At 45.1% G+C, this 55,447-nt stretch overlaps 3 protein-coding genes and 1 non-coding gene across 7 annotated transcripts; 1 reads left to right on the forward strand and 3 right to left on the reverse strand.

Moving 5' to 3' along the window:
• Positions 1-10,094: 10,094 nt before the first annotated feature.
• Positions 10,095-16,737, reverse strand: DMAC1 (distal membrane arm assembly component 1). The gene is made up of 2 exons (XM_040328931.1): positions 16,514-16,737; positions 10,095-10,335 (listed from the first exon to the last, which is right to left on the reverse strand). Exons 1-2 carry the CDS (start codon positions 16,686-16,688, stop codon positions 10,247-10,249), a joined length of 264 nt encoding a protein of 87 aa, XP_040184865.1. The 5' UTR covers positions 16,689-16,737; the 3' UTR covers positions 10,095-10,246.
• Positions 16,738-25,378: 8,641 nt separating this feature from the next.
• Positions 25,379-41,155, reverse strand: CSKMT (citrate synthase lysine methyltransferase). Of its 4 annotated transcripts, none has more exons than XM_040328933.1 (4): positions 41,051-41,155; positions 38,070-38,228; positions 32,423-32,532; positions 25,379-26,124 (listed from the first exon to the last, which is right to left on the reverse strand). In XM_040328933.1, exons 3-4 carry the CDS (start codon positions 32,508-32,510, stop codon positions 25,472-25,474), a joined length of 741 nt encoding a protein of 246 aa, XP_040184867.1. In that variant the 5' UTR covers positions 32,511-32,532; positions 38,070-38,228; positions 41,051-41,155; the 3' UTR covers positions 25,379-25,471. The 4 variants fall into 4 exon arrangements, with proteins under 4 accessions (XP_040184867.1, XP_040184868.1, XP_040184870.1 ...); XM_040328934.1 differs by having other exon boundaries at positions 38,218-38,228; positions 41,051-41,062; XM_040328936.1 differs by lacking the exon at positions 32,423-32,532 and having other exon boundaries at positions 38,218-38,228; positions 41,051-41,066.
• On the reverse strand, positions 40,845-40,978 carry LOC120918119. The gene has a single exon (XR_005744328.1). It is a non-coding gene; the product is annotated as a small nucleolar RNA SNORA57 (small nucleolar RNA).
• Positions 41,156-41,200: 45 nt separating the features above from the next.
• C11H11orf98 (chromosome 11 C11orf98 homolog) lies at positions 41,201-52,964 on the forward strand. Its single transcript, XM_040328937.1, has 4 exons — positions 41,201-41,307; positions 44,205-44,329; positions 48,524-48,621; positions 52,516-52,964. The coding sequence occupies exons 1-4, from the start codon at positions 41,272-41,274 to the stop codon at positions 52,680-52,682; spliced, it is 426 nt and encodes a 141-aa protein (XP_040184871.1). The 5' UTR covers positions 41,201-41,271; the 3' UTR covers positions 52,683-52,964.
• Positions 52,965-55,447: the final 2,483 nt, after the last annotated feature.

Here is a 55,447-nt window from a genome sequence, read left to right on the forward strand (position 1 = left end):
GCAACATGAATAGCAGTTCTCACAAAAGGCAGGGTTTATCTATCTTTCCATCAGAATAAACATTAAAGGGCATTGTACACCTTGTTAAAAAAGACTCTGGCTGCCATGTTTGTAAAGTCCGCACCTATCTATTTAAAATAGCTCACATCTGACTTTTTCGGACAGGAAAACCGATCATGTGTACGCGGCATAAGACAAAAAAATGGTGATCAAAGCATTTTTTTTTTTCACCACCACCTGTTGGAGACACACATACTAACTTTTATTATCCGTCTCTCTGAAAAAAGGCAAAATCACTTTGGAGACAGGACAGCAGAGGCACTCTCACCGCAATGTATGTGGATAACCTCCGCTCTCTAAGCTGAAAACTGCACAACTTCACCCCAATGACATTTCATCCCTCTGGACTTTATCCAGAGGGAAAGCTTTTCTCGCCTAGACACATATTCACAAAAGACATTTGTACAGAATGGCAGTCTCATCAAATAATGTCAAGTATGTTTTAGCCAAAAAGGCCCTTAACCACTTCAGCCCTGTAAGATTTGGCTGCCTAAAGACCGGGCCATTTTTTGCAATTAGGCACTGCATCATTTTAACTGACAATTGCGCGGTTGTGCGACATTGTACCCAAACAAAATGTATGTACTTTTTTCCCTCAAATAGAGCTTTCTTTTGGTGGTATTTGATCATCTCTGCGATTTTTATTGTTTGCGCTATAAACAAAAAAAAAGTGTTCTTTTTGACTTATTGCTATAATAAATATCCCCCAAAAATATATTTAAAAAAAATCCTCAGTTTAGGCCGATACGTATTCTACATATTACTGGTAAAAAAATTGCAATAAGCGTGTATTGATTGGTTTACGCAAGAGTTATAGCGTCTACAAAATAGAGGATAGATTTATGGCATTTTTATTATAATTTTTTTTTTTTTTTACTAGTAATGACGGCGATCTGCAATTTTTATCGGGACTACAACATTATGGTGGGCACATCAGACACTTTTGATGGTATTTTGGGACCATTGTCATTTATACAATGATCAGGGCTATAAAAATGCACCGACTACTGTGTAAATGACACTGGCAGGGAAGGGGTTAAACACTAGGGTGCGATGAATGGGTTAAGTGTGTCCTAGGAAGTGATTCTAACTGTGGGGGGGATGGGCTACAAGTGACACGACAGTGATCACTGCTCCCGATGAGGGAGCAGTAGCTCAATTTCATGTCACAAAGCAGAACTGGAAAATGCCTGGTTCACCCTGTTCTGCAGCTCCATGACACGATCGCGGGCACCCAGCAGACATTGAGTCTGCGGGACCCACGGTCATCACTTTTACGGAGCACGCGTCAGTGCGTGTGTCCAAAATGCCACGATTTAAAGGGGACATACAGGTACGTCCCTTTTGTGCAGCGGTCAGCAAGCGGTTAATGGAACTCTTGCTATGCTTATTAAAGGGGTTGTAAAGGATTTTTTTTTTTTTTTCATAATAAGCATCCTTTACCTGCAGACATTCCTCTTTTCACTTCCTCATTGTTCGTTTTTGCTCAGAAGTTGCTCTATTTCTTCTCTGTTCTGTTCACTTTCTGCTTGTCTGATTTTACTGACCACCGTGAAGGGAGGCTTTACTGCGGTGGTCAGTAACGTGCTCACCCCCTCCTGGGAACTACATCTGTGTGGCAGGACGTTCTCTACGTGTTAGAGACTTTGAGGAGGTATGAATTACTGGGCGTGCCGCAATTCATACTGGGAAACGTAGTTCTTACATGAACGAGTGATGCAAACCAGGAAGTGAATGAGAGAACAGAAACTAGAAAGCCAGACGTGATATAGATGAAGGAATTTAATAGGTATTTACTCCTTTTTTAACAGAATCATTACACTATTCTGTCTACCTTGCAGACATTAATTTTAGGCAAAAAAATGTTTTCCTTTAGTGACCCTTTAAGAGTACAACTGAAATCCCAAAGTAGCTTTAGAATAGGTGAGCGGTATGCCACAAGATGAGCTGATGCAATATAGTACAGTAAAACCTTGGTTTGAGAGCGTTTTGCAAGACAAGCAAAATATTTTAATATTTGATATAAGAGTAGCGTCATGTCACAACTGAGTATAAAAAAAAGAAGACATGAGCCTCCAAGTGTAGCAATATGGTTACATTTAATGAAGGTACAATATTTAGCAACTTATTGCTATACTTGAACCCTGTACACACGATCGGTTTGTCCGATAAAAACAGACCGATGGACCGTTTTCATCGGACAAACCGATCGTGTGTGGGCCCCATCGGTTTGTTTACCATCTGTGAAAAAAAATAGAACCTGTTTTAAACCTTTCCTATGGAAAAAAAACGATCGTCTGTGTGGAAGTCCATCGGTCAAAAATCACTACTACCCAAGTTCGCTTGTCTAAAAAATTGAAGTTTGGGGTTCTTTAACCACTTCCTGCCCAAGGACGTCATATGACGTCCTGGACTTTCAGTGGGGATATCTGAATGATGCCTGCAGCTACAGGCATCATTCAGATATCCATCTCCTCAGCCGGCGAATCCCTGCACCATAAGAAGAATCATAGCGGCGGTTCCGCCGCTTGATCGTTCTTATAGGTGGCGGGAGGGGACGCCGCCATCCGGTGCTTCTCCGGGCTCTCCTTTGCCATCGGAGACCCGGAGAAACGATCCGCCAGCGTCCGATGGAAACCATAGAGTAGACTGGTGACCAGATGGTCACCAGTCATCTCTATGATCGTCGGAGGCCCGGGCGCGATGTTATAACGTCACGCCCGGGTCCTGGAATGTAAACACAGCCGCAATCGCGGCTGAAAGCATTAGATCGGTGAATTTTTTTCACGATCTAATGCTTTCCAGCCTGGAGGAGAGCTGTGGGTCTTATTGACCCTGCATCTCTCCATAAAGAGTACCTGTCACAAACATTCCTATTACAAGGGATGTTTACATTCCTTGTAATAGGAATAAAAGTGATCAAAAAAAAAAAAAGTGTGAAAATAAAAGAAATCGTGTAAAATCAAAAAAAAAATAATAAAAAAAAAAATTGAAAACGCCCCTATCCCCGGTAGCTCGCGTTTAGAAGCGAACACACACAAGTCCCGCCCACATATGTAAACGCCGTTCAAACCACACATGTGAGGTATCGCCGCGTGCGTTAGAGCGCCAGCAACAATTCTAGCACTAGACCTACTCTGTAACTCTAAATTTGTGATGCCTATGGAGATTTTTAAGGACTGACGTTTGGCGCCATTCCATGAGTGTGCGCAATTTTAAAGCGTGACATGTTAGATATCTATTTACTCGGCGTAACTTCATCTTTCACATTATACAAAACAATTGGGCTAACTTTACTGTTTTGTTATTTTTTTAATTCACAAAACAGTTCTTTTCCCAAAAAAAAGGCATTTGAAAAATTATTGCGCAAATACTGTGCGAGATAAAAAGTTGCAATGGCCGGCATTTTATTCCCTAGGGTGTCTGCTAAAAAAACATATATAGTGTTTGGGGGTTCTGAGTAATTTTCTAACAAAAAAAAAATTATGATTTATGCATGTAGGAGAGGAGTGCCAAAATAGGCCCGGTATGGAAGTGGTTAAAATAAGCAAACACACATACTCACCTCCATGCTGCAGCTGTCCCACATTGGCTTTAAGACTATGAACTTCAGTTCATGATCACTCAGATTGGGTTCACACGAGTGCGAATTGGATGTGGTTTAACCGCATTAAAATTCGCACAGCAGGAGATTGTGACAGGCTCTCAATGGAGCTGGTTTAAATATCTCCATAGTGGCTCTGGTGCGATTTGCACAGGAGCCCTGTGTGTCTTTTGGTCTGTTTATGGTCAGCCCAAAATTCCGTCTGAAATCGGACCTAAATCGGTGAACAAGGACGCACCGGACGCCTGCTGTGAGCCGCAGCATTCTCATATGTGAACCCAGCCTCCGTCTTCTCAGAGCAGAAAGCTGTGACTGTCAATCACCATCTCAAGTTCTCAATCAGGCAGCTGGGTGAATCCCGAAAATATGGCTGGGAATCCTTCCAGAGCCTGGAGGGCCTCTGTGAGATCAGCTGACAGTGGGCCATAGCCTGCTATAAACAGACACTGGGTCACATGAGTTCAAAAGTAAGTGCACACCTGTGAACCATAAGCAAAGTATGCCCCAAAAAAAAAGCTTTGGCCGTACTTCGTAGGCTTGGTTCACCTAAATACAAATTGGATGCGTTTAACCACATCCAATTTGCATAACCTGTGAATCGGACTGGCTTTCAATGGAGCTGGTTCACACATGCAGTTTTGGGTCAGATTCAGGTGAAATTTCAGGTAAAAATTTGCACCCGAACCAGTGAACAGAACCACACCGAACTTCTGCACTGAAACCGTGGTTGCATATGTGAACCCAGCCTTAAAAGAGAAGTATGGGTTTATTTTAGCCCCATCTTCATACTTACCTAGATGGATGCAGCATCTGTCCCCCGGCGCCTCTAAACTGAGAACTGAGTGATCGAACATCGCCAATCGCTTGGTTTTCAGAGCTCCATGAGCAGAGAGCTGTAGACTGTCAATCACAGCTCTCTGCTCTTCTCTGAGCTGTGGAGGGGTGATGCGGGGCATCTCAGTGGTTTACTGAGATGGGTGTCAGTCCAGGCACCTGGCGGATCCAGACTTCCATTGTTTTGATGAAGCGGTGCCTGGACTTATTCCTGTGATGTCAGCAGAGGGCGGCCTTTGTTGCAGAGTATGATGGATAAGTGCAGCGGAGTCTAATTCAGATCAGACATATTGTGTAGTAACAGGAACTGGCTTCTTTATTGGAACATCATCACACAGACAAAGATGTCTCTCTGCATCATGGTAAGAAGAACATACACAGACTACAATCAGGAAGAAGAAAACAACAAGTACATCACTGTGGGACAGAAAATACAACATATCATAAAGAACACAGCCTATCATATCAATGATCACTAGCGACATCTTGTGTCCGTTATCTAAACTGCATCTGATATATATTCTAAGCTATAGTTTGTTGCATATATCCAACAGACTTCAGACTTCAAAACATGTCACAGGAGTGCAAAACTAATTGCACTCCTGTGATCCATAAGAGAAGCCCAGCCAAGTGACCTCAGGCTGGATGTATCCTTCAAAAACCCAGAAGAGCCAACAGCCTCCTGATGACATCACACAAAAACATGGCGGTGCAGGACCCAATCAATAGCAGAAGAGAAGAGGATTCTGCAGGACAACGCTGGATCCACTGAGTATCTGAACTTTGAAGAACATACCACCTGGTAAAAGGGGGGGGGAGAGAGGGTGTGAGCTTTAACCACTTCAGCCCCAGAAGAATTTACCCCCTTCCTGACCAAAATACTTTTTGCGATTCGTTATTTTAGCTGACAATTGGGCGGTCGTGCGACGTTGCACCCAAACCAAGTTTACGTCCTTTTTTTACCACAAATATAGCTTTCTTTTGGTGGTATTTGATCGCCTCTGCGATTTAAATTGTGAAAAAAACATATATTTTTTTACTTTTTGCTATAATACATATCCCCAAAAAAAATATTTTTCCTCAGTTTAGGCCGATATGTATTCTTCTACATATTTTTGGTGAAAAAAAAATTGCAGTAAGTGTATATTGATTGGTTTGCGCAAAAGCATCTACAAAATGGGTGAATAGATTTATGGCATTTTTATTATATATATTTTTTTTTTACTAGTAATGGCGGTAATCTGCGATTTGTTTTTTTATCGTGACTGTGACATTATGGCGGACACTTTTGATGCTATTTTGGGACCATTGTCACTTATACAGTGATCAGTGCTATGAAAATGCACTGATTACTGTGTAAATGACACTGGCAGGGAAGGGGTTAACCACTAGGGGGTGAGGAAGGGGTTAAATGTGTCCTAGGGAGTGATTCTAACTGGGGGGGCTGGGCTATGAGTCACACAACATTGATCACTGCTCCCGATGACAGGGAGCAGTAGATCCATGTCCTGTCACTAGGCAGAACATGGAAATGCCTTGTTTTCATAGACATCTCCCCGTTCTGCAGCTCTGTGACACGATCGCAGGACAGCAGGGAACATCGAGGCTGTGGGTCGCAAGGTCACTGAGCTCGCAGCAGGGGCATGTGTGCCCGCACAGCAGCAAATTCAAAGGTACATCCGTTTGCGCACATGTCATTCTGCCAACGTAAATCTACAGGTGGCGGTTGGCAAGTGGTTAAAGCAGACCTTCACCCAATTGCTTTTTGGGGCAAAGATGAGGTATGCTTGCATACACATGCTGCGGGTCTACAGGATCTAGCAAGACCGGCTGAAAGTCTGCGCATGCTTACAGACCTCATAATTTCGCAGACGTCGGGGGGGGGGGGGGGGGCTCTCTGCCACGCCCTAGCATAGAGGCATTGCATGTCTATGCATGAGTCTTTTTCTGTCCCGGAAGAAATGACTCTTATTGGTCAGCACTGTGCCATAATTGTACTTACCAATGACTGCTGGAAATATGCTGTTACACAGCCTCTAAGGTTGGGTATGGAGTTTAAAAGTGTATAGATCAGTACACTGTCAGATGTGGGCAGCAGATAAGTGCTGGAGGGGCAGGGATGGCATTGGAAATCTTTACCCCTCAGTTAGTTTCCGACCCTGTTCCAAGTTGGAAGTTAAAAGGACTGCTATAACGTCTATGGTGCACTAAGACAAGAGACTAACTAGCTACGATGAGATTGCCACCCTGAGCTAGGCTTGCAACAAGTGAGCAGGGATAGCTGCCAAGGAGGGAGGAAAAAAAAAACACATGCAAGAATATCTGATGGGTGGTAAACCATTAGTACTCAACTAGGCAGTATGGGCTAAAGGTCACTATGCACCTTGCAATCTGATCATAAAATCAACTTTAGATTTAGAAAAACACTGTGGAATGAGGAACTAACTCATCTATCCAAACAGGCAGGCCCTTGTGCTACATAGTTGTTGGTTGATCTACAGAAGATTGTAACATGTATGGTGAGCCCTAGAGACGGGGGTTATTTACTAAAGCTGGCGAGTGCAAAATATGGTGCAACTCTGCACAGAAACCAATCAGCTTCCAGGTTTTATCATCAAAGCTTAATTGAACAAGCTGAAGTTGGAAGCCGATTGGCTACCATGCACAGCTCCACCAGATTCTGAGTGCTCCAGTTTTAGTAAATCAATGACAGGTTGCTGACAACTGCAGTTATTCGTGGCTCTCTGCATAGCCATCAATCAATACCTGCAGCCGCTGGCGACCTGTCATCATAGTGAACAGGGCCAGTGGCCACACCTAGGATCTGAGAGCTGCGGCAGCAGCAAACCAATTTCTGCCGCTAGAATTTGCACCAGCCCTAATCGCTGGTGTGAATGTAGCCTTAAAGTGGATGTAAACCCAAAAAATAGTTTTTTTGTTTTTGATGTCACAATGTAGAGTATAAGATTCCCTATCATCTGTGCCCAGTCTTGCCACACAGAGTTAATCCAGCTCTGAGCAATCCTCTTTTAATGTTCAGTGAAAATTAACAGAATTCCAGATAAAAACTTGCCAAATTATAAAGTCTGTTTCTCTGTTCTTGCTTTGTGTTACAGGTTATTTACACATCCTGGTAATATACAATGAACTTTGGATCACCTCATATTATGATAAACATAACATATGATAAACATGTCCAAGCTAGATATGTAAATAACCTGTAACACAAAGCAAGAACAGAGAAACGGACTTTATAATTTGGCAGGTTTTTATCTGGAATTCTGTTAATTTTCACTGAACATTAAAAGAGGATTGCTCAGCACTGGATTAACTCTGTGTGGCAAGACTGGGCACAGATGATAGGGAATCTTATACTCTACATTGTGACATCAAAAACAAAAAAAAAATTTGGGGTTTACATCCACTTTAAGCCTCATACACACGGTATGCTTGTTGACCAACCAGACGTCTTATTTTTGTCAAAAAGGCGTGTGCCAGGTTCTTGTCTTGCATACTAACGTTACACAATTGTCGTGCCACAAACACAAACGTAGTGACATACTACAAGGAATGTCAACTCTTGAGCGCCACCCTTTGGGCCCCTTCTGCTAATTTCGTGTTTGGTGAGCATTGATTCCGAGCATGCGTGTTTGTACTTTCAACTTTTGTGCGACGGATTTGTGTACTGACCATATGAAAATCAGAGGTGGAGTTGCTCTCCGCAGAAAATTTACTAGCCTGTCATCCAACCGAAAAAGTAACAACTGTCAAAAGGAGCATACTAACGGTCAGATTTGAGGACAACAGTCTGGCAACAGACAATCGTCTTCCAACAATCGTTTCATGTGTACAAGGCTTTAGGCTAGCACAGAAGAAGTAGCTAGATTAGGGGGGAGATTTACTAAAACTCGAGCACTCAGAATCTGGTGCAGTTGTGCATGGTAGCCAATCAGCTTCTAACTTTAGATTGTTCAGTTAACCACTAGGGGTCTGCGCTATAGCCGAATGACTGCCACAGCGCAGACCTCAATTGCCAGGAGGCCGTCAATAGACGTCCTCCCCTTTGCACGCGCCCCCTGTGATCGCTGAGACTCGGGTGATCACAGATCCGAGAAAGGGGCCAGTCCCGGCCCCTTACCACGTGATCAGCTGTCAGCCAATGACAGCTGACCACGTGATGTCAACAAAGTTTGGTAATCATTTTTTTTTCTCCTCACGCTGACAGCACGAGAAAAAAAAAAGGGCGATCACCAGCTCTTGCGTAAGGAACATCGGTCCCCAGTGGAAGAGGCACATCAGCCTCATTGGTGCCCACCAGTGCAATAAAGTGCCACCTATCAATGCCCACGTGTGCCACCTATCAATGCCCACCAGTGGTGCCAGTCAGTGCCACCTAGCAGTGCTGCCTCAGTCTCACCTACCATTGCTGATTACTGCCACCTATTAGTGCCCTTCAGTGCCACCTATCAATGCCCTTCAGTGCCACCCATGTCACCTTTAATTGACGCCTCATCAGCGTACATCAATAAAGGAGAAAAATTACCCATTAGCAAAATTTTATAACAAAATATAAAATGGTTTTGTATTTTATTTTACTTTTTTAACAAAAAATAAAAACCGCAGAGGTGATCAAATACCACCAAAAGAAAACTCTGTGGAAACTTTTTTTTTTTTAAGTTTCATTTGGGTACAGTGTTGTATGACCGCGCAATTGTCATGCAAAGAGTGAGAGTGCTGAAAGCTGAAAATTGATCTGGACAGGAGGAGGGGGGGGTTTAAGTGGCCAGTAAGCAAGTAGTTAAGCTTTGACAATAAAGCCTGGAAGCCGACTGGTTTCTATGCAGAACTGCACTCTCCAGTTTTAGTAAATCTCCCCCTATGACCGTAAGGAATGCTTTGGTATGCAGAAGGAACATTTGCAGTCTCTGACTCTTCAAAGCCTTGACAAATCAACATCTTAAAAGGGGTTGTAAAGGTAAAAAAAAAATCCCTAAATAGCTTCCTTTACCTTAGTGCAGTCTTCCTTCACTTACCTCATCCTTCCATTTTGCTTTTAAATGTCCTTATTTCTTCTGAGAAATGCTCACTTCCTGTTCTTCTGTCTGTAACTCCACACAGTAATGCAAGGCTTTCTTCCTGGTGTGGAGAAAGCATCTTGAGGGGGGGGAAGGGCGAGCAGGCAAGTTAGGACACTCTCTACTTTGCAGATAGAGAAAGGAGCTGTGTGTTAGTGGGCGTCCTGACACTCCTGCTCGCCCCCTCAAGAGGCTTTCTCCACACCAGGGAGAAAGCCTCGCATTACTGTGTGGAGTTACAGACAGAAGAACAGGAAGTGAGGATTTCTCAGAAGAAATGAGGACATTTAAAAGCAAAATGGAAGGATGAGGTAAGTGAAGGAGGACTGCTCTAAGGTAAAGGAAGCTATTTAGGGAAAAAATGTTTTACCTTTACAACCCCTTTAAATATTCCTTTATTCCATTTATAAAAAAAATACTAAATGTAGATGGCGCCTCAAGAGTGTTTCAAGCCATAAAAATACTTTTCACGTGACTAAACCTCTAACTACATTAGTGCCGCCATTCCAGGAAGATCGAGGCATTTTTGATAACCATTTTTATTTTCTTAATGATATAAAAATCTGTGGAAGAATCTTATACAAGTCTAGTTCTTGTCCTTGAAAGGTAGATCTACATCTTTAGTCTGTACAAATGATACACCTTCAGCAGTCCAGGCCTCTTGCTGGGCTCATTATCTTTTAGGAATTGGATTACTGGATCTTGTACCAATTAGTTCTAGAGCCGGCTTTAAAAAGGTGGCTACACCAAATGTTGTCACACCTGAAAAAAAAAAAAAGAATATTGAAAGAGAAAGTTTTTATGACTTATAAGTCCTTTATAAAGGAAACATGTCTTGAAATATGGGTGCTGCTTTATACTTCTTAGTACAGTACATACATTGTCTCTTCTGCAATAAATGACACCAAGGTTCCGGTTGTCAAGGATGTGGCGGCCTGGTTCCCCACCCGCTCCTTAGCAACCAGGTATATACAGTGTGTTTTTTATTAACCACTTCAATACCGCACACCGTCAAATGACTTCCTAGACTTTGTGCGGGGATATCTAAAAGATGCCTGCAGCTGCAAGATATTATTTTCAGCCGGCGATTCTGTGCACGATAAGTATGATCATAGCAGCAGTTCCACCGATTGATCGTTCTTATAGGCGGCGGGAGGGGAAGTCCCCCCCCCCTCTCTCTCCGCCATCCGGTGCTTCTCTGGGCTCTCCCGTGCCATCGGGGGCTCAGAGAAAGAATCGTCCGGCGCCGGCTCACGATGATAGAGATTTCCGGTGACCAGATGGTAATAGGAGTAAAAGTGATCCAAAAAAAAAATGAAGTGAAATAAAAAATGTTTTTTAACCACTTCCAGACCTTAGGTGTTTTTCAGATTTGGTGTTTGCAAGACTAAAACTGTTTTTTCTGCTAGAAAATTACTTAAAACCCCCAAACATCATATTTTTTTTTTTCTAACACCCTAGAGCGGGGATATGCAATTAGCGGACCTCCAGATGTTGCAGAACTACGATTCCCATGAGGCATAGCAAGACTCTGACAGCCACAAGCATGACACCCAGAGTCATAGGCATGATGGGACTTGTAGTTTTGCAACAGCTGGAGGTCCGCTAATTGCATATCCCTGCCCTAGGGAATAAAATAGTGGTCATTGCAATACTTTTTGTCACACCGTATTTGCGCAGCGGTCTTACAAGCGCACTTTTTTTGGAAAAAATTCACTTTTTTGAATTCAAAAATAAGACAACAATAAATTTGGCCCAATTTTTTTACAAATTGTGAAAGATAATGTTACGCCGAGTAAAATGATACCCAATATGTCACGCTTAAAAATTGCACCTGCTCGTGGCATGGCGTCAAACTTTTACCCTTAAAAATCTCGATAGGCGATGTTTAAAAAATTCTAGAGGTTGCATTTTTTTGAGCTACAGAGTAGCTCTAGGGCTAGAATTATTGCTCTCGCTCTAACGATCGCGGCGATACCTCACTTGTGTGATTTGAACACCGTTTTTATATGCGGGCGCTACTCGCGTATGCGTTCGCTTCTGCGTGCGAGCTCGTCGGGACGGGGCACTTTAAAAAAAAAAATGTTTTGTTTTCTTTTTTGTTTTTATTTATTTTATTACTTTTTACACTTAAAAAAAAAAAAATTTGATCACTTTTATTCCTATTACAAGGAATGTAAACATCCCTTGTAATAGAAAAAAGCATGACAGGTCCTCTTAAATATGAGATCTGGGGTCAAAAAGACCTCAGATCTCAAATTTGGGCTTAAATGCAAAAAAAAAAAAAAAAAATTGAAACTGTCATTTTTTCAACTGACAAAAAAAAAAATTGTCTCTTTAAGAGGCTGGGCGGCACTGACGTTTTGACGTCACTTCCGCCCAGCAGAGCTATGGGGACGGGCGAAGGAGATTTTTCCTTCAGTCTCGTCCCCGCTCAGCTGCCGAACGGTCCCGATCGCCTCCGCCGCTACCGACGGCTCCGGTAAGTGGCGGAGGGCCCCTCTCCCGCCACCGATAACGGCGATCTCGCGGCGCACTTGCCGCGGAGACCGCCGTTATCGTTTACCAGACCGCGCACACTAAAGATTGATACCTCGGTTGTGGCAGCAGCTGCTGCCGTTACCGAGATATCAATCTTTAAAAATAGGACGTACATCGTCAAGCGCAGGTCTGGAAGTGGTTAAAAACGCCCCTGTCCCCAGTAGCTCGCGCTCAGAAGCAAACACGCATGCAAGTCCCGCCAACATATGTAAACGCCGTTCAAACCCCACATGTGAGGTATCGCCGCATGCATTAGAGCGTGTGCAACAATTCTAGCACTAGACGTCATCTAACTCGAAAATAATAACCTATAAAAAAAAAAAAATTAAAAGCGTCGCCTATGGAGATTTTTAAGTACTGAAGCTTTCTGCCATTCCATTAAAGCGTGACGTGTTAGGTATTTATTTACACGGCGTAACATCATCTTTCACATTATACAAAAAAATTGGGCTAACTTCACTGTTTTGTTATTTTTTTAATTCATGAAACCATTTTTTTCCCCCCCAAAAAAAAAGGCGTTTGAAAAATGATTGCACAAATACCATGCGAGTTAAAAAGTTACAATGACCGCCATTTTATTCCCTAGGATGTCTGCTAAAAAAAAAACACAATGTTTGGGGCTTCTGAGTAATTTTCTAGAATAAAAATTATGATTTTTACATGAAGGAGAGGAGTGCCAGAATAGGCCCGGTATTGAAGTGGTTAAATGTGAAAACACTCAACAAGCCAAATGCCACAATTTTCAATTGTTCCCGTTCACATCTGGGTGTGCAGGCGTTTGTAGCTCAATGCCAAAAGCTCCAAAAGGGTACACGAGCAACATTTGAAGCAGAATGGAGCATCTTTAGCGGTCGCGAAAGGGTTTTAAACCGCAGCGTTATAGCTGTGCTGTCCCATTGATTTCAATGGTCAGGAGCGGTGGAGAAACCGCTCCAAAGATGCAGCTAGCAGGACTTTTTTTTACTGTCCTGCTAGCGCAACGCTCCATTGTGAAAGTCCCTCAGGCTTTCACACTGGAGCTGCTGTTTGAGGGTGGATTGCAGGCGCTATTTAACGCTATAGCGCCTGCAAAACGCCCTCAGTGTGAAAGGGGTCTTAGGGCTTGTTTACACTTGCGTTTGGGGTGCAGTAAAATCCCACGATTGATACTCCCCATTTTGCTGCAGGGGCAGCAGCCGGGGGGGGGGGGGGGTGTACATTTGCCACGGTCATAATGCTTTGCTTGGCAGAGGGAACTATACCCTCTGATGTGTGCTACTGCCCGCTGAGCATGACCCATTCAAATGAAAGGGGCAGCACTGCTGTATGGTATTTGGAAGGTTAAAGAGGAAGTAACCCCCCCCAAAAAAAAGTGGGGGGGGGGACCTGCAAGAGAAAGGCATAATGAGCTAGTATGCATCGCATACTAGTTCATTATGTAGCACTTACCTGAGATCGAAGCCCCCAAAGTCCTCCTCGTCCCCCTCCATCATGTCCCCTAACATCTTCTTCCTGTTATCGCCGCTCCGGCGCTGTGTTTGGCCGGAGCGGCAATGACGTCACTCCCGCGCGCATGCGTGTGGGAATACGGCATTAACCCCAATAATGGCATTCACAAAAGCGGCACATTCGGTGCGCCTGCGCCATAGACATCAGCGCCTGTCATTGTCAATATCTCCTAAACCCGGGCGGGTTTAACCTTTTTTTGGCAGTTAGCGGTTTTGGAGGCGCTGATCCGTTGATATCAATGGGCAGGGGCGCTGAAGGAGCGGTATATTCACTGCTCTTACAAGATGCAGCTAGCAGGACTTTTTTTTACCTCAGGCTTTCACACTGGATATAAAGGAGCGGCTCTTTCAGGGCGCTTTGCAGGCACTATTTTTAGCGCAATATTGTCTGCAAAGAGCCTCAGTGTGAAAGCAGCCTAAGGAGGCGATACGGCGCTCCCTCATCGCCTATTTAAAGAATAGGTTCACAAATAAATGCACAGAATTTTGCAGGTAAAAAAAAGTGCATTTATTATTTTACACTGCAGACTGTAAAGCATTGTGGGTGCACTGCCAGGATCCTGCGGTCTACCTGTACCCCCGTATGGGCAGACGGGTGCTAAAATCCATGAACTACAAGGAGCGCTCACCAGCACCCCCACAGTTGATTGAGAACAAGTCGTCAGCAGCCGTGAAAGATGGTACTTGTAGTTCATTCATTCACAGATCTTCGTGAGTGAATGTCGCTGTTGTGTGAGCGGAGCCCTGCACAGACACACCGTTTTCAAATTGTGACAGCGGGTGCAGGGAGAAGATCCCCCATCTGCTGTCACAAGCAATTGGGGGAAAGTGCTGGGCAGGTACATTATTCTTACATGTTACAAAGGTAAACTTACTCTTTAATGCTGAGTCTGGGTTCATGTATGTGTGGGTCAAGATACGCATGATTACGCACATTCCCAACCCGCAGGCAAAAATTGCAGCTCTTTAGCAGACCTGTGGGGGGTGGGGAGGGGTTCATTCATTCTAAATAGCACCCCTATACACTGGAAAACACATTGCATGTTTATTAAAACTTCTGGAACTTCTTTAGGCTACATTCACACATGTGAGCGGGAAGCGGTGTATAATCACACCAGTTCCTTACCTGTAGACAAAACACGCTGCTCTGGCACACATGTGGGGGGTGCCATCAATCCCTGCCCGCTGCCGCCTTGCAGCCCTTTAAGAGCTTCTAGATGCTGGGGAGGCGGTTATTTGGGTCATGTGATTGGCTGTCGCAGCAGTCACATGATCACAAATACGCAAAAATATCAAGAGTTTTCCAATCCCCAACGGCAATTGTCCTGGGAGCGCGCAGGACAAACGCTCTCAGCACAGAAAGGTTTCCATTTAGGCCCATCTTTTTTTTTTTTTTAACCACTTCCCGACCGCCGCATGTAAATGTACCTCCACAATATGGCACGTACAGGCACATGGGCGTTCATGTACGTCCTTGCCTTCTAGCGGGTGGGGGGTCCGATCGGGACCCCTCCCGCTACATGCGGCGGGCGGATTCCCTCGGGGGGGGGGGGATCCGGGACGACGGCGCGGCTATTTGTTTATAGCCGCTCCGTCGCGATCGCTCCCCGGAGCTGAAGAACGGGGAGAGCTGTATGTAAACACGGCTTCCCCGTGCTTCACTGTGGCGGCGCATCGATCGTGTCATCCCCTTTATAGGGGAGACACAATCGATGACGTCAGTCCTACAGCCACACCCCCCTACTGTTGTAAACACACACTAGGTGCACCCTAACTCCTACAGCGCCCCCTGTGGTTAACTCCCAAACTGCAACTGTCATTTTCACAATAAAGAATGCAATTTAAATGCATTTTTTGCTGTGAAAATGACAATGGTCCCAAAAATGTGTCAAAATTGTCCGAAGTGTCCGCCATAATGTCGCAGTCACGGGAAAAAAATCGCTGATCGTCGCCAATCGATAAACGCTTATTGCGATTTTTTTTACTAAAAATAGGTAGAAGAATACGTATCGGCCTAAACTGAGGGAAAAAATGTTTTTATATATGTTTTTGGGGGATATTTATTATAACAAAAAGTAAAAAATATTGCATTTTTTTCAAAATTGTCGCTTTATTTTTGTTTATAGCACAACAAATAAAAACCGCAGAGGTGATCAAATACCACCAAAAGAAAGCTCTATTTGTGGGGAAAAAAGGACTCCAATTTTGTTTGGGGGCCACGTCGCATGACCGCGCAATTGTCTGTTAAAGCGACGCAGTCCCGAACTGTAAAAACACTTTGGTTCTTTAGGCAGCATTTTGGTCCGGGGCTTAAGTGGTTAAAGACCATTTTCATTTGGTGATCCGGCCAGTAAGTCTTGTTTGGCACAAGCTCTCCAGCAGAATGTATCAGTTTACATGGATCATGAGACAAACCACGTAACACTGGCAAGGATGATTCTAATGATCAACAAAAGGGCGGGAGGCTTTTCCCAGCAGGTACAGCAGCCAATTCCAATGAACATGCTTCCATGCCCATGCAAACACATCAGCACAAAACGCAGAGGCGTGCCACCCAGCCACTCTCCTGGGCACACCCGCCCATTCAAGATCAACAGGATTATGTACCTGCAACGCCTCCATGCAAATGTGAATCGACTCTGAAGAGCAATCCCAACACAGATCACTCTTCAGAGATCAAAGCAGGGCTAAACATGCCCTTTACTTTGCGAGCAGAATAAAGTCCAGGAGTCAGAAAAAAAAGATTTTTTACTTTTCTGAATGATCAAACATCCCGGACCGAGCCCACTAATGACAGATTTACTATCTGTCATCATCTCCTTCCCTAATGGCTTCCCGCACTCATTCACCCGCACCCGAGCTTCCTCATTGGCTGGTATTTGTCAAGACCGCCCCGCCCCGCCCTCTCTTACCAAGCGCAAAGACCATTTGGAACGCCGCCGACACCGGTATGTAGCCCGGAGTGACAAACTTCCGGGCGTGGAAGTAAATGTAGCCGCCCGCTGCCATCAACCCGCTTCCTCCTATTATTCCGCACACGCTACAGCTTTTCTGCTGATTGCCATGAGCCTTCTCTGTAGAGGGCATGTTTGCTTTAGAGCGGAAGTGGGCAGTGTGCAGTCATTAGTATACCGGAAGTGGGCGGTGTGTAGTTATACTATACCGGTGTGTTGTCACATTCGGCTCCAAATCACAGAATGCTCCGGAAGTCGCCGTCGCCGCCATCTTGCTACACCCCACACTCCTGCACAGTAATGATAGAGTGAGAAGGGGGCAAGCGGACATCTTGTTACACCCATCTGAGTTTTAGATTTCACACTTATTTTCAACACAAAACGGAGCTTATTTGCTTAATTACAGTGTTTTTAAATCCGACGGACTGTTTAGATGTTAAATGTGAAAATCAGAGGTGTTTTGTCACATGAGCAAACATGTAAGGTCATCAGGTTTGCTGCTGCTTTCAACATTTAAAGTGGAGGTTCCCCCTAAAAAAAAATTCTAACAATACATTCAGAAGACTGATTTGCTGTTTTTTTTTTTTTTTTCCGTACATACCTCGATATCGCCGTTTCATCCCTCGGCTTCCGGGTATGATTCTTGTGGGGCTGGGCGTTCCTAGTTGATTGACGTTCCTCCGACCGACGCATACTTGACGTCACGACTTTCCGAAAGAAGCCGAACGTCGCTGCGCAGGCGCCGTATAGAGCCGACTCTATACGGCACCTGCGCAATGACGTTTGGCTTCTGTCGGAAAGTCGTGACGCACAGTATGCGCCGGTCGGAGGAACGTCAATCAACTAGGTCCAGCAAGAATCATACCCGGAAGCCGAGGGATGAAACGGCGATAACGAGGTATGTACGAAAAAAAAACAAAAAAAAAACAGCATACCCGCAGTGTAATCAGTCTTCTGAATGTATTGTTAGAATTTTTTTTTAGGGGGAACCTCCACTTAACATTTAAACAGTCTGTCGGATTTCCAAATACTGGGGCAGATCCACAAAGATCTGCCCCGGCGCAGCGTATCTGAGATACGCTACGCCGCTGTGACTTACTTGTCCTCGGTTCGAATCCTGACAGGATTTGCGCCGTAAGTCACAGCAGCATAGTCTATCTCTGGCAGCGTAACGGCGCGTAATTCAAATCGGCGATTAGGGGGCGTGTTTCATTTAAATGAAGCGCGTCCCCGCGCTGAATGAACTGCGCATGCGCCGTCCCTAAATTTCCCGCCGTGCATTGCGCTAAATGACGTCGCAAGGACGTATTTTTTTTTAACATAGACGTGAATTCCGTCCATCCCAATTCACGGACGACTTACGCAAAAAAAAATCAAAATAAACGCGGGAACGACGGCCATACTTAACATGGCAAGTCTAACTATACGCGACAAAATACCAGCTTTAACTATACGCCGGAAAAAGCCGACTAGAGACGACGTAAGAGAATGCAACGGCCGCTCGTACGTTCGCGGATCGTCGGAAATAGCTAATTTGCATACCCGACGCAGAAAACGACGTGAACGCCACCCAGCGGACGCCGAAATATTGCATCTAAGATCCAAAGGCGTACAAAGCCGTACGCCTGTCGGATCTAACCCAGATGCCGTCGTATCTTGGTTTGAGGATTCAAACCAAAGATACGACGCGGGAAATTTTAAAGTACGGCGGCGTATCCGTAGATACGCCGGCGTACTTCCTTTGTGGATCTGCCCCACTGTCTTTAAGCATATAAGCTCCGTTTTGTGTTGAAAATAAGTCTCAAATCTAAAACTCCGGTGGGTGTAACAAGATGTCCGCTTGCCCCCTTCTCACTCCATCTTTACTGTCCATGAGTGGCGGGGTGTAGCAAGATGGCGGCGAAAAAACGTCACTTCCGCAGCATTCTGTGATAGGGAGCGGAATGTGACACTGCACCGGTGTTCTATCAGCTAGCCGCTGTTTCATCGGATTAGGCGACCGTCAGAAAGAGTCACGGAAGTGATGTTTCGTCGCCGCCATCTTGCTACACCCCCCATTTGTCCATAGTAAGCATAGTTGCCATCTGTCCCGAATTTCCCTGGATATTTCCGTGATTTAGACCCTTTTCGCGATTTTATTGTGTCGCAGGAATTGTCCTGGGAAATAATTTTTTTCCTGATTTTTTTGCGGCCCGCCACTGATAGAGGCCCGCAAAATGTCTCCGCCGGCCGCCATTTTTAAGAAGACTAGAAGAACACGGTTGTATAGTTTTGTTTTTTTTGTCACCTGTAAGGCAAAAGGCATAATGAGCTAGTACTAGCTCATTATGAAATACTCACCTAAGAACAAGGCATCGGTCACTCACCTGGTCCACGCCGAGGTAGCTGACATGTTGCCTCGGCGTGTCTTCCGGTATCGCGGCTCCAGCGATGTAAGTGGCTGGAGCCGCGATGTCGTCACTCCTGCGCTTGCGTGTGGAAGACTTTCCGGCAAGGTCCAGACGTCTGCCCGGGCCTTAAGCCAAGAATCCCCTGTGCGCATGCCGCAGTCAGCGGCTCATTGCAAGGGGAATATCTCCTAAACCGTAAAGGTTTAGGAGATATTTTTTTTTACCTACAGGTAAGCCTTATTATAGGCTTACCGGCAGGTAAAAATGGACTATACAACCGCTTTAAGCTGCTGCGGTGCCCGCCCGCCCCCGGTCCCTCTGTAACCTGTTATGGAAATGGGTGGGCGGCACCGCAGTCGCTTAATAATTTCTATTGTAGCCACGCGGCTAGTGTCCTGTCGAGAAACAGGGGAACCGTAATGGCGGCGGGTAAACCGATATAAGGGGGACGCCTAAATAAGGAGAGCATCCAATGGGGGGGGGGGTGCCTGATGTAAGAAGGGACTCTGCTGAGTTTGCCTGATTTAAGGAGGGACTTTGCTGAGTACGCCTGATGTAAGGAGGGACTCTGCTGAGTACGCCTGCTGTAAGGAGGGACTCTGCTGAGTACGCCTGCTGTAAGGAGGGACTCTGCTGAGTACGCCTGCTGTAAGGAGGGACTCTGCTGAGTACGCCTGCTGTAAGGAGGGGCTACGCTGAGTACGCCTCATGTAAAGAGGGACTCTGCTGAGTTTGCCTGATGTAAGGAGGGACTTTGCTGAGTACGCCTGCTGTAAGGAGGGGCTACTCTGAGTACGCCTGATGTAAGGAGGGACTCCGCTGAGTACGCCTGATGTAAGGAGGGGCTTCACTGAGTACGCCTGATGTAAGGAGGGACTCCGCTAGGTACGCCTGATGTGAAAAGGGGCTCCGCTGAGTATGCCTGATGTAAGGAAGGGACTCTGCTGAGTACGCCTGATGTAAGGAGGGACTCTGCTGAGTATGCCTGATGTAAGGAGGGACTCCGCTGAGTATGCCTGATGTGAGGAGGGGCTCCGCTGAGTACGCCTGATGTAAGGAGGGGCTCCGCTGGGTACGCCTGATGTGAGGAGGGGCTCCGCTGAGTACGCCTGATGTAAGGAGGGGCTCCGCTGAGTATGCCTGATGTGAGGAGGGGCTCTGCTCAGTACACCTGATGTAAGGAGGGACTCTGCTGAGTACGCCTGATGTAAGGAGGGGCTCCGCTGAGTATGCCGGATGTGAGGAGGGACTCTGCTGAGTACGCCTGATGTGAGGAGGGGCTCCGCTGAGTACGCCTGATGTAAGGAGGGACTCTGCTGAGTACGCCTGATGTAAGGAGGGACTCTGCTGAGTACGCCTGATGTAAGGAGGGACTCTGCTGAGTACGCCTGATGTGAGGAGGGGCTCCGCTGAGTACGCCTGATGTAAGGAGGGACTCTGCTGAGTACGCCTGATGTAAGGAGGGGCTCCGCTGAGTACCCCTAATGTAAGGAGGGACTGCTGAGTACGCCTGATGTAAGGAGAGACTGCTGAGTACGCCTGATGTGAGGAGGGGCTCCGCTGAGTATGCCTGATTTGAGGAGGGACTCCGCTGAGTATGCCTGATGTGAGGAGGGGCTCCGCTGAGTACGCCTGATGTGAGGAGGGGCTCCGCTGAGTATGCCTGATTTGAGGAGGGACTCCGCTGAGTATGCCTGATGTGAGGAGGGGCTCCGCTGAGTATGCCTGATGTTAGGAGGGACTCTGCTGAGTACGCCTGATGTAAGGAGGGACTCTGCTGAGTACGCCTGATGTAAGGAGGGACTCTGCTGAGTACGCCTGATGTGAGGAGGGGCTCCGCTGAGTACGCCTGATGTAAGGAGGGACTCTGCTGAGTACGCCTGATGTAAGGAGGGGCTCCGCTGAGTACCCCTAATGTAAGGAGGCACTGCTGAGTACGCCTGATGTAAGGAGAGACTGCCGAGTACGCCTGATGTGAGGAGGGGCTCCGCTGAGTATGCCTGATGTGAGGAGGGGCTCCGCTGAGTATGCCTGATGTGAGGAGGGGCTCCGCTGAGTACGCCTGATGTAAGGAAGGGACTCTGCTGAGTAGGCCTGATGTAAGGAGGGACTCTGCTGAGTACGCCTGATGTAAGGAGGGACTCTGCTGAGTACGCCTGATGTAAGGAGGGGCTCCGCTGAGTACGCCTGATGTAAGGAGGGACTCTGCTGAGTACGCCTGATGTAAGGAGGGGCTCCGCTGAGTACGCCTGATGTAAGGAGGGACTCTGCTGAGTACGCCTGATGTAAGGAGGGACTCTGCTGAGTACGCCTGATGTAAAGAGGGACTCTGCTGAGTACGCCCGATGTAAGGAGGGACTCTTGATTACACCTGATGACAAAACTGATAGTCATAAGGCGCAGAAGACATTTTTTTACACCCTCACTCGGTCGTGTTGATATACTGTATTTCTGTATATAAAAGCTCAGTTTCCTGCTAAAATAAGTGTTCTTTCAGATTAGCGAAGGTGTGTATGGGGAGTGGCTATCTTTAGACCCCTTTTATTCTGGGGCAGTTTTCCATTACAGGGGTCTAGGGCTAGAATTATTGCTCTCGCTCTAACAATCGTGGCGATACCTCATGTGTGGTTCGAACACCATTTTCATATGCGGGCCCTGCTCACGTATGCGTTCGCTTCTGCACGCGAGCTCGGCGGGACGGGGCGCGTTTAAAAAAATGTCTTTGTTTTTCTTAATTATTTTACCTTTTATTTGTACACTGTTCTTTTAAAAAAAAACATTTTGTGTTAATTTTATTCCTATTACAAGGAATGTAAACATCCCTTGTAATAGAAAAAGAGCATGACAGGACCTCCTCAATATGCGATCTGGGGTCAAAAAGAGCTCAGGTTTCATATTTACACTAAAATGCGTTTTGACGTCGCTTACGCCCTGCAATAATATGGAGACGGGTGGGGGCCATCTTCCCCTCACTCATCTCCATACCAAGCCAGGGAGAGGAAGCGATCGTCTCTGTCGTTGGCTCTGGTAAGCTGCAGAGAGCAGTGGGAGTGGGGGGGGCCTCTCCCACCGCCGATAAAAGTGATCTTGAAGCGAATCCGCCCCAGAGACCACTTTTATCTGAAAGCGGATGTCCGCTGAAGAAGAGGATAGCTTATAATGATATCTGTCTTTAAAATACCGATGTATAATAAAGTGGTTGAAGTGCTAGTAAAGTAATTTTTGTTGTAGTTGTACTTACCTGTAGGTACATTGAACATCTCCTAAACTTGCAGGCCCGGATTCAGAAAGAAGATATGCCGTCGTATCTCTGAGTTCCGCCGGTCGGATCTATGCGCCTGATTCATAGAATCAGTTACGCATAGATATCCCTAAGATCCGACAGGTGTAAGTGACTTACACCGTCGGATCTTAGGCTGCAATTCCAGGCCGGCCGCTAGGTGGCGCTTCCGTATTATAACGCAAGGAATATGCAAATGAGGAGTTACCCTGATTCAGAAACGAACGACCGCCAGGCGCTTTTTTTTTACGTCGTTTGCGTTCGGCTTTTTCCGGCGTATAGTTACCCCTGCTATATGAGGCGTAGCTAATGTTAAATATGGCCGTCGTTCCCGCGCCGAGTTTTGAAATTTTACGTCGTTCGCGAATACGGATGGACGTAATTTACGTTCCCGTCGATACCAATGATGTCCTTGCGACGTCATTTAGAGCAATGCACTCTGGGATTTTTTTGGGACGGCGCATTCGCAGTTCGGTCGGCACGGGGGCGCGCTTCATTTAAATGATACACGCCCCCTACCCGCCGAACTTGAATTCCGCCGGGGGATTTACGATACGCCGCCGCAACTTTACAGGCAAGTGCTTTATGAATAAAGCACTTGCCTGAAAAACTTGCGGCGGCGTAACGTAAATCAGATCTAAAGATCCGCTCACCTATCTGAATCTAGCCCGCAGTGTTTAGGAGATATTACCAATGGATGCAGCTGGTGACGTCACAAAAACAACAGACTTGCTGGCTGGAACACCAGATGAAAATAGAAGGAAAGCCTAAAAAAATAAACTAATACAGCCAATACATTTAAAGGGGTTGTAAAGGTACAATTTTTTCCCCCAAAATAGCTTCCTTTACCTTAGTGCAGTCCTCCTTCACTTACCTCATCCTTCCAGTTTGTTTTTAAATGTCCTTATTTCTTCTGAGAAATCCTCACTTCCCGTTCTGCATTACGGTGTGGAGTTACAGACAGAAGAACAGGAAGTGAGGATTTCTCAGAAGAAATAAGGACATTTAAAAGCAAAATGGAAGGACGAGGTAAGTGAAGGAGGACTGCACTAAGGTAAAGGAAGCTATTTAGGATTTTTTTTTTTTTTTACCTTTACTATGCCTCTAAGAATTGGTAAGCTGCCATATAAAAGTTTAATACTGCTTTAGCTTCTTCTCGCTGACATGGTGCATATATGTGGGGGGGGGGGGGGGGGGACCGAGACCTGTGTGCTCCCAGCACTGTCACCAGTGAGGACCAGAAAGCTCCTGATGCATACTTGCATGTAACTGCTGTAATAGCCAATCACAGCGGTTACATGACCCCGAATGCCCGCCTCTCCTCCCAGCATTTAGTCTGTATTCACACTTCAGCATTCAATCGCGGGCAGATTTGCGCGATTCGAAAGCGCCGATGTGTGAATGACAAATTGTGGGACTCACATTTGAGATGCCATTCTTTTTTAATGACACCTAAAATCGCGGTGCCGATCTGCCGCGATTTTCATGCTGCAATCACGGCAACACGCATTGTGTGAGGCATGTCGTTCAAAAAAAGTTCAGGAGCACATGCTTCACGTGATGCAGGTTTTCGTGATTGCAGCTCAATTTATCACGCGACAATCCCGCAACGCGATTTTAGGTGTCATTTAAAAGAACGGCACCTCAAATTATCCCGTGATTTGTCATTCACACATCGCTGCTTTAAAAATTAAAAAATGCTTCTTGGGCAGAATCATGGCAAATCTGCCCACGATTTAAAACGCTGAAGTTTAAATGCAGCCGTAGAACCTTTTAAAGGGCCAGAAGCAGTGGCGGCTAGTGCTCACATTTTTGGGGGGGGGGGCGCAAACAAACGAAAAAAAAAACCCACCAATTGCAGCCTCACTGTGCCCATCAAACGCAGCCACTGTGCCATGTCATCAAACGCAGCCACTGTGCCATCTATTGTCACTACTGTGCCTATCAATTGTCGCCACTGTGCCTATCAATTGTCGCCACTGTGCCATCAATTGTTGGCACTGCGCCATCAAACGCAGCCACGCCATCAACCGCAGCCACTTTGCCATGCCATCAAACGCAGCCACTGTGCCATCAATTGTCACCACTGTGCCCATCAATTGTCGCCACTGTGCCATCAATTGTTGCCACTGCGCCAGTAAACGCAGCCACTGTGCCATGCCATCAAATGCAGCCACTGTGCCATGCCATCAAACGCAGCCACTGTGCCATTCCATCAAACACAGCCACTGTGCCCATCAAACGCAGCCCAGCAATTGTCGTCACTGCGTAATGCCATCAGTTGTAGCCACTGTGCCATGCCATCAAACGCAGCCACTGTGCCATGTCATCAAACGCAGCCACTGTGCCATCAATTGTCACCACTGTGCCTATCAATTGTCGCCATTGTGCCATCAATTGTTGGCACTGCGCCATCAAACGCAGCCACGCCATCAAACGCAGCCACTGTGCCATCAATTGTCACCACTGTGCCCATCAATTGTCGCCACTGTGCCATCAATTGTTGCCACTGCGCCAGTAAACGCAGCCACTGTGCCATGCCATCAAATGCAGCCACTGTGCCATGCCATCAAACGCAGCCACTGTGCCATTCCATCAAACGCAGCCACTGTGCCATCAATTGTCACTGTGCCCATCAATTGCCGCCAGTTTTCCCCCTCAAAAACCGCCAGATTGCTTCCCCCCCGGCACTTACCTTTCTTGGGTCAGCCATCCTCCCTCCACGCTCCCTCTGCGCTCCCTCTATGTCTTCTCCCGAGTCCCGCCCTCGATGTCGCTTCAGCCAATCAGGTTACCGGTAACCAGACCCAGTGAACCTGATTGGCTGAGACAAGTGTCAGTGTTAACCAGGGAACGGACACCCCCTGTGTCCCCTGGTTAACTATTTGGAAGCCGATTAGAGCCAACAGGCTGTAATCGGAAACACTTCCAAACACCAACAAACTGCTGTTATTCAGATGGCTGGCGCTCACCAGGGGCAGCGGCGACAATACATAGAGATTCATGCAATGCATGAATCTCTATGTATTGTACACTTGAGTGACGGCGCAGGGGAGAGAGGGGACGGCGCTCCTGTGCCCACTATGGACGCACCTCCGCTGGACAGAAGGCAGCAGCAGGAAGGGGTTGTTAAGAACAATGCCAGTCTGTGTATTTCTCTCTGTAAACATTTCCTTTAATGTAAATTTGCATACCAAGTCATTATTTTTGTAATAAATATAAACAAAACAACTGATTTATTGATGCCTATGCGACTCGGGTCACAATATATGCATAGTATGTCACTCCATCATTAAGCGCTAAGTCGTGAAATGTCACATTTGGTTGGGCTCCAAGTTTTTCTAAAAAAGGAAGTCTGGCATCTGGATCTTCATCGGTGAACTGAACCAATTTTCCCCCTTTCTTCAGAACCCGTAGGGCTTCCAAAACCATTTTTTGAGCCTGTTCCCTTCCTGATCGGAGGAGAGAATCAGAGGTCCCTTTGTCCAAGACAAGTGATACACTACCAGACAGAAAACCATGAAGCTGAGTAACATCACTCTCCAAATATTCCAGTTGGGAATCTTGATGGGCAGGCACAATGGGCGTTTCTGTTAGAAGGCTTTTTCTCATAGCGTGAATTGCAGGAGCAGAGTTATCCACACAGGATATCAGAAGTGGAAGCGGAGAGTCTCGAAATAAACCAACTCCAACATCAGAAGTGCCACAACCCAAATCCAACACACGTATTGGTGACCCAGTGTGCTCACCCAGAGCAATTTCACTAATAAGGGAGAGAAGACGACCTTTCAGTTGTTCATAACCGAAAAACCAGTCGAAATGTGAAAATCCATTGTGGGAATTTTTGGAGTAGATGTTATCCCAAGTTTTTCTATCACCCATACTGTTTCGAAGACTTTCTAATAAAAAAATTAAAAATAAAGATATGAGACAAAAGGGCAAGTTTATCAGTTTGCTAACTTAACACTATACAATATGCTAAAGTGGGTCTGAACTCCCAAAGTGAACATTTGCAATCCTAAAGCGGTTGTATACCCTTTTTTTTTTACTTTTACCTACAGTACAGACCAAAAGTTTGGACACACCTTCTCATTCAAAGAGTTTTCTTTATTTTCATGACTATGAAAATTGTAGATTCACACTGAAGGAATCGAAACTACGAATTAACACATGTGGAATTATACATAACAAAAAAGTGTGAAACAACTGAAAATATATTTCATATTCTAGGTTCTTCAAAGTAGCCACCTCTTGCTTTGATTACTGCTTGGCACACTCTTGGCATTCTCAAGAGGTAGTCACCTGGCGCAGCACCCCATCACTCTCCTTCTTGGTCAAATAGCCCTTACACAGCCTGGAGGTGTGTTTGGGGTCATTGTCCTGTTGAAAAATAAATGATGGTCCAACTAAACGCAAACCGGATGGAATAGCATGCCGCTGCAAGATGCTGTGGTAGCCATGCTGGTTCAGTATGCCTTCAATTTTGATTAAATCCCCAACAGTGTCACCAGCAAAGCACCCCCACACCATCACACCTCCTCCTCCATGCTTCACAGTGGGAACCAGGCATGTAGAGTCCATCCGTTCACCTTTTCTGCGTCGCACAAAGACTCGGGGGTTGGAACCAAAGATCTCAAGTTTGGACTCGTCAGACCAAAGCACAGATTTCCACTGGTCTAATGTCCATTCCTTGTGTTCTTTAGCCCAAACAAGTCTCTGCTGCTTGTTGCCTTTCTTTAGCAGTGGTTTCCTAGCAGATATTCTACCATGAAGGCCTGATTCACACAGTCTCCTCTTACCAGTTCTAGAGATGTGTCTGCTGCAAAAGGTGGCTACTTTGAAGAACCTAGAATATGAAATATATTTTCAGTTGTTTCACACTTTTTTGTTATGTATAATTCCACGTGTTAATTCATAGTTTTGATGCCTTCAGTGTGAATCTACAATTTTCATAGTCATGAAAACTCTTTGAATGAGAAGGTGTGTCCAAACTTTTGGTCTGTACTGTACATGTAAGCCTATAATAAGGCTTACCTGTAGGTAAAAAGAATATCTCCTAAACCTGTACGGTTTAGGAGATATTCCCCTTGCAATGAGCCGCTGACTTCAGCGGGACATGCGCTCCTGAATTTCTCGGCTGAAAGTCCGTCAGACGCCAGACCTTTCCAGAAAGAAGTCTCCTGTGCGCATGCGCGGAAGTGACAACATCGTGGCTCAGGCCACTCACAGCGCCGGAGCCGCGATACCCGGGAAGACACGCCAAGGGAAAATGTCCGCTCCCTCAGCGTGGACCGGGATCACCTGCGACGCCTTGTTCTAAGGTATGTATTTCATATTGAGCTAGTATGCGGTGCATAACAAAAAAAAAAATAGTGACGTTCTCAGCTTTTTCTCACTATCTCGGTGCTATGGATTACACAGATAACTTAAAACAGATTCAAATAACTCAGCAGTATGACTGCTATATATTGTATGTTGTCGTGCCGTGAGGCCGCGCCCCCAGAGGAAGTCGAAAGTACGAAACGTCAGGGCGTGACCTCATGGCAACAGGAAGTCACGTGTTGCGTTCCAGCTGCGCTCCAGAAGGCGGAAGTGTTGTGTTGTTTGTCCACGGTGAACGGGAGTAACACACTTATCCCCTAGTGAGCCAGGAACGACACATTATATAAATTATTTTAATGGATAGCGCTGCCTAGTGTAAACGGAACGATCAATGTCATTTGTTGAATAAAAGACTTAAAACGGGATTACACTATCTCCAGTCCTTTGTGCCCTTCTCACTTGAGACTACTAGGAGAGTGCCCCATGGATCAGTCATAGTTTGGAGGTGGAGGAGGAACGGTCGATGCAGTTTAGCAGTGTCTGGTGAGTAACACACGGGAGAAGTGATTTGTAGTGGATTGTACATGGTGGAGGTTATCTGCAGTGGAGAGCACACCTCACCCCATTAACATCTTTCTCACTGGACTCTGACACATCCCTCTTCCTTCAGAATCTTTTCTCTTATGGTCTTCCATATGAAAGAGTGGTCACGGTTGTGAATAGTGACAACTAGCGCTGCATACTAGCTCATTATGCCTTTTGCCTTACAGGTTAAAAAAAAAAAATCGGCAGGGTTTACTACCACTTTAAAGTGGTTCTAAAGCCAAGACATTTTTTACCCTAATGCACTCCCTTGTATTTCATTCCTAGATATTCCCTATAACCAAATAAGAATGTCTCAGTGGAAGAATCACCCCCCTCATCCTCCTACATATCAACCTGAGTCCTCACTCCATCCAGTGCTGTGCCTGTCTGTAGCGGCTCTCTCCTCTTTCTTCGTTCACAGAAGAGAGAGGCAGCAATGGGAGCTATTGACTTTGCTGTCAATCAAATCCTGTGAGCAGTGGGGTGGGGCAAAACCATGCTGTGTGTATGTATGGATGTACACACCCCAAGCTCAAGAGCGAGCCAGCAAATCTACCCCCATGGCAAGAGGCCTGCTATGGTGGTCAACACTGAACAGAAGGAGCTGAGAGCAGCGGCAAAGAACCCCTGGATGAGGAATCTCTAACATCTAGAAATGTTATTTGTGCATAAGCAGTATCCTAAAAAAAATACCTTCCTCCTGAAAAATAGCAGTGTTTTTCCTGGTATATTACTGTGCCTAGGCACTCCTGTGCACACAGCCTCAAAGCTGTATATCTGAAATATAAATCCAAAGCTCGCATAGCAGATGGAGGAATTCTATTCCCCATAGGAATGGGCATCCTTTATTTTCAGTGATCAAGCAGTATATCTTCATATAGCTTACATTACAAATCCAAGTCATGCCTTACAAGAAAAGGATCTCAGCTACTTTGTTAACCTCTCTGCCCTAAAGTTGGAAGTTGTGCTAAAAAAGGCCAGCGGATGGAAAAGGACTAGTCATTACTATTGCCTATAGGTTCCCTGCAGCTGGTCTATACGGACTCACCATACCTTGCTCTGCTTTGACATAGCCATCTTGGTAGAGGCAGGGCTTTGCTTCCTCTGCAGCAAAGATAATAGTGAGCAGCACAGTATTGCCATCACCAAACCTCACTCCAGCTCTCCTGAGACTAGCAGTCATAAGCACTTGTGCTTGGGATTCAGACTATAGACATGCTGCAGGTACAGGAGTGTCTAGGCAGCCTCACTTACCAAGAAGTGCATTGCTATGTTACAGGTGGGATTAATTGATTGAAAAGTGATCCTGCTTTTTTAAAGCATGTTACATGACACAGTGTCATTTGCCATCCCCATCCCGTAACACCTGGCTAATCCTGCCAGTTTCTCCCCTCCCCTCTGTAAACTGACCACGGTGTATGATGGCTGCTGAGCCCTGACACTGTGGTCAGTTTACGTGCCTCTGTCGTCCACAGCCTTCTATCTGCTCCTGTGTCGTCCCCCTCCCGCTGCTCTCATAACACTAACCTGTATACACCATCAGCACTGCCTCCTATTGCAGTGCCCCCTCTGTGTGTGATTTATAAATATAAATGCTGCAAATACCTAATTTCACAGCCAAGATTGCGATTACATGACGAGCCAGCTCTCTCCACCTCCCCTCCAGACTGACGGCAGCAGGGGAATCTCAGCCCCGCCCGTTACATCTCTCAGAGGAGGAAAGGAGAAAGCTGGACAGTCATGTGATCGCAACATTGGCTGTGAAATTAGGTATTTGCTGCATTGATTTTTATAAATCAAACACAGAGGGGGACACTGCAATAGGAGGCAGTGCTGATGGTGTATACAGGTTAGTGTGGCTTAACATCCACTTTAAGTTTCAAGTGTAAAAAACCTATGGTCAAAATATCCAATACCTACTGACAGCTTGACTACATTAACTATTCTCTTCACCCATTCTCCCTTCTTTCCGGGAATATTCTATATTTTAGCCAGTCTAAAAAAATGTCTGTAATTTACTTACAATAATGTAAAAACATTTAACCACTTAAGGACCGGAAGATTTCCCCCCCCTAATGACCAGGCCATTTTTGCGATACGGCACTGCATCAATTTAAATGACAATTGCATGGTCGTGCGATGCTGTACCCAAACAAAATTGATGTCCTTTTTTCCCCCCACCAATAGAGCTTTCTTTTGGTGGTATTTGATCACCTCTGCGTTTTTTATTTTTTGCACTATAAACAATAAAATGCGCCAATTTTGAGAAGAAAACTATATTTTTTATTTTGTGCTATAAGAAATATCTTCAAAAAAATAAAACAAATTTCTTCATCAGTTTAGGCCAATATGTATTCTTCTACATATTTTTGGTAAAAAATAAAAAAGTGTATATTAATTGGTTTGCGCAAAAGTTATAGCGTCTACAAAATAGGGGATATATTTATAGCACTTTTTATTATAAATGATAGCCACTGATTACTGTATACATGTCACTGGCAAGGAAGGGGTTAACACTAGGGGGCAATCAAGGGGTTAAATGTGTCCTAGGTAGGTGTTTCTAACTCTGGGGACAGTATACTGACAGTGAATAGAGAGAGATCACTGTTTCTGATCACTAGGAACAGATCTCACTCTATTTCCCTGTCAGAAAGTTCTGGCTCTCTGAGTAGCGATCGCGGGTGGCCCTGCTCCCCTATACCCCTTAAAGTGTCCACCGTATAGCTACGGCAATTCCCGCAGAGGAACTACGGCGGCTGGTGGGCAAGTAGTTAGCTTGACCGGTTTGGCTCCTCACACACTAACGATCGGCATGAGAAGATGGGGGGGGGGGGAGTCAGGTGCAGCAGCGCTGTGGGCTGTATCTGGAGTTTCCACAACTCTGATCTGTGCCCAGCCATGGATCACCCATCCATGTCTCACACATGGCTCATACATGCTCCATCCATGGCTCATGCATGTCTCATCAATCCATCCATGGCTCATACATGTTTCATCCATGGCTCATCCATTCTACATCAGTGCCACTACAGTCCCTCATAAGTGTAATAGGTAGTCAAATTAGATTTGAAATGTATGCACCTAGAACACCTGATGGTGCTTCCTGCATGTTGGGCCTCTATATGTGGCCTGGCTGTGTAAGTCTCACACATGTAATATCACCATACTCAGAATATGTTTTGGGGTGTCATTTTTGCTATGTACATGTTATGTGTTAGAAATATCCTATAGATTGACAATTTTGTGGGAAAAAAAATGTTTTCATTTTCTTTCCACATTTTCCCAAAACTTGTGGGAGAGAAAAATGACTGTTCAAAAGACTCATTGTGCACCATAGAATATAAACGGGGGTGTTAACTTTCCAAAATGGGGTAATTTTTTGGGCATTTCCATTGTCCTGGGGCTCCAGGGCCTTCAAAAGTGTAAGAAATTTGTCTAGAAATTAGATGTGTAATATATCCCTAGAATGCCTGATGGTGCTCCTTGCATGTTGGGCCTCTGTATGTGGCCAGGCTGTGAAAAAGTCTCACGCATGTGGTATTGCAATACTTGGGAGGAGTGGCAGAATGTCTTTTGGGGTGTAATTTGTGGTATGCATAAGTTGTGTGAGAGAAATAACTTGTTAATATGACAATTTTGTGGGGGGGAAAAATCGTAATTTTGCAAAGAATTGTGGGAAAAAAAAATCACAACTTCAAAACTCACCATGCCTCTTACTAGATATATTGGACGGTCTACTTTCCAAAAAGGGGTAATTTGGGGGGTATTTGTACTGTTCTGGCTTGTTAGGGTCTCAAGAAATGAGATGGCCGTCAGTACATCAGATGTGATCAATTTTCAATGATTTGCACCATAGCTTGTAGACTATAACTTTTGCAAAGACCTAATAATTTACACCGATTTGGCTTATTGTTACCAAAGATATGTAGCAGTATACATTTTGGCCAAAATGTATGAAGAAAAAATTACTAATTTGCAAAACTTTATAACAGAAAAAAAACATTTTACAAAAAAAGTTGGTCTTTATTCATTTATAGCGCAAAATTATTAAATAAAACCGAAGGTGATCACATACCACCAAAAGAAAGCTCTATTTGTGTGTAAAAGGCACAAAAATGTCATATAGGTACAGTGTTGCATGACTGAGTAATTGTCATTCTAAATGTGAGAGCACCGAAAGCTGAAAATTGGTCTGGTTAGGAAGGGGGTTTAAGTGCCCAGTGGGCAAGTGGTTAAATAATATGCACAATACAATGTTGGATTTTCAGCCAATACTAAACTTATACCAACCTCCCTTCCCTCTGGTACCAGCATCTGTCCCAAAATATTGTGTTCTAGGCTGGCGAAGAGATATCCACAGCCGATGAAGTCTGAGCATCTTCAATAAAGCAGAGACTGATCTGTTGTGAAAGGGTACATATATTAGGATGTTTGTGCGTGGATTTTAACTTTGCAACCTGAATTAAAATTCATGATGGTTATGTTGTCGACTTAGTATTGCAGTCACAAATGCAATATGGCATTTGTGCCTTAAAGTGTATCTCCAGTCCCCCCCCCCCCCCCCAAACTCCAAAGACATTCTGGTAGGTTAATTGACCCTAGTATGTGCGAATTTGAGTTAGGGACCTTAGATTGTAAGCTCCTTAAGGGCAGGAAGTGATTTGAATGTTCAATACATATATAAAGTGCTGCATAAATTGATGGCGCTATACAAGTACCTGTAATTAGAAAATGAAAATGTACTTTTCAGCTTTGGATAGAGTGGCGAAGGATTCAAATGATTGCCAGGTTTTTGCTGTCTGAGGCCCTTATAGATTTCCTCTAAATTTTACAAATTTGTCACTGGTAGAGAATTGTTTTATTATGGGGCAAAAGACCGCAAGAAAAATGGACAGGATGGAGGGTTTTTGCAACCTTCACCCATTCTACTAAAAATAAAGTATTGCTGTTATGCCCCTGCTGGCATCACATAGTCCCAGGAACAGTGTTGTTTCTAACACATCACCCCAATGGGCGACAAAAATAACCTGACAAAGGTTCTGACTTTTACTCACTTTACCCAATAGAAAAATAATTCTGGCTGGAGTTATACTTTAAACTACATGCATGTAAAATTGTCAGACAGCAAGAACAATTTTGTTCAACAGTACAAATCTTGCGACTTTTTTTAGCATCCTGCCAGCACACCATTCCAGTGTGAAAGCCCTAGGGAGAGGTGCTTTTTTTTTATTTTATTTTTAAGTGCCCCTTTCACACTCGTGTACGACTTGTCCCATGATTTGGGACTGCAAAGTAGCATGACAAGTCGTTCCCCATGATTTCCAATGACAACCATTCACATTAGTACGACTTCAAAGTAGTCCCTGCACTACTTTGGTCCGGTTTTGATGCCAATTACACAGGCATTCCCTGAAATCACAGCAAAATCGCAGTGAAGTCGCACAAGTGTGAAAGGGGCCCTCGAGTCACTCTACAAATAAGCTCAGTGTAGGCGCGAAATACACTATATTACCAAAAGGATTGGGATGCACATGAACTTTAATGGTATCCCAGTCTTAGTCCGTAGGGTTCAATATTGAGTTGGCTCACCCTTTGCAGCTATACCAGCTTCAACTCTTCTGGGAAGGCTGTCCACAAGGTTTAAGCGTGTGTGTATAGGAACGTTTGACAATTTAATTCTTCTAGAAGCGCATTTGTGAGGTCAGGCACTGATGTTGGAGAGAGGGCCTGGCTTGCAGTCTGCACTCAAATTCATCCCAACGGTGTTCTATTGGGTTGAGGTCAGGACTCTGCAGGCCAGTCACGTTCCTCCAACCCAAACACGCTCTTCAATGTCTTTACGGACCTTGCTTTGTGCACTGGTGTGCAGTCATGTTGGAAGGGGCCGTCCCCAAACTGTTCCCACAAACTTGGGAGCACGAAATTGTCCAAAATGTCTTGGTATGCTGAGGCCTTAAGAGTTCCCTTCACTGGTACCAAGCCCTGAGAAACAACCCGACACCATAATCCCCCCACCAAATGATATGGACCAGTGCACAAAGCAAGGTGTGTAGGGGTAGGTTTGGTGTGTTAAACCGATCCCATCATTTCACATTCTATGGTGGTTTCAGGTGACAATTGCCCGTAATGAAGTTGCTACACTGGTCTTTCATTGCCATTCACGTTCTGATTCTGGCAGAACCATGGTACCTTTTCTCTTATATGTTCTAATTTCTTGAGTGGATAGCAAGGTGGCATATAATATTACTTTGGGTGTGGATTTATTATATCTAAACCCAAAATTCAATATTGCCATTCACTAGTCCTCAGTGTGGTGGCTGCATTTGGTCTCAACACCAAAAGCTTTTGCTTTCTAGTCTCCTGGTATTCCTGCAAATAACACACTTGCTGTCTGTGGGTGTCAATATCACTACTCAAGGGTATCTATGAAGGGCACCATGTTTGTCACCCTCCTGATATGGACTACAGACATGCCCGTCTCATCTCCATTACATGAAGGACAGAGCAATTGGTCATTTACAGAAGATAGCTATGCCTGAAGATTTTTGGTACAACTCAGGAGGAGACAAGAACATGGCCTTTATGGTAAAAGCAACCGGTATTGGCAGTGTTTGCTGAATGACATTTATTAGGTGGAGGCAAGATGGACTTCCCTGAAGATTCGTTTTCAGTGACTGCTTAAAAGCAGACGGGGGGGGGGAGTGGGAGGGGGTAGCTGGACAGCTTGTGGTAAGGGTTCTAGGAGGATGAGAGATGTTCTGGAGGAAAGTATGGGAACAGCTGACAAGGCAGAAAGTCTTAAAAGGAGGAGGTTTTGGGCGATATTTTGAAATGAGGTTGGCGATTTAGATGGCGAGTTGTAAAATTCAAAATAACAGCCATCTACATGTTGGGCTAGAAGAAGCCAGCAATTGCATTAGCAGAGAGGAGCAGCAACTTTAAGGTTAACGTGAATAAGTCTTAACAGGATTATTTGAAAGACTAAAGAAAGGTTGATTGGTTTTACTTCCCTTAAAAGTATAATGGGCCAGTATGCATCATATGCTAGCCCATTATGGGCCACTGCAAAGGAAGTCCATGCTGTCCCTGCTAAAGGCCACAATCTTTGCCCATTTTTCCTTCCAGGGCCGCAGCTTTGGAACTGGCAGGAGTCACTTCCACACATGCGCATGGGAGCCACCAGTCACAGCACTTGCTAGTGAAGAAACAGCACTGAGGGCAATTTCTTCACAGCGCATACGACATTAGCGTAGTACAGAGTAAATATCTCCTAAAGTACGCACATTTAGGAGATATTTACTGTGCCTATAAGGCTTGTCTAGAGGTACAAATTGAAAAATGCAGGTTTACAGACACTTTAACCACCTCAAGTCTAGCTTTTATTTTTTACTTCCAGCACTACTTATAAGTAAAACCGTACAAATAAACATGACGGTGTGGTTTTTAGGCTTTGCATCATATGAACTGAGAACCTACTGGACGGAGATGCATGTGCGCCAGCTGGGAACAAGCCTCAATGACAGGTGGTAGCTGAGCGTGGGCTCTACCACTGGCAGGGAGAGCATGCCTTCCGCACAGCACCAGGCTCCAATGCAAAGCTTGTGGCACTTGTAAGTCCAGGAACCCAATGCAAGCGCTCCACAAGAATATTGCATTTCAGAAGCATGGTCGCTCTGTCAGTGCCAACCAGCTTTCCTCCCTTTTTTAAACAGCAAACCTATCAATCTTTATTAACCCTTCTAGGGCTTACAGAGATTATGCAACATTAAGCAAAAACTTTACACAATGCCTCATGGGACATGTAGTTCAGCAGCCAGAGGGTTATAGTTTGGAGAGCCCTGATGTAGGGAGACTATGCCTTTGTATAATTACCTAAAAGATACATCTCTACTACTGAGCCAAATCCTCTCATATATCTGTTAATTGTAAGAAGATTCAAGAGGAAACATAAAATTCATAGTAGTAGTATACACTTAATGGAATAAACGGGAAAAGGTTTTATCCAAAAAACACCTTTTATCTGCATAAGCAGGTTTTTGTAATGCCGAACTAACCCTTTAAAGCAGTGGTTCTCACCTCCTGTCCTGCAGGACCCACTAACAGGCCAGATTTTAAGTATTTCCTTGGGGAGATGCAGACTAGAATACTGCAATCACTGAGCAGCAAATTACATCACTTGTGATGCATTCCAGTCATCTTGCAAACCTGGCCTGTTAGTGAGCTGAGAACCACTGCTTTAAGGCCTCATGCACGCTGGATGTTAAAAAGTTAACCAATAGCTTTGCAGTGAGTTTTTCAATTCTTCCCTCCGTCCCCCCCCCCCCCCCCCCCCCCCCCAATAGTGTTCACTAGCTTTTTTTTTTTTAAGAAAAATGCTCCAACTAGGGCCGAAACTAATCGATTATGAAATTAGTCGATTACAATTTTTATAATCGATTAATCGGCCAGTAACATAAGGGGTTAAAAACTAAAATTAGCCCTTTATAGTAGAAAAAAAAAGCAAATCGCTTCTGTAAATATTACAGTCACTGTCCCACAGTAAAAAAATTAACCCCTTACAGCTACTGTAAGGGGTTAATTTTTTTACTGTGGGATTTGCTCTTTCTACTTTAACCATTATGTTACTAAACATCTCAGCCCTGGGTCACACCTGTTTTTTGCAGAAACACACTACAGTTCATTTGCATGTTATCCTATGGGACACATTCATGATTTTTTCAGCTGCTGCGTATTTGGAAAGGGCAAGGATTTTTTTAACGCAAAACGGTGCCATTTTTTTTTGGTTCAATATACTTCAATGGAGAAGCTGCACAAAAGCATGTAATGTGTTTTTGCAGCAATTTGCATTTTGTAATCTGCCCAACAAATTGGCCCAAAAATTAATTAGTTGCAACCCTAGCTCCAACGAATCAAAAACATAAAAAAATGCTGGTGACGAAGTTTGAGCATTTTTACAGCCAAAAAAAAGGTCTCAGAAACCCACTCGTTTTTTTTACAGCTCAAACACACCACTGCCCAAAACTGCTGATAACAGACTGTGTGCATCGACATATATAGGATAACATTGAGTTTAATGACTGTAGAACAAAGTCTGCAGCCAAAACAGCTGTGGTAAAAACATCCAGTGTGCATGAGGCCTAAAGGTGATCTTCCCTCACTTTGTGTACCTACCACGTAGTTTTCTTTGTATTGCTTCTAAAAGTGAAATCCCTGGTGTTCATCCGCTTGTCAATTAAAACTGTCCATGCTGTGCTATCCTGCATGGTATTGTCAGTTTTCTAGCTATGCTAGAAATTCAGCCTACTCTCCCAATGAGGAGACGTTTTGATACCCACCGCTGCACAGCCATTCACTGGGACAATCAGTGTGTTGGAATCTCCTCTTCCAGCTCTTAGGCCCCTTTCACATTGAGGCGTTATTCATGCGGTACAGCGCAAAAAATAGCGCTGCTATACCGCATGAATAAATCTTGCCCTGCAGGCTTTAATGTGAAAGCCCGAAGGCTTTCACACTGAAGCGGTGCGGTAGCAGGACCGCTCCAAAAGTCCTGCTAGCCATATCTTAGGAGCGGGGTGTTTACCGCTCCTTCCCATTGAAATCAATGGGAAACCGCGGTAATACCACCCGCAATGCGCCTCTGCAGAGGCGCATTGCGGGCAGTATTAACCCCTTTTTTTATATTCTTTTATATATTTTACAGAATGGGGAGATTTATCAAAAATACACACTAGGTTTACCACAGCATGTTTGCACAACCAAGTTACTACCACCTTAGTTGCTGTTCTAAGCAGCCACAATTATTCACACGTGCCCCTTACTTTCAACTGATCAGTTTCAAAATTAATTTGCTCCAACAGAACTTCTCAATATACAAAAGAGAGGGAAGCACAGTTTTGATAAGTGGTTTATTTGTAAAGACAGTTACATGAGATATTACCATTTCATACAACTATCCACAGACATACACACAGCACCAGTGTTAACCTCCATCAGTTTGCTTCAGAGAAGAGTATGAAGCGTTACGAACTTCAGAACTAGTTCCGATGGTCACATTAGCCAGCAGCTTTCATTCGATTGTTTCTCACCTCAAACAGCCCTGAAAGAGAATACAAAGTTGAGAAAATTAGCCTTCAGTCTCACCATAAACTCCATATTTTAAGTAACAAAGCAAGCAAAGTTCATCTTTACAAAAAGTACTGCGCAGTCATGAGGAAACCTTTGTTCAGCCCAGAAGAGGAGCTTTTGCTGGTCAAACAATGAATGAATTTCAGACCGATTCCCAAGGAATCAGCAAGGATGGCCATCAGAATAGCCAGGCAATTATCCATCTGCCTTTTAGCATGGATGGGGGAAATCAAGAGCCCTTGTTCAGCCTGCATGAAGGGGAAAATAGCCAACTTTAGTTTACATTATGTACCTGTCGTTTTCTGCATCCCTGAAGCCCAACCAAAAGCACTGCGAGACATTAGCTCAATTTTTGGTAAAATATGAAAAATGTTGTGCTGAGTAAATAGATGGCCATGCCACGCTTACAAACTAGGGTACTTTAAATTAGCCATAGAGTAACAGGTCTGGTGCTAGAATTATTGTTCTCAGACGAACGCAGCGATACCCCACATGCGAGGTGAGATTACGGTTTACATATGCGTGTGGGACCAACTTGTGCATTCACCACTGAGTGTAAGCACAGGGTGAAGGGGCAAGAAGATTTTTTTAATTGATCGTGTTTATTGCCGTCAAAGGGAATGATAACATGCCTTTCCTTTTGATGGCAAAAGCCAACACACACACACACACACACCCATCATTTAGACTTCATTGCAGCCAATCTGACACAGATCTGTCTGATCGGCAGCTTCACAGGCCACTATGCCAGTAAAGAGGCATCATAGTGGGACGGACAGCTTCAGTTTCTTTCACTGAGGCTGGAGACGGATGCCGCCTGTCCTATTGCTTGCCGATCACTCGGGAGTGCCCAGTAATGGTGGCAGCAGGAGGGACTACCTTCCGCCACCTGTTAAAGTACAGTAAAACCTTGGTTTGAGAGCGTTTTGCAAGACAAGCAAAGTGTTTTAATACATTTTGCCTTCATATACAAGTGTAGCATCATGTCGCAACATCTCCAAAATACGCCCCTTTCTAACCAAAGACAACCAAACTCTTAATTCACTCCCTGGTCATCTCTCGCTGCAATTACTGCAACTCCTTGCTCATTGGCTTACCTCTGCACACTATCCCAAGGCCCCCCGCCCCACTTCAGTCCATCGTGAATGCTGCCAGACTCATCCACTTTACCAACTGCTCCGCCTGTCAATCCCTCCACTGGCTTCCGCTCACCCAACAAATTAAATACAATATACAAACTACCTACAAAGCCATCCACAACTCTGCCCCCAGCTACATCACTGACCAAGTCTCTAAATACCAACCTAATCGTTCTTTGGTCTTCTCAAGACCCCTTGCTCTCATCACCTCCTCCCATGCTTGTCTCCAGGACTTTTCCAGAGCCTCTCCAAGCCTATGGAACTCCTTATCCCAATCTGTCCATCCATCTCCTTCTCTATTAGCTTTTAGAGGATCCCCAAAAACCCTCTTCAGAGAAGCCTATCCTTCCCACACCCAACAACTGTATTTTCATTTTGGCCATCTGATCACCCCACACAGCTACTACCCTTTGTTCCACTTGACCATCCCTTCTAGATTGTAAGCTCTAACAAGCAGGGCCCTCCTGTATTGAATTGTATTGTGACTACTGTCTTCCTGATGTTGTAAAGCGCTGCGCAAACGGTTGGCGCTATATAAATCCTGTATACAGGCATACCCCACTTTAAAGTACACAATGGGGTTTAGTTACTAAAGCTGGAAAGCACAAAATCAGGCTCACTTCTGCATAGAAGCCAATGAGCTCCCAGGTTTTATTACCAAAGATTAATTGAACAAGCTGGGGTTAGAAGCTCATTGGTTTCTGTGCAGAAGTGAGCCTGATATTGTGCTTTCCAGCGATCGTAAACAAACCCCATTGTGTATATAAAAGTGGGTTATGCCTGCAATAAAATATACAGTTGCCAGTAGGGAGGTGGTTAAAGACCAACAAGAAAAACTGCACCAACATTTAGCATTTTACACTTCAATATTCACCAACAAGATTACAGATGCATGGAAATTTCAGCAGCCAAATCATATTGGCTACAAATTGCATTTTTTGGCATTGCCTTAGATTAAATAAATAAAAAATAAATAAACACAAACTCATTGATTTAAACACCGCCCCCCCCCCCCAGGTTTTCAACCAAATAGGTCCTGCATTTTCATGCCAAAGTTTCCATTTGGTGCACCTCTAACCAAAATTCATTCATTGTATGAAGCAGCATTGCTTCTCATGAGGCCATTTACACCCCCGGGGCAGATCTCAGAACACGACCACTAATACAAGTCCTTGATGATCAGACATTTAAGGTAGGTACACAGCCTCCTGAATGATAAGCTTTAGGTGGCCAGGCAGGAAAAAAATTGTTTACCATCCAGCATGGTAAATAGCACTGAGCCTCTTATTAAAGGGTGTCCCCAGTTAGGAGTAAAGCCTGACTTCCTGCTCTCAGTGACACCAGAGGTTCAGCACACACCATCCCTGCCAGGCTCCACACAGGGGGAGAAGCTCCGGGTCACATGACCCCCCCCCCTAGGGGTGAGCTGCTCTCCCCGCATGGCTACCGCTTGTCCCAGCGATTGAGGATAGAACCAGCTTATTGCAAAGGCTGGCACCGAAGACATAGCACCGGGAATTCTCTTCCTCCTTACATTACACACTGGGGTACGGACAACGCCCAGCGTGCCAAGAAATAGAGGGTAAGCCCACACCCGCCAACCCAGAAGCCCACACCCGCCAACCCAGAAGCCCACACCCGCCAGGTCACTCACCTTCCAGCACGAACAGAGGACGACTAGGGCTCGACCAAGGCTTTTATAGTACGGCTAGTCCCGCCCATTCCTACCGCTGTGCATGCGCAGTTGGCCGCCACGTGACTTCCGCAGCATTCTGCGATAGGGAGCAGAATATGACAGCACGCTGCAACACGAGAACGAGGCTTGGAACTCGGAGACGGAAGTAGATCTTTTGGGGGAGTACATCAGAGAACGGCATGGCTCCAGGAGGAAAAATCAACCGACCAAAGACGGTACTAGGTCCTTTATATAGGGGGGATGTCATTTTTTTTATTAAACTAAGGGCAGTAATGAACATGTACTCTATATTGCTTAGTAACAACCTCAGAGGTTCTGGGGGTCTGGAAAGTCTTCTTATTTCCCCCATCAGGATCACTCATCGCACAACACAATCTCCTTTTGATCTACCAACAAGTAGTGTAAGGGCCTTCCTGATTGGATAGGTTAGGTAGGTCCTTGTAAATCTAAAGTTGATTGTACAAAGATTGTGTGGTCAGGTTGTAAGGTGTATGGTGACCCTGAAGCAGACCTTGACTCTTAAATGCAGGATCTGGGTAAAGTGGAATTTTACTTGAATTGTCATACAGGCCGGTGTTCTATCGAGAAATGCCTCCTGTCTAAAAAAAAAAAAAAAAATGCCCCCCGATGGGTCTGCGCATGCGCAGTAACAAACGTCACTCCAGCTGATATGTTGATCAGTTGGCTTGACGTCAACACAGATTGTCGGAGGCATTATCCAACGCTATTCAAACAGCGGAGGTGCGCAGTTGTCACATTCTGCCTTGCTTTTGGGGGGAGGGTTGTGAGTGTGTTGAACGATGAATTTTGTGTGTTGCAACCCGCCCTTACGCACAGGCAAAACTTCAATCCACCAAACCCGCCCTGCAACGCAAACAAAACGTTCCCTTCAGGACACGGAAAACCCTCCACGCAACAGCGAGGCACAATCTGACAAGTACGGTCTCCCTCTGCTGTTTGCATAGCTTTGAGTATTGCCTGTCGAAAATGCCACCGATGATCTGCGCAGGCGCTGTGTTTTCGTCACGCCAGCTGATCAACATATCAGCTGGCGTGACGTTTGTTACTGCGCATGCGCAGACCCATCGGGGGCATTTCTCGGTAAAACACCACCTTTTTAACACAGAAGAGACATACTGCGTCCACTGTACAGTACTGTGTTCTTACTTGCCTGTTGCATGCGCAGCTCAGTGTACAAGTTCAGCATCTGCCCAGGTGAATGAACGCCTGCACGTGCCTGGGAGTGATGTCACCTCAGCCCAGCCAATCAAACTAGCCAAAGATCTCAGCCTTGACTGGCCAAAGATGCCATCAGAGAGCGCCTGGACAAAGCATCGCTGGAGTGGAGGTGAGTACTGTAGGTAAGTGGAATTTAATACATGCCCCCCCCCCCCCCTTCAAACTCGCACACTCCTAAATTTATATACTGCAGCTTACCAATCGTTCAATGTGGTGACTGCATTTGTTTTTAGGCTTTTTCAATCTGTTTTCACCTGGCGATCTGGCCAAAAAACATACCTCCTGTATTAGAGTGCAACCTCTTCTGACAAAATGTAGAACCCGGCAGAATACCGAACCTCGTCACTACCTGTGAAGTGGAATCGGCTGTTGCAGAAAACCATGCGTACTGTGCATGCGCACCGTGTCATTGCTGTCATTTTGCTGCTGCCCTGCTGTGGGCGAACACCCAGGATTTTTGTGGATTGAGTGGGAAGTGAGCACGGGGCATTTTTTTTTGCAAAACTATTGCCACTGTCTATCTCTACAACATAGAGCATGGGTGCTCAACCTGTGGTCCTCCAGGTGGTGCAGGACTACAAGTCCCATGAGGCCTTACACAGCTGATAGTTACAGGCATGACTCCCTAAGGCGGAGGTATAATGGGAATTGTAGTCCTGGAGGGCCACAAGTTAAGCACCATAGAGGCTAATCATTCTGTAACCCAAGATGAGAACTAGGAGGGCTCTATTAACCCCTTCCATACAGGGCATTTTCACCCCCTTCCTGCCCAGACCAATTTTTAGTTTTCAGCGCTGTTGCATTTTGAATGACAATTGCGCGGTCATGCAACACTGTACCCAAATGAAATCTTTATGTTTTTTTCCCCCCACAAATAGAGCTTTCTTTTGGTGGTATTTGATTATCTCTGTGGTTTTTATTTTTTGCGCTATAAACAAAAGAAGAGCGACAATTTTGAAAAAAACACAATATTTTTTACTTTTTGATTTAATAAATATCACAAATAAAAGAAAATAATGTTTTTCCTCAGTTTAGACCGATATGTATTCTTCTGCATATTTTTGGTAAATAAATCGCAATAAGCGTATATTGATTGGTTTACGCAAAAGTTATAGCGTCTACAAAATAGGGGATAGATTCATGTAATTTTTTTTTTTTATATTTTTTTTTTTTACTAGTAATGGCGGCAATTTGCGATTTTTATTGTGCCTGTGACATTGCGGCGGACACATCGGACACTTTTGACACGTTTTTGGGACCATTCACATTTATACAGCGATTAGTGCTATACGACTCCACTGATTACTGTGTAAATGTGACTGGCAGGGAAGGGGTTAACACTAGGGGGCGCTGAAGGGGTTAATATGTTCCCTGGGAGTGATTCTTACTGTAGGGGGAGGGGACTCACAAGGGGAGGAGACCGATGTGTGTTCCTCTGTACTGGGAACACACATCCGTCTCCTCATTTCCGATCGGAGGCGGATCTGTGTGTTTACACACACAGATCCACACTTCTGTCGTGATCGCCAGCAATCGCGGGTGCCCGGCGGACATTGCAGCCGCCGGGCACGTGCAATGGGTCACGAGCGGTGCTGGCTGCGCGTGCGCCCTAGATGGCCGGGAAGAAAAGACGTCCACCCGGGAGGGTTCCTGCCGGCGTCATATTATTATGGCATGGTAAGGAAGGGGTTAAATAATGCAGGAGCTGTGCAGAGGACACCTTTGAATTTCAGACAAAAGTAAAAAAAAAAAATTGCAATTATTGTACAGAAAAAAAACAGAATGCTTCCAATGGTAAATGTAAGTGGCCAAAAAGGAAGGTCATTAGATTTCACGTAAACTTCAATTTTTCTCCTTTGATGTTTTTCTGCAGGCCTTGCAAAAAAATCTCCTAAAACGTCGACGTTTGATATGCCGTGAGAAGCGGAGGAAGCACATGATAATTGGAGCTATAGTCGACAAAGACCTAATAACTGTTCATCACCTCAGGAAGAGAAGGTACGGTATACTAAAATCAGAAAGGCGCTATTGCTGGGGGATCTTTTTTTTTTTTCCGTACACACAACACAGTCCCAAAAATGCTTCTCACAAGAGTATGTATACCAGATGTACCAAATGTCAGATAGTTGCTCTTTGCTCAAGGTAAAAGGATAATACCACAGTTTTATTCATGTTTAATATATTTTAAAATGTTCATAAATTAGAAAAATGGTCGCTGCATCTATTGCATCTATTTTTTTTTTTTAAACCGATTTTTATTTTAGAGGCTTTTTGGTAAGGTTTGCATAGCAACATGCTTCTGCACGAAAAACACAGAGGACAGCTCAATGCATACACATTTTCATTCCAGTATGCTGGCCGGGGGATCGGCTTTTAGCCAAATGTTGGGCACATACGTTCTCTCCAGCGGGACCCTATTGGATCACATTTGCGCATTGCATTACGTTCGAAGTAGGTGCATTTTCTCAAATATTATGCATTTGGAAGTAAGGAGGGGTTAGGCAAGACCCATTTCAGAACAATCATCCTGCGGGCAGAAAATTGTGATCTGGTGACAAAGTCAGATGATCATCCATATGGAAGGAGTCATAACGACCTAGATATCTAAATATTTTTTAAGATAGCAGGCAGTACAACAATTACTGCAGACATGATACAAGAGAGGGTCAGAGACTGCTGACATGATACACAAGAGGGTTAGAGACTGCGGACATGATACAGGAGAGGGTCAGAGACTAGGGACATGATACAGAAAAGGGTCAGAGACTGCAGACATACTACAGGAGATGGTCAGAGACTGCAGACATACTACAGGAGATGGTCAGAGACTGCAGACATGATGCAGGAGGTGGTCAGAGACTGCATATACTACAGGAGACAGCAGGTAAGTATGATATATTCTTTTTATTTTAAAGAAAAATAATACCCTTTAGTATCACTTTAACACATAATTGAGTCTTTTGGCAGCAACTTCGATAAAATACAGGTCAGCATCACTGCAAAAAAAAAAAAGGGGAAGGTAGTCGAGGGTCAGAGACTGCTGACATGATACAGGAGAGGGTAAGAGACTGCTGACATGATACAGGAGAGGGTAAGAGACTGCTGACATGATACAGGAGAGGGTAAGAGACTGCTGACATGATACAGGAGAGGGTCAGAGACTGCTGACATGATACAGGAGAGGGTCAGAGACTGCTGACATGATACAGGAGAGGGTAAGAGACTGCTGACATGATACAGGAGAGGGTCAGAGACTGCTGACATGATACAGGAGAGGGTCAGAGACTGCTGACATGATACAGGAGTGGGTCAGAGATTGCTGGTAAGTATTAAATCTTTTTATTTTAAAGAAAAATAATACCCTTTTAGTATCATTTTAACAAATAATTGAGTCTTTTGGCAGCAACTTGGATAAAATACAAGTCAGCATCTCTACAAAAAAAAAAAGGAAGGTATTCCAATCGGCAAGAAGTATACTGCTTTCAGATAAGTGGATGTTTCTATGGGGGAAAGATTATAGGGAAATAAACTTGACAGAAAAAGAGAGTACACACAGACTGGATAGGTGCGTGAGAGGTGGAGGATGTGCCACTTCTATACACGCACCCCTCACATGCATTAGGGTGACAGGCTGGTCTCTCACCTTAGGAGCACTCCTATCATCTCCCTTCCTTCCTTGCAGCTCATTTGGCTGAAGAAGACTCTGTGCCTTATCCCAGGAGTGTGACAATATACATTTACACACTTTGTTGAAGGGTATTTTGTCCTACAGAGGATTGCACCAAATAATTAAAGTGGAGGTTCACCCTATAAAAAATTTCTAACACTACATCCAGCACTGTGCTGCATATAAAATGACACTGACCTTTATTTTTTTTTGCTGTAGATATTGTTTAGCCTTCGAATTCACCGCGGCTTCCAGGTAGGGAATCCCGCAGGAGTGGGCATTCCTATTGTCATGCCAATTGACATGCTAAACGACGGCACACACAGCGCGTCACGACTTCCCGAAGGAAGCTCGGGTCGGCTCTATTCGGAGGGACTCACAAGGGGAGGAGACCGATGTGTGTTCCTCTGTACTGGGAACACACATCCGACCTTATTTCCGACCGGAGGCGGCGCTGTGTGTTTACACACACAGATCCACACTGTTGTGATCGCCAGCAATCGCGGGTGCCCGGCGGACATTGCGGCCACCGGGCACGTAGCAGTTTCCTGTGAGCCCAGGACAGTTTGATGACACTTCTCCAGGTGAGGGTCCCCTGACAATCTGGGTTCACAGGAAGTGGGTTGAATGGCACATAACACTCATTGTGGAAGAGAATCAGCGCTGCATCACAGATTGTTGAGATTGTAGGGCAGGGGTTCCCAACCTTTTGAAGAGTGAGGGCCACTTAAGCCACTTGGTAACCGTTCACGGGCCACAATGAGCGGAGTGGGTGGGTGGCAGTTCTGTGTGCACTCTGCATATGCAGAGCGGACACAGACCACTCTACCCTATGCTCTGTGGTTTACTCGGCGCGTACAGCACAGTGCACCTGTGGCTTTCCTGGGTTACCTGCACTTTGCCATAGACTTCTATTATATCCTGCAGGTGTAGTGCACCAGACCCGTCGGTAATAACAGAAGTCTATGGCTCAGTGCAGACAACCCGCAGGTGCACTGCACTGCACATGTGGATCAGTTTGAAAGCAACCCAGTAACCACTACAGAACAGATATGCCCATATATACTGTGATTTTAGTAATAAACTGATCTTTAATAACAGTCTTCTATACAGGTATTGTCGGTGTTCTGTCGAGAAGTGCCCATGCACTGTACGGAACAGCTGATTTGCCAATCAACTGGGCTGACGTAAGCATGGCGCATGCGCACATCGTAGGAGGTATCTCTTGATGGGAGATACCATTTCACAGGCACAATTTAAACCTATATAAACGCCAGGGGGAGACCTTAGTTCTCAGATTGTGCATCACTGCTGCTGGAGGGCGGCATGTGGCTGTGTTGAAGGGCTGGTTTTGTCTGTCTTGCAACCCGCGCTTTCACACAGGTAAAACCGGCCGTTCAACACAGCTAACCTGCCCTGCAACACAGACAAAACCAGAGCATCAGCATACTGTAAAGCCGCCCTGCAACAGCGAGGCACAATCTGAGAAATATGGTCCCCCCCCCCACTGTTTTTTATAGGTTTCAACTGTGCCTATGAAATGGTATCTCCCATTAGTACCTCCTACGATGTGCGCATGTGCCATGGTTATGTCAGCCCAGCTGGTCGTAAAATGAACTGTTGTGCTATGATGTACGGCGCATTCGCAGTTTGTCCCGGGCACTATTCGATGGGGGGCACTTCTCAACAGAACACCGGCTGTTGCTGTCCCAGGCAGAGTGCATTTGGTATCCCTCCGGCTGTGATAGGAGCTGGCACTATACAGGAAGCTCCGCAGCCGCTTGCTTCCTCTACCGCCAGCTTCATTCACAACACTGATGCTCTGGGATGACAGGTCGGCCACATTAGAGGGCTCTGCGGGCCACATGTGGCACCCCTATTGTAGGGGCAATGCAAATTATGTATTGTTGCACATACAAGAGTGGGAACCATATTTCTAGAACCATCATTTAGTTAACTTTAAATGAAGACCTGTAAAGGCTGTTAAAGCTATGGACAGTTTTGGGTACTGTAGTTTTTCGCTGGTGCCCAAAGTTTTGAGACTTGATGTATTTGGTATCCAAATATAGTGTGAAAAATTGCAACTACCACCATTTGATTCTAAAGGATCTCTGTGTTCAGAATATACTAATGTTTTAAGTGCTTTCATGTAAAAAAAATGACACTGAAGGGGTTAGGGAAATCTCTCATTAGAGAAGCATAGCGACCACTACTGTTGACTCTCCTCCTGAAAATGCTGGTTGCCTGGCTGTCATGCTGATCCCTTTCAATACATGTAGGCACATTTTAGTAAACACCAGTTTGGTGTGTAACCTGATAACAGTATTTAGTTTAGTTTTCATGAAATGTATGACACACGCATACAATTACATGCTGGTTTAGCCTGTATATAAAAAATAATATAAAAATGGTCTTTGGACTGCGTTAGTGTTGTGTGCTAGTTTATCAAAATTCTTCTAATATTATACAGTATGGCTCACTTTGTGTTCTTTTATTCATTTATTTTTATTCTTATTTACTTCTAGTTCCAGTGCAAGAGCAAATATCACACTGTCTGGAAAGAAAAAGAGAAAATTGATTAAGCAGCTACAGCACGTTCAAAAGAAAAAAGAGCAAATGGATGGTACTGTTAAGGATTTTAGTCCTCACAAAGATATTTCTGTTTAATGGGAGAGTATAGGGGATTTGTAATGCGTGTATATTGTGAATCTATTCATACAGGTTTTATGTCAACCCTTTCAGCCCACTATCTTCACAATGCCCATGCTAGGGGAACATCAATGCATAACTCCAGACAGTGTAAAATACTTCAAATTGACCCTTCCTCTTAAAGCGGTAGTTCACCCTGACCCACATGATGTTACCATCGAGACAGGCATTGTAGCGCGAGCTACAGTATGCCTGTCCCGATTTTTTTAACCCCGTACTCACCTCGTAGTCGTCCATCGTAGATTCCGGCTCCCGCGGGGAATGGGCGTGCCTATGGAGAGGGAGGATGATTGACGGCCGGCCCTGGCACGTCACTCTCCCCGAAGACAGCCGGAGTAGGTCTCGGCTCTTCACGGCGCGTGCGCACAGGCTATGCGCACGCGTCGTGAAGACCAAGCCTATTTCGGCTATTTCCGGAGAAGCGTGACGCGCCAGAGCCGGCCGTCAATCATCCTCCGTCTCCAGAGGCACGCCCATTCCCCGGTATCTTCGATGGACGACTACAAGGTGAGTATGGGGGGAAAAAATTCGGGACAGGCATACTGTAGCTCGCGCTACAGTGCCTAATTTAAAGGTAAAAGAAAAAAAAAATTTTTTTTTCCTGTCGATAGGGTGAACCCCCGCTTTAAGCTAATGGAATAATATATAGATTTTTTTTTTTTTTTTTTTTTTTGGGGGGGGGGGGGAAAGGGTATGTGCTAATACACATATATAAATACTTGATTTGTCCTTTTTACTGCTGGCGGCCTGCTCCTCTTATTTGCAGCACAGCAGAGAAGGAGACTGTGGAAAGTTGGATTATTAAATTACATTACATTACATTATTAAATTAAGACCTGGGTTTCTCTTGTTCAGCCTTGTACAATGTAGATGGAGGAATCTCCTTTTGGCTGTTTTATTTAGAAAGCCACAGCACAAGAGCCGTTGACGGCTCTTCCTCACTCGCGTCTGACAGACGCGAGTAGAGGAGAGCTGATCGGCGGCTCTCCTGACAGGGGGGGTTCGTGCTGATTGTTTATCAGCGCAGCCCCCCCCTTGGATCGCCACATGGACCACCAGGGAAGCCCACCCTGGACCACCAGGGAAGGGCAAACTGTAAAAAAAAAAGCCCCCCAAAAAATATAAATAAATAAATAAATAAAAAAGCTGAAAAAAAAACCCATTAAAAAAAAAAAAGATGCCAATCAGTGCCCACAAATTGGCACTGACTGGCAACATAGGTGCCGCCCCACAGTGTCCATCAGTGCCGCCCCACAGTGTCCATCAGTGCCACCCCACAGTGCCCATCCATGCCCAGTGCCCATCTGTGCCACCCATAAGTCTCCATCTGTGCCACCCATGAGTGCCCATCTGTGCCGCCTATGTGTGCCCATCAGTGCCGCCTATGTGTGCCCATCAGTGCCGCCTATGTGTGCCCATCAGTGCCGCCTATGTGTTCCCATCAGTGCCGCATACCAGCGCCGCCAATCAGTGCCACCTTATCTGTGCCCGTCAGTACTACCTCATCGATGTCCATCAGTGTCATCTCATCAGTGCCGCCATATCAGTGCCCGTAATTGAAAGAGAAAACTTACTTATTTACAAAAAAATTAACAGAAAAAAATAAAAACGTAATTTTTTTTTTCCAAATTTTCAGTCTTTTTTTAGTTGTTGCGCAAAAAAAAAATCGCAGAGGTGATCAAATACCACCAAAAGAAAGCTCTATTTGTGGGGAAAAAAGGACGCCAATTTTGTTTGGGTACAGTGTAGCATGACCGCGCAATTGCCATTCAAAGTGCGACAGTGCTGAAAGCTGAAAATTGGCTTGGGCGGGAAGGTGCGTAAGTGCCTGGTATGGAAGTGGTTAAAATGTGCAATATATTGTTCATCGGCTGGGAGGAAAGGACAGCATTTTTAAAGTTTTATCACTGCTTGGATTTAGACTTTACTTCACTATTCACTTGGTCTCACATGAATGCTTGGAAACCATTTTCACAGATTCCAGATCACTGGGTTTGTTAGGGGCCTATACTGCAGTCACACAAGTTTTTAGAACAAAGTTCACCCTATTCCTTGCGAATATTGACAGCGGAGGCTCTAAGCGCTTCCATGCCTACCCATGCAGAGTCAATGTCTTATTTTCATGTGGCTAAAGAAGAGTCGCATTGCGGGTGGTATTAACCCTTTTTCGGCCACTAGAGGGGGGGGTAAAACCACACGGTAAAGTCCTGCTAAAAACAGCAGCGCTTTTACCACAACCGCACCTCCCGCCCCAGTGTGAAAGGGGCCTAAGCAACAGGTGTTCTTCCTGCATCAGAAAAATAAGTAGCCTGATTGCCTTAAGGGCTATTCCCTATAAGTCAATTGTCAGCTAGAAGCTTCTGGACATGGAGGACAAGGTGTGTCTCCAGACCATGCTGCAGTTAAAGAAGTGTCTGTAGGTGGAACATGTTAGTCTCTTGCTGTAAATGTCCTCCATCAGGAACATGAAATATCTTAAAGATTCTGTTGGACCTGTCCATCCAAAGTTAGGTTTCTCTCCCTTCTCTGATTTCCAAAGAAGGGCTTTATGGCAGTGCTCCTTGTTTTAGGCCTCGTACACACGACCGAACATGTCTGCTGAAACTGGTCCGCAGAACGGACAGCCGAACGGACAGGTTTCCAGCGGACATTTGTCCAGCCGACCGTTTTGCAGCGGACAAATGTTTCTTAGCATGCTAAGAAACATGTCCGCTGGAAGCCTGTCCGTCGGACATGTTCGGTCGTCTGTACAGACTCACCGTACATGTCCGATCGGCCGCCATCCCTCGCATGCGTCGAAGTGATTCGACGCATGCGTGGAAGCTTTGAACTTCCAGGGCCGCGCACGTCGCCGCGGCGACGGCGCGGCCACGTCACCGCGGATCGTGTACGCGTGGATTTCTGTCTGATGGTGTGTACAACCATCAGACAGAAATCTCCGGCCGGACATGTCCGCTGAAAACGGTCCGGCGGACCGTTTTCAGCGGATTGTCCGGTCGTCTGTACGAGGCCTAAGATTCACCTGGGTGAATATTTTTCACTGTCCTTTGGTTTGGCTGAAAAACAAAGACTAAACCCTGGCATAAACAGATTGCAGACAGCCAGTCTTGAGTAGCTTGTGTCACTGATGACACGTTAATATATCTAAATCGGGGGTGTCAAACTCAATTTCATCGTGGGCCACATCCGCATTATGATTGCCCTCAAAAGGGACGGTTCTATCTGTAAGATTAGATGTCCAGCGCATCCTCTCCCCTTATATTAGATGACCCCACCATCACAGTGCACCCCTCTTTTCCTTATGCTGCTGCTGGGAAGAAGCTGGATGCATTGCTTGAAAGCAGAAAGTAAGGGTCTGGAGGAGGGCTGGAGCTGCAGGAGAGTTGCGAGGGCCACATGAAATGGCCTGGAGGGCCGCATTCAGCCCACAGGCCTTGTGTTTTGACACCTGTGATCTAAATGAACCCAGAGAATGTTTTGCTAAAGCTTTTCTGCTAATTAAAGAGTTGGGAGCTCACTCAGGTCCAAGTCAATTAAAGCAAGTCCAGTATTTTCCACAATGATTTGAACTTTCTAAACATCAGCCTATCGTGCCCAGGATCTGTATCCACCAAATTCAAGTATCTGGCAATAGAAGTGAAGCTGCCTCTGACCTCTTTCATATCTACTAATTTGACCATAGATATACAAGCCTTGAAAAACAGAATAGCAAACCACCCCTTAACCTTGCTAGGTAGAGGAAATCTATTCATATAAATGTATTGTAATGATCAGGCCTGTTGCTAACAAATTGTTCTTTCTTCCTTAGTTGAACCTCAATCAAAACCCAAAAAGGCCAGTCTTGACATGGACATTGAAAGCAGCGCCCCAAAAAAGAAATCCAAGAAATCCAAAAAATCCAAGAAACCTAAACAGGACGTGGAAATGGGAGATGTGACTCCGGAGACCAGTACCATAGACAACACTCTTGTTTAGCAATTACATTGATGGAACTTAATCTGGACTTATGAATATTGGTTTCATGCCATACTTCGGGGCACGTTGGTACCACCAGGATTGAATATACAGACTAAAATGGAGCCAGTGTTATAAATGATCAGAATACGTTCTATTTGTCAGTTGGTATATTGATTTATCTAACCAATTTCTGGTGATTATACTAACTGCAGATGCTGTACCTTTGTTCAAGTGTTTGTTCTTATATTTTTCCATAATGATGTGCCTTTAGTTCATTTTATAAAATTAACGTTCACATTGCTTACATTTGTAATATCTGTGTGTATTGTAGTTGCTTCTTCTGGATAAAGCTGAGAGGCAGATGTAGAGTTTTAGGCCTCTTTCACAAGGAGCGGACCGTTTTTGTGTGCGCTCCGTGTGTGTCCGTCGGCTCAGCGGGGATCCCCGCTGAGCTGTCGGCGGACGGGGCGGTCCCCGCACACTGCAGAGACCGCCCTGTCTCTCCTCTGCTCTCCCCTATGGGGAATCTGATGAAGACGGACCGTCTGTCTGTCTTCATCCGATCTGTTCCGCCAGACGGAAGAAAAATAGGGGTTGGTTTTGCGCAAAAGTTATAGCGACTAATCACAGCAAAAGTAACACGCCTCCTACCCGGAAGTGCAGAATCGTGTGTGTATATACAGTAAAACCTTGGTTTGAGAGCGTTTTGCAAGGCAAGCAACATTTTTTTTAATCAATTTTTACTTGATATACAAGGAGGCGTAGCGTCATATCACAACTGAGTATAAAAAAAGAAGAGAGATGCCTCCAAGTGTAGCAATATGGTTATATTTAATGAAGGTGCAACATTTTACTACACCTAGAGGCGCCTCTCTTCTCTTTTATACTTTGTATCTCCTGCTGGATTTTGCTTCAAATCCCCTTACGGAGGCTGATATTTGTAGAAAGACATTTTAGAACATTGCTAGAATCTTTTTATATAGACTATAAACTGAAGGACTTATGAATAAATGGTTGTGGAACGAATCAGTTTCCATTATTTCCCTTGGGGGAATTTGCTTTGATATACAAGTGCTTTGGATTACAAGCATGCTTCCGGAACAAATTATGCTCGCAAACCAAGGTTTTACTGTACGTGGTTCTGCAAAGAGCGGTCGCCATGTAGCAGTAAAGCTGCTGTAGGGCGGTTGACAACTGGTTAGGTACCTCATTCTCGCAGCACTGTTGTGTGGTCACATGATCTGTCCCTGTTCTTTGGCATCTCCAATGAAAGATCTTTGGGCGGGGCTTCTAATGTTCTATTAAATGTAATGTATACTCTATACCAGTGATGGTGAACCTTGGCACTCCAGGTGTTTTGGAACTACATTTCCCATGATGCTCATGCACTGTGCAGTGTTGTTGAGCATCATGGGAAATGTAGTTCCAAAACACCTGGGGTGCCAAGGTTCACCATCACTGCTCTATACAGTATGATTCTGTATCTGCACAGCCCTGATTGGTGCTGTGCCGGTGTTCTGCAGAGATGTGTTCCCCCTGGCGGATAATGCCCGCCCTGGACTGCGCAGGAGCAGCGCTCTAGCAAACGGAGCCATCGAAAATTGCCGAGCATGAAGAGCTGTGAATCAGCTGTAGACTGCGCCTGCGCAATGAACAGGACATTGTAACAGACATTGCTGCACGCTCTCGATGCTCGCTCCACTCTGCAAGGCGCGGGTGTATTACTATTATATTGTGTAGGGGGCGGTTGGCTACAGCAAGGGGCGGGTGTATTATTAGGGTGGTTTTATGAAGAAACTACACGTCTTTGTGGGGCCTGTTTAAACAAATGAAGGGCGAAGAGGCTGCATTCTCAATTGATGGACAAAGATGAAAAGGGCGGGTAGTTCAATGTGGATGGGTGATTTCAATACTTCATATAATAGTAATATACCCGCCCCTTGCTGTAGCCATCCGCCCCTTAGGCCTCGTACAGACGGACGGACTGTTCGCTGAAAACGGTCCGCCGGACCGTTTTCAGCGGACATGTCCGCCTGATGGTTGTACAGTTTCAGCAGACATGTTCGGTCGTGTGTACGGGGCCTGACACGATAAAATAGTAATACACCCACCCCTTGCAGAGTGGAGTGAGCATCGGGAGCGTGCATCAGCGTGTGGCACAATATCGTGCTCATTGCGCATGCAACGTGTACAGGTGATTCACAACTGTGTTCATCTTTGGTGACTTTCGGAGGTCCGTTGTGCTCTGTACTGTGCAAGCGCTGCGCATGCGCAGTACAGAGCGGGCATTATCCGCCGGGGGAAAATTCTCGGCAGGACACTGGTTACATGAGTCAAAAAAATAAACAGTTTTAGAAGAACAATTCAAATAAAATTATATATCAAAATCTTTTTTTTTTACAGCTCCATATACATCTTTATTGAACATCAAAGGTGTATTTTTTGTTACATAGGTAATCTGGGTGAAAAAAGTCACAAGTCCATCCAGTTCAACCAGCAGAAAAGAAAACCAACCCACACACCTAGAAAACCTCCATATACTGTACACTATCCAGTACCCACAGTTGATCCATTCCAGAGGAAGGCATGATGCCGCGTACACACGATCATTTTTCGGCATGAAAAAAACTTTGTTTTTCAAAAACATCATTTAAAATGATCGTGTGTGGGCTACACATCATTTTTCAGGTTCTGACAAACGACAAAAAAAAAATTCAAACATGCTGCATTTTTAAACGTCGTTTTAAACAATGTCGTTTTTCAGGTTGTAAAAAATGATCGTG

This window comes from Rana temporaria, chromosome 11 (genome assembly GCF_905171775.1).
Source record: "Rana temporaria chromosome 11, aRanTem1.1, whole genome shotgun sequence".
NCBI lineage: Eukaryota > Metazoa > Chordata > Amphibia > Anura > Ranidae > Rana > Rana temporaria.

What these genes read in the sequence shown, in the direction of transcription:
- CSKMT (XM_040328933.1), bottom strand. Translation starts at nt 32,510, where the DNA reads ATGCTCAGACTTCATCGGCTGTGGATATCTCTTCGCCAGCCTAGAACA. An exon ending in TGGTACCAGAGGGAAGGGAG is followed by an intron (nt 26,125 to 32,422) that starts GTTGGTATAAGT and finishes TTTTTTTATTAG; the next exon opens with AAAGTCTTCGAAACAGTATG.
- DMAC1 (XM_040328931.1), bottom strand. Translation starts at nt 16,688, where the DNA reads ATGCCCTCTACAGAGAAGGCTCATGGCAATCAGCAGAAAAGCTGTAGC. An exon ending in CCAAATGGTCTTTGCGCTTG is followed by an intron (nt 10,336 to 16,513) that starts GTAAGAGAGGGC and finishes TTTTTTTTTCAG; the next exon opens with GTGTGACAACATTTGGTGTA.
- C11H11orf98 (XM_040328937.1), top strand. Translation starts at nt 41,272, where the DNA reads ATGGCTCCAGGAGGAAAAATCAACCGACCAAAGACG. An exon ending in AAATCAACCGACCAAAGACG is followed by an intron (nt 41,308 to 44,204) that starts GTACTAGGTCCT and finishes GTTTTTCTGCAG; the next exon opens with GCCTTGCAAAAAAATCTCCT. An exon ending in GAAAAAAGAGCAAATGGATG is followed by an intron (nt 48,622 to 52,515) that starts GTACTGTTAAGG and finishes TTTCTTCCTTAG; the next exon opens with TTGAACCTCAATCAAAACCC.